The following is a 68,421-nucleotide window of genomic DNA, read 5'->3' as shown; positions in this document are numbered from 1 at the left end:
AGGCACCCGCAATCGGCAGTTACAGAGCCCAGGGACGTGGAGCTCTGTGTGTAAACACAGAGCTCCACGTCCTGTCATTTGCAGCCTCACAGTCCCCATTTGCAGGATCCCTGTGCCCATTTGCAGCCTCACTGTGCCCATCTCCCTGCCTCATGTAGCCGATCTCCCGGCGCTGTGACATGCAGTCTAGTCGGCGGCCGTCCAGTGTAACAAAGCCCTGCTTCCTCCTCGTCCTCGTCCATGACGGAACACTGATTCCGTTTCCCAGCAGTGAGTCAGTGTTCCGGCTATCACGGACGAGGGCGAGGAGATTATGGGGCCCCCGGGCAATAGGAGATTATGGGGCCCCCCGGCAATAGGAGATTATGGGGCCCCCGGGCAACAATTTTGAAAAAAATTCAATATTTTTTACTTTTTGCTATAATAAATATCCCCAAAAAATATATATAAAAAAAAAAATTTTCCTCAGTTTCGGCCGATACGTATTCTTCTACCTATTTTTGGTTAAAAAAATTAGCAATAAGCGTTTATCGATTGGTTGGCGCAAAAGTTATAGCGTTTACAAAATAGGGGATAGTTTTATGGCATTTTTATTATTATTTTTTTTTTACTAGTAATGGCGGCAATCATCGTTTTTTTTCATAACTGCGACATTATGGCGGACACATCGGACACTTTTGACACATTTTTGGGACCACTTTCATTTTCACAGAGAAAAGTGCTATAGAAATGCACTGATTACTGTGAAAATGGAAATAGCAGTGAAAGGGTTAACCACTAGGGGCCACTAAGGGGTTAAGTGTGCCCTAGTGAGTGCTTCTTACTGTAGGGGGGCGTGGCTGGGAACAGACGATCAGTGCCACAGAGAAGAACGGGGAAGGTGTGTTTACACTCACCTCTCCCCGTTCTTCAGCTCCTGTGACCCGATCGCGGGACACCGGCGGCGATCGGGTCCGCGGGTACGGTCACGGAGCTTTGGACCGGGTAGCGAGCACGCCGGCGGCGTGCGACTCACGGCTGGGTACTTAAAGGGCAACGTACCTGTACGTGCCTGTGCCCAGCCGTGCCATTCTGCCGACGTATATCGGCGTTAGGCGGTCCTCAAGTCCTTAACTAACAATTGCGCGGTCATGCAACGCTGTACCCAAATGAAATGTGCGTCCTTTTTTTCCCACATATATATCTTTCTTTTGGTGGTCTTTGATCACCTGTGCAGTTTTTATTTTTTGCGCTATAAACAAAAAAAATTGCGGCAATTTTGAAAACAAAAAAACAATGGGCCAAATCCACAGTGAGAGTACGCCGGAGTATCTGCTGATACGCCAGTGTACTTTCAAATTTCCCGCGTCGTATCTTTAGTTTGAATCCTCAAACCAAGATACGACGGCATCTGGGTTAGATCCGACAGGCGTACGGCTTCGTACGCCTTCGGATCGTAGATACAATACTTCGGCATCCGCTGGGTGGAGTTCATGTCGTTTTCCGCGTCGGGTATGCAAATTTGCTTTTTCCGACGATCCACGAACGTACGCGCGGCCGTCGCATTCTCTTACGTCGTCTCTAGTCGGCTTTTTCGGGCGTATAGTTAAAGCTGGTATTTTGTGGCGTATAGATAGACTTGCCATGTTAAGTATGGCCGTCGTTCCCGCGTCGAAATTTTAATTTTTTCTTTTTTTTGCGTAAGTCGTTCGTGAATCGGGATGGACGTAAGTCACGTCTAAGTTTAAAAAATGACGTCGTTGCGATGTCATTTCGCACAATGCACGGCGGGAAATTTCGAAACGGAGCATGCGCAGTTCATTCGGCGTGGGGACGCGCTTCATTTAAATGAAGCACGGACCCTAATCGCCGATTTGAATTCCGCCGCCAGAAATACACTACGCCGCCGTAACTTGCGGCGCAAATTCTTTCAGGATTCGACTTAAAGCCAGGTAAGATACGGCGGCGTAGCGTATCTCTGATAGGCTGCGCCTATCCATTTCTATGTGGATCTGGCCCAATATTGTTTACTTTTTGCCATAATAAATACTGTATCAGTATATACTGTTAAAAACAAATTTCTTCATCCGTTTAGACCAATGTATATTCTTATACATATTTTTGGTAAAAAAAAAAAAAAAAAAACGCAAAAAGCGCATAGTGATTGATTTGCGCATAAGTTATAGCGTTTACAAACTGCGGGGAAGATTTTGGCATCTTTTTTGCCGTTTTTTTTTTATGACCGATGGAGCACCTGCCACCACTGGTATATAATGATAACAGATTTTATTATAATGTTGATAAGAGAGAAAAAGGAACCAGGGAAGGTTACGGATTCGTCTTTGACGTCCCCTCTTTTTCCAGCGCCTGTCCTCACAATAGGAACAGAATATTCAAAACCTAAAGAGGAAGAAACACGTTTTGTTTGGCCTTTTGCGTTTCTGATGGCAGGGGGCCAGTTTGTTACGTGTTGTACTTTGTTAGGCAATTTTAAAATATTGATTTCACAGGATGAAGTAGTTCTTTGTAAAGGCAATTTTGTCTTCCTGTCATTTGTAGCCGTACTGACTCTGCAGGTCGGCCCTGAAAAACAAGAAGGGCGAGTCTGGCCGAATCAACAGAAAATGCAGCAAAATATATTTAAAGGGAAACTTCAGTGGCCCAGGTTCAGTAAGCAATTGCGCCTGCGTAACCATAGTTACGCAGCGCAATTGCTGACTTGCGCCGGCGTAACGAGTTCTCCTGATTCAGAGAACTCGTTACGCCGACTGCAGCCTAAAATCTGCGTGGCATAAGGCTCTTATGCCACGCAGATTTTAGGCTGCATTCTTGCGTTGACCGCTAGGGGGCGCTCCCATTGTGGTCAGCGTATAGTATGCAAATTGCATACTTACGCCGATTCACAATGTTGCGCGGGCCCTGCGTACGCAAGTTACGGAGTTTCCGTACGGCGTCTTTAGCGTAAGGCTGCCCCTTCTAATAGTAGGGGCAGCCAATGCTAAAGTATACCCTCCGTTCCCGCGTTGTGAAATTTGAATTTCACGCCGTTTGCGTAAGTGATACGTGAATGGCGCTGGACGCCATTCACGTTCACTTTGAAGCAAATGACGTCCTTGCGACGTCATTTGCCACAATGCACGTCGGGAAAGTTTCCAGACGGCGCATGTGCTTTACGATCGGCGCGGGAACGCGCCTAATTTTAATGATTCCCGCCCCCAGCGGGATCATTTACATTGCGCGCGCTTACGCCGGGCAATTTTGCCAGCGCGCCCTCGCAATTTACGGAGCTACTCCTCCGTGAATCGAGGGCAGCGCAAAATATTTGCGGGGGCGCAGGGCAAAATCGTTGCCCTGCGCCTCCGCAAATAGAGCGCAGATCTCTTTGAATCCGGGCCAGTGTTTTCAGATTTCTTTTTCTCCAAAGTATAATATTATTTTAATGTTTGCCTTGGACCCAGATCACACTACATAAGGGGAACTGAGATTATCCTTAATTTATTATAGCAACATTTTATATTACCAATAGTATTGGGACACCTGCCTTTACACGCACATGAACTTTAATGGCGCCCCCTTACACAGCTTTAGGTGGCAGGGCCCCCCTGGAGCAGAGAACTGGGGGGGGGGGGTGCTGATGACAAAACAACACGTGTAATCTCTTCTCTCCTGACACAGATGTAATGCAAAAAAAAATGGGAGGGGGGCCAGCCGGGCACCTGGGGACCATCGGGCCTCTTACAGCAGTGTTTCTCAACTCCAGTCCTCAAGGCGCCCCAACAGGTCATGTTTTCCGGATTTCCTTTAGATGAAACGGCTGTGGTGATTACTAAGGCAGTGAAACTGATCAAATCACCTGTGCAAAATAATGGAAAGCCTGAAAACATGACCTGTTGGTGCGCCTTGAGGACTGGAGTTGAAAAACACTGCCTTACAGGTGTAATGCCTGTACCCCCCTGATGGCGGCCCTGGGATCAATATTGAGTTGGCCCCGCCCTGTGCAGCTATAACATCTTCAACTCTTCTGGGAAGGCCGTCCACAAGGTTTAGGAGTGTGTTTATGGGAATGTTTGACCATTCTTCCAGAGCGAGTTTGGGGTGGAGGAACTTGACTGACCTCCACCCAATGGAACACCTTTGGGATGAATTAGAGCGGAGACTGCGGCCCAGGCCTTCTCATCCAACATCAGCGCCTGACCTCACAAATGGTCAAACATTCCCATAGACACACTCCTAAACCTTGTGGATGGCCTTCCCAGAAGAATTGAAGCTGTTAGAGCTGCAAAAAGAGTGGACCAACTCAATATTGAGGCCCACAGACTAAGACTGGGATGTCATTAAAGTTCATGTGTGTGTGTGTGTAAAGGCAGGTGTCCCAATACTTTTGGAAATATAGTGCATATATATATATATATATATATATATATATATATATATATATATATATACACACACTGTATATATAGTATATGTATGTACCATATATATAGGTCTATATATATATATATATATCTATAGATATAGAACTATATATTTCTGTAGCTATATATCTAAATAGCTATAGATAGAGAGAGCTATATATATATATATAGCCATGTTATTCTATGGCTTCATTCCCACATAGGCGTTTTTGAGCTGCAAGTGGCATAGACGTTTTTGAGCTGTAAAAAAAACGCGGGACCAGGGCGTTCTGAAGCTCCAGAGTAGAGCTGTAAAAACGCCAGACGTTAAAAAACGCTCAAAAACGCGCAAAAACGCTCAAAAACGCGACCGCGGCATTTTTAAAGCTGCAGCTCACAAAAAAAAAAATTTTTTTTTTTTTTTTTTTTTTTTACAAAATAAACATGGACAGGCGTTTTTAAGCTGTAAAAAAGCCTAACAACAGTGGCTGTAAAAACGCCAGTGGAAATGAAGCCTTAAAGTCCAGCTGATTGTGGACTCCAGTGGACCCAAACATCCGGACCGGAACCCTAGCCAGGCCCAGAGGCTGTAAAACCCGGAATGGATTCCAGTTCAGTCTCTCATGATAGAACGTATGCGAGGTGAAATGTACCTATGATCATGTATCGCACCTCGCATAGCGTCACAATATATATATATATATATATATATATATATATATATATATATATATATATATATATAATATATTATATCTCAAGTAAAAGGGATGCTGGTAATCTGCTGCAATAAATCTCCTTACTTCACCTTCCAATAAACAGACTACAGTATTTAACAATCCATCCACAACTGTTTTAGGTGTCCCACGCTCTTTCCCAAGCTACAATTGGTTGAGAAAGAGCGTGGGGCGTTGTCACGTTGAAAACTTTTGTTGATGGATTGCTAAATAGTAAATGAATAGGAGTCGGCCTTACTGGAATACAGTGTAATACTTCCCAGCTACTGCTCCAAAATGTGATCCCCACTATATGCCCATCAAATATTAAAGTGTAATAAATATAATGGGCAGCGCTAAACAAACAGTTGATAAATAAATTAACCACTTTAGCTCCAGAAGGTTTTGCCCCCTTTAGGACCAGGTCATTTTTGGCTATTTAGCACTGAGCTATTTTAACTGGTAATTGCGCAGTCATGCAACACTGTACAGAAACAAAATGTATAATATATATATATAAATATATATATATATATATATATATATTTTTTTTTTATTTTTTTTTTTAAATATGGCTTTCTTTTGGTGGTATTTGATCACCACTGTGTTTTTATTTTTTTGCGATATAAAGAAAAAAATACCAAAATTGCTACTCTAACCACTTGACCTCCGGGAAAGATTTAACCCCCTTCATGACCAGGCCATTTTTTGCTATTCAGCACTGCGTTATGCCCTGACCTGTACACACGATCGGGATTTCCGATGGAATAAAATTTGATGGAATTTTCCATCGGAATTCCAATGAAGCTGACTTCCATCAGTCTTGCCTACACAATGTCAGACTAAATTCCGACCGTCCAAAACGCGGTGACGTAAAACACCACGACGAGCCGAGAAAAATAAAGTTCAATGCTTCCGAGCATGCGTCGACTTGACTCTTAGCATGTGTGGGTTTTTTCTCCGTCGGAGTTGCACACAGACAATAGGAATTTACGATTGTTTTTTTTTCCAGCGAAAAAAAAAAAAACATGTTCTATTTCTAAACACAGATGGAAAAAAGTCCGATGGGGCCCACACACGATCAGAATTTCCGATGAAAAAAGTCCATCGTATGTCCATATATTAAAATTGGTGCTCAAAATCCTTCAATATGCAATTTAACATAAATATAAACAAACTTTGTGCTCCAGTGTGGATGATACCGTGGCGCTGTGATACCACGTTCCAACTTTAGGTGCAATTCACCAGAAATTTCGGACCCTGTTCAATGGTATGGGTCATAATGCGCTCATTACCTGTAGGATGCCAACACTCTGTACCACAAGTTAAACCGACACCTCTTCTTACTAGCCTCCTGCCTCTCCTTGCTCACAGAGAAAAAAAAACTCACATGGTGGAATAGAAGAACCGCAAAGCAAAAACCTTTGTACTTAACATTGGTTACGCCACCTAGGGGGCAGCTTTATCTTTACGCGGCATATCTCTTACGGAAACGGCGTATCTTTACTGCGACGGGCAAGCGTACGTTCGTGAATCGGCGTATCTAGTCATTTACATATTCTACGCCGAACTCAACGGAAGCGCCACCTAGCGGCCAGCGTAAATATATTACACCCTAAGATACGATGGTGTAGGAGACTTACGCCGCTCGTATCTTAGCCTAATTTAAGCGTATCTGGTTTCCAGAATACGCTTAAATTTACGAAGGCGCAGATTCAGAGGAGTGAAATTTAGAGGCGCTAGCTGATAGTGTGTGTACACTGAATAAATAATAAAAATATATGCATCAATAATAAATATAAAATGAGTGGATGTAACAAAAAACATGTGAATAAATAGTGACCGTGTATAACAAATATAAACCACAATAGTTATTATAGGTCAAAATATGATATTGCACAATAAAAAATAAAAAGTGACAATTGTGCCAAAACTAAAAATAGAGTCCATATAAATGATGAATCTTCAAAAACATAGACAGAAGATCTTCCACCTTCACCAAGATAAAGAAAGACCACCAAAAAGTGCTCATGGATGGCACCTTACCGCAAATAATGGACCACTTTAATTAAAAAGAGGTCAATCAGGCAGATAAAGATAATATTCCAGACCCAGATCTCTCAGTCTCACAGTCTTGATAGAGCAACACTCCACGCCACATGGGATAATTAAAGCAAAAGAGAGAAAGTCGCCATAGAATAATATTGTTTTTATTGGGTAAAACAGAAAAAAACGCCAAGTGGCCTCTTACTTGATGGGGTGCCTAGCCCCGGCACTGAGGTTGAGAGCGTGGATATTATGGGGAGAATAGATGGAGTCCCGTGGCCGGCATTAGAACCGTGCAAAGCCGCACTAACGCTGTTGGCGTGCGTTCCACCCTCCAAGATGAGAGAGCCAGCGGGACCAGGAAGTGGGTGGGTCGAGCGTGACCTGTAAGCCTCGACGTACGTTTCGTGATGATGTCACGTCGTCAGGAAGCATACAGCGTCGCGCTCTGGGTCTGTCTTAAAGGCCCATCAATCAACTAAAGTGGGAGGGGATCAGAGGGGCGGCAACACTCAGTCCCGGATCAAGCGACTGGACATTTATACAAATGAATGCATCTGGGCCAGCAAACAAAATATCAACAATAAAATAATAAAACAATATTGACAATGATTATCGCAATATCTGTATGTAAAATAGGATAGCCATTGGACATATACTAAAAAAACACAAGAATGCAGTTTTAGCACCTATAATAATAGTAAATTTTGTCTCATGGACATATCCCATGTATAAACCCATGACATATATATATTATAAAAATAACAATATATTGCCAATCTAATCCAATCAAGATCTAGAATTAAAAATATGTTAGAAACAAGATAATTTAAAATATTTAAAAATTGTCCCTAATCAGAGGGTATATTTAAATCCATCATATAAGGAATATATTGAAATTTATTTTCTGGTTTTATTATGCGTCAAAAATCACAATATTAAATGGATATTAACTGTATAATCAGAAAAATTCTATTCATTTGTTAAAAAACAGTTTAGGTCCAACTCGATATTTAGACCCAAAGGGCGCATAGTGCGCAATCGATGCAGCCACTGGGTCTCATTTTGGGAGACCTTCTTGGTCATATCTGTACCCCGCCAGTGACCAGAAATCTTGTCGATGCCATAAAAAATCATTTTACTTGGGTCTCTATTATGGCACTCATCAAAGTGCCTAGACACACTGTGATTAGGATACCCTTTAAGGATATTGGCCACATGCTCATTTATGCGCACCTTGAGTTCCCTTGTGGTACGACCCACATATTGCATTTTACAAGGGCACTCCAGGACATATGTAACATACCTGGAGTGACATGTAATTAGTGGCTCTATGGTGAATTCTTTATTAGTTACATTTGATTTAAAAGTTGTTCTCTTTTTCCCTTGTCTATTGGTGGTTTTGCATGACCTGCAGCGGGTGCAATAGTGGAACCCTGAACCATCCAAGAATGTCATCGGTCTTTCCGGAGGATCTGGTACATTTGCTGCTATTTTATTTCGCAACCCTGGTGCCCTCCTATAGATGAAGGAAGGTTTGGGCGGTAAAATTTTGGCCAAATCTCCATCTTTTAGTAGAATCGGCCAAAATTTCTTAAATATCTTCTCTACACTCCTATATTGTTGGTGAAAACCTGAGAGAAACGCCACTTCATCATGTCGTAACGATTTCTCTCTAGGTGCCAACAAAGATTCCCTATTCATATCAAGCACTTCTTTCTTAATATTAGATAAAACAGATGGTGAGTAACCCTTTTCCACGAATCTATCCGTCAACAGATCTGATTGGTCTTTGAAATCCGCAATTTGATCACAATTTCGCCGAAGACGCATAAATTGCCCCTTCGGTATAGCCCACAACCACTTGGGGTGATGGCAACTGCTCAAAGGGACAAAGCCATTCCGATCCGTGGACTTGAAGAAAGTCTTTGTGGTCAATTGGTCTCCATTTTTAGTTATAGTTAAATCCAAATAGTTGATAGTGGTCTGACTGCACTCTGCGGTGAATCTAAGACCATATACATTGATGTTCATTTGTGCAAGATTCAGAGATACGTCGGCGTCTCTCAGCGTAACTCTCTCTGAATCTAGCCCTAAAAAGCATTTATTCCACTCACATACTGGGGTGCCTACCCAGCAGCCAGGGTATCCAGGGAAACAACACGATGGTGACTGAGCTAACACCATTTCAAATCTGGAAGCAGTGTGTGCTCCACCAGCAGGAAATGAAGTCACTGGAAGTGATATTGACATCCTCTTCGCCCTTTTTTACGCGTTTCACCCATCAAAAGGGTGTCATCAGGAAGCTCATTGGATGCCATTTTTCTGCTCCATTTATACCCTTTAATATCTTTTTGGAGTAGGGCTGGACTGCTTGCAGGTAGCCTATACTATATAAGTGAATCGAAACACAGGGCTGTACGGACTCGCCTATAGGAATAAATACACAGACCATGGTCTTTATGCGATTCATCCTCAAAAGGGCATCATCAGGAAGCTCATTGGATGCCATTTTTCTGCTCCATTTAAACCCTTTATATCTTTTTTGGAGTAGTGCTGAGCTGCTTGGAGGTAGCCTATACTATATAGGTGAATGGAAACACAGGGCTGTACAGACTCACCTGCAGGAATAGGTACACAGACCCGAATGCACACTGTCTATGGTCAGGACATGCACCTGTCCATGTGTACCTGAATAAGCTGTATGCTGTGGTCTTGCTGTACAAAGCCCTCCTGCATTGAAAACTGCATTTGTTTGCTGTCTTGCTGAGTAAGAGTGCAGGACAAACCTGCTTGGACTGTTCCTGGGTGTCCCTGTTTTGTGCATGCTTTACCGCCGCCACTACCAGTTACCCCTTACAATGTATGGTATACTTATATACAATATCACATATACAATATCACAGTTTTGTCATTTTTGTAGCAATTTGTCACAAGTTGAAATTATTTTTTGGTAAATCATTACAGTGGAACCTTGGATTAAGAGCATAATCCGTTCCAGGAGAATGCTCGTAATCCAAAGCACTGGCATATCAAAGCGAGTTTCCCCATAGAAGTCAATGAAAATTATTTGTACCGCATTGACTTCTATGGCATGCAATACCGCATGTGGCCAGAGGTGGGGTGGGGCGCCATAGAGCTTTGGAAACACTCAGAAAGGATCGGGAACTGAGTATTTTTGAGTTTTTCAAGCCTTTCCGCTCGGTTCTGGTAACCCCCACCTCAGGCCAAACGCGGTACTGCACACCGCTGTGGCTTGAATCCTGCTCGTGTTGCTAGACAACACTCGCAAACCGAGCAAGGATTTTTTAAAAAAAAACAGTGCTCGTATTGCGAAACGCTCTTTAACCACGTCACTCGCAATCCGAGGTTTCACTGTATATTCTCTTTTCTGTTCTGTGTCCTGCGGGTTCAGATAACAACTCACTGTCAGAGTGTAAGGCTTCATTTCCACTGGCGTTTTTACAGCCACTGTTGTTAGCCTTTTTTACAGCTTAAAAACGCCTGTCCATGTTTATTTTGTAAAAAAAAAAATAAAAAAAAAATTTTGTGAGCTGCAGCTTTAAAAATGCCGCGGTCGCGTTTTTGAGCGTTTTCGCGAGTTTTTTAGCGTTTTTTAACGTCTGGCGTTTTTACAGCTCTACTCTGGAGCTTCAGAACGCCCTGGTCCTGCGTTTTTTTTACAGCTCAAAAACGCCTATGCCATTTGCAGCTCAAAAACGCCTATGTGGGCATGATGCCATAGAATAACATGGACAGGCGTTTTTAAGCTGTAAAAAACGCTCAGAAAAGTGGCTGTAAAAACGCCAGTGGAAATGAAGCCTAAATGGGACCACCGTTGCTCTGCGGTGGGTTTGGTCCGGTGACCAGGCCAGACTGAGTTATCTGGGGAAGGGTTTTGCTGAAAGAAAACAACAGATAAGTTACTCAATGTGAGTGTTTTACAACATCGTATATCAGGGAACACACCTAATTATATACATACTGTAGTTACATATAACACGATTAGTCATTCCGGCATAAACAAATGGGAGCAGCAACGCAACAGACGAGCCAAACAAATCATCAGACCTGGAAATTGCACCTTAGGAAACACTTCTTTCAGCTCGTAGTCATTAAAATGGACCTGGCATCAGATATATATATATATATATATATATATATATATATATATATATATATATTTTTTTTTTTTTTTCCCTTTTCTCTTTTTATTTTTTTTTCCTTCTTCTCCCCTTTTAATTTAGTATTTATTACTTTTATTTTATATAAAAAGACAAGGAAGAAAAATTCCAAAAACACAACAGGTTGAAAAGAAATCAGAAAAACCAAGGGGAAGATACATATTCATATTCACATTTCTTCCCACCTCCTATAAATACACATACATCCGTCGTCCCCTAATCTATATGGGCCAGATTCACATTTAACTGCGGCGACGTAGCGTATCGTAGATACGTTATACCGCCGCAAGTTTTCATCGCAAGTGCCTGATTCACCAAGCACTTGCGATGAAAACCTACGCCGCCGGCCTCCGGCGCAAGGCGGGCCAATTTAAATGGGCGTGTGCCATTTCAATTAGGCGCGCTCCCGCGCCGGACCTACTGCGCATGCTCCGTTTCGTAATTCCCGTCGTGCTTTGCGCGCCGTGACGTAATTTTTTCGAACGGCAACGCGGGTAGCGTAATTCCGTATTCCCGGACGGCTTACGCAAACGACGTTATTTTTTAAATTTCGACGCGGGAACGACGGCCATACTTTACACAGCAATACGATTGCTGCGTAAAGTTAAGGCACTAAAAAAAACGACTAACTTTGCAACGGGAAACTAGACTAGCGGCGACGTAGCGAACGCGAAAATCCATCGGGAATCGCCGTAACTCCTAATTTGCTGGTTTACGACCCCCAGCGGCGGCCGCGGTATTGCATCCTAAGATCCGACAGTGTAAAACAATTACACCTGTCGGATCTTCTGGCTATCTATGCGTAACTGATTCTATGAATCAGTCGCATAGATAGAAACAGAGATACGACGGCGTATCAGCAGATACGCCGTCGTATCTCTTATGTGAATCTGGCCCTCAATCCATACATTTACTCAATATTCTATCCCGTTTCACAGTGTATATTTACCTATGTTTTCCTTTATTTCTCGTTCTACTTTTTGTGTTAATCATTAAAACAAAAGATATATCATCCACATTTCTCTATTCCTTCCTCCCCCTTTTCTTTCTTTTTCTCCCCCCTTCAGCCCTGGAAGATTTGGCTGCCCAATGACCGGGCCATGTTTTGTGATTTGGCACCAGAGGCGGCTCTTTAATTAGGCAAATTAGGCGGTCGCCTAAGGCCTCGCACTCACAGGGGCCTCGTGGTCGCCTAATTTACCCAATGCATTACCTCAGTTTTGAGGGCCAGGGGACCTTAACGCTGCTGTGCTCAGGCAGCGTTTAGAGCCCTGACTCAGAAGCGGGGCCCGCCAGCATCCCTAACAACCAGTGAATATCGGTGATACCCACCCACTTGTGACTTCAATGGCCCAGCATGCCCTCAGTCAATGACGTCTCAAGGGGGCGGGTTCACCAGGTGACATCATCATCCTGGAATAAGATACTGGCTCATGTAAATCCTAACGCCTGTGCAGCTCTTATTTAAGTTTACAAATGTCTGACACACTTTGTGACTTGCTTCAAAATTACTGTTGCAGACTTATCACTAAGGAGAGGAGACTGAAGAAATGCTTCCTCTTGCTTGCAGGCAGGGCTGCCATCAGGGGGGTAAAGGCAGTAGACCTGTAAGGGGCCCGGAGGTCCCCAGGCCTGGATGGCAACCCCCTTTTTTAAATGTTATTGTTTTTATTTTATATATTTTTTTTCTTTCTTTTTTTTTATTTTTATTAAAGGGCCCAGAGGTCCCCAGGGCCCTGGATCGCAACCCCCCTTTTTATTTTTATTATATATATATATATATATTTTTTTTTTCATTATTATTATTATTATTATTATTAAAGGCCCCCGGATGGCAACCCCCCTCTTTTTATATATATATATATTTTTTTTATTTCTTTTTTTTTTGTAAGGGGCCCAGAGAACCCCAGGGCAGGATATAATTTACTGCTTAAAGTGTTGCTAAATCCAGGGCCCTGCATTCACTATATCTGGTCTCCCACAATACACAGAACATGGAAATGCAATCGTAAATAAAAACTGCTAAATCCCCCTTCTCATCAGCAGGATATAGCAATATTGTGACTTCTGTCAGTGTCTGCTTAAAACCTGGAGGGAGGATTTTTCAGTTTCCCATGTTTGCCCCATGAGGATGCAGGACCCCTGACCCCTGATCTCATTGCACCCATGCAATGAGATCCCCACCCCAGCACTGCATGGGTTAAATGTTCTTTTAACTAGAGGGGGGGAAAAGAAGAAGTAGAAATACTTACCTTACTACTCACTCCACATCAAAATGTGGGCAGGCCTTCGCCATTTCCCCGTATAATGCAGGACTGCTGGTTATTTGTATGCAGGTTGCAGTTAGGGATGAGCCGAACACCCCCCCGTTCGGTTTGCACCAGAACCTTCGAACGGACCGAACGTTCGCGTGAACATTTAGAACCCCATTGACGTCTATGGGACTCGAACATTCAAATTCAAAAGTGCTAATTTTAAAGCCTAATATGCAAGTTATTGTTGTAAAAACGTCTTTGAGAACCCGGGTCTTGCCCCAGGGAACATGTATCAATGGAAAAAAAACGGTTGTTTTTTCAGGAGCAGTGATTTTAATAATGCTTAAATTTAAAAAAATTAAAAATTCCTTTAAATATTGTACCTGCTGGGTATCTATAGTATGCCTGTGAAAACGTCTTTGAGAACCCGGGTCTTGCCCCAGGGAACATGTATCAATGGAAAAAAAGTTTTAAAAGCAGTTGTTTTTTTCAGGACTCCTATAGACACCCAGCAGTTACAATATTTAAAGGAATTTTTAATTTTTTTAATTTCATTAAAATCACTGCTCCTGAATCATTAGGTGCAAACTACAGAGCACACGGCCAGTACACACCAAGTAGCTTTAGGTGCAAACTACAGAGGACACAGGCAATAAACCACGTAAGAATACTGCAGCTAGCACAATCACCTGCCTGCCAGTAAATTAGGAAGAACAGATCTAGCTAAACTATACAGTGTATAAATATATATACAACACCTGGGATGTATATATATCCTCTACACACTGTAACATTAACTGACTAGCCTGCCTGCTCTATCTACCTGCAAAAAATTACACTCTCTCTGTCCTCTCTTAACCACCACAACACACTACACAAGGCCGACCTGTACTAAACCCCCTGAGCCATAATTGGCCAAAGCCTTTGGCCAATTATGGCTCTCCATTTTTTGCGCGCTGTGATTGGCCAAGCATGCGGGTCATAGTGCATGCTTGGCCAACCATCAGCCAGCGATGCCGCAGTAAATTATGGTCTGTGAAATGTAACTCGAATTTGGAGCGAACGACACGTTTTGTTCGTATTTTGACGAACGATCGAACATACGATGTTCGAGTCGAACATGAGTTCAACTCTAATACGAAGCTCATCTCTAGTTGCCGTAGTTAGGTGCTGTCTTGACTGGGAGGGTAGGAGTTAATGCCTTTCCCAGTCCTTTAATTTTTGGTGGGTATTTTTCTGGGACCGACTCACTGGTCCCGTGTGATATAAAAGGGACTGTGGTTCGGAGCAAGAGAGGAGGAGTTCTGTAGAGATTCTGCCCAGTGTGACCCAAGGTTGGCAGAAGCCTGTCAAATTGCCAGCTGATATCTGGGTTTCTAGGCCCGGGAAAAGGATGCCATCCATCACCTTCCAGATGGGCCTGGTATGTACCCTAAGGGCCTGGTATGTATGAGGGGGAAGCCCACGTCGTTTTTTTTTTATGCCGGCAATTCTTGTTTTTACATTTAGTTGGCAGCGGGGAAGCCCGCTGACAGCTGATGACTCGTCGGTTGTTAAGGAGGCAGCGGCCGGCTTCCTGGCCCCCACCTTAGCAACCAGCAATACATTGTTTGTTAAAGAAAGAAAGAAACACAAAAAGCATGTAAAAACTCATCAAAAATACAACACTGGTGCAGATCCATTGAAATCTATCACACGCAAAACACAATTGGCTGTGGAGAAAAAAAGTCCCAGACCCTTTCCAAAAATGCACTGGCTGAAGAATGCATAGATGTCAATGTGTACTATAGGAAACCATGTCGAATGGACTGTAGTGCGTTTCTGCAAACTGCGAAACGCACTAAAAAACACATTAGGTGTGAACGTAGGGTAAGTGCTCTGCTAAAGGATGAAATAAAACGTATAAAATGGAAAAAAAATAATAGACACGATATCTGACTAGTTAGCCCTATCCTGCAGTGAAATTTGCATTCCTCAGTGAAACAGAACTCAAAAAGAGGAATATTTTTCAAGTAAAGTAAAGTCAGCAACTATGGGGTTATATCTGGGGAAGGCAGCCAATGAGTCAGCCTTCACTAGCATGTTGTGACTTTTGTCACTTGACTTCCTTGTAGGCTAAAGATAACATCTTGAAGTCCTGATGTGTGAACTGGGCACTGTGGGCCAGGTCAGGTCCTCATGTGTCATACCTCCGACAATAAATCATCACATGGGAAAGAAAGAAATAGATTAGTATTACATGGCATACCTCTGTTTGCAAAGAAAAAGCCACAATTTTAACACTTTTGTATAGGGATGGGACTTTTAAAGTGGTTGTAAATCCACTTTTTGGAAAAAAATAAAAATAACACACAAGATAAAGGCATAAAGGCAAGAATTGCATAGCATACTAGCTCATTATTTAATACTCACCTGTGATCAAAGCCCCCGATGCGGTGCTCAACACAGCACCGGCCGCCGACATGTCATCCCGGAGTTACTTCTGGGTATCACGGCTCCGGCACTGTGATTGGCCGGAGCCACAATGACGTCACTCACGGGAGCCGGCAGTCACGGCACGTCCTCTTTTAGAAATGGACGATCACTATTTCTGAAGTTGTTTACGGCGCTGGCGCATTTCATTAATAGTGATCGTCCATTGGCAATCGTAATATATAAATATATATATTTATATATATATATATATATATATATATATATATATGATTGAACAAGTCTAAAAATTGGTGGACTTTTTGGGCACATAATGAGAGAAAGAATCAATAAAAAGGTATACATTTTATTTCATCATAATTAAAAATCATATAAACAACATACAATCAACACTGTGTATAGACACAGTTACCAGTTACTAAATAGTGCAGTTACAGAGGACTGGATTTAAAGGTACAAAAATTAATTTGAAAATTTATCAAAGTGGAAGAATTTCTGATCCAGTAATACCCCTAAAAACTTGCTTGTCGACGCGTTTCACTAAAATATTAGCGTCCTCAGGACAAGTACTGGGTAGGTGCTGGTATATTTAATACTCATACATTACTTTCTTGTTTTTAAATATATACATTATAAAATACATTTTTGTACCTTAGATCCAGTCCTCTGTAACTGCATTACAGTGGAACCTTGGATTACGAGCATATCAAAGCGAGTTTCCCCATAGAAGACAATGGAAACGAAGAAAAAATTGTTCCGCATTCACTTCAATGGCATGCATTGCCAGAGGTGGGGGGCACCGGAGAGCCTCATAAATGATCGGGGACAGCTCAGCTGACCTCTGAAACCCTTCAAACTGAGTATTTCTGAACGGCTCCAAATGGCTTTGATTGGCTCCACGCGCCTCTGCTCGGCTCCAGCGCCCCCGCACCTCAGGCCAAATGCAGTACTGCACGCCCCATTAGCTTGACATCTGCTAGTTTCGCGAGACAACACTCACAAACCAAATCAAATTTTTTTTTTTAAAGTTGCTCGTCTTTCAAAATGCTCGTTAACCCATGTTACTCGTAAAACCTAGGTTCCACTGTATTGGGTAACTGTGTCTATACAGGGTGTTTGTATGTTGTTAATATGTTGTTTTTTTTGTTTTATGTTGTAATAAAATTTATCCTTTTTTTTATTGATTCTTCCTCTCATTATGTGCCCACAAAGTCCACCAATTTGTTGACTTGTTCAATCCTCATATATTGGATGCAACTTTGATAAGATTTGTATATTCTCTGGGGCCGAAATTGCACTGAAATCGCACCAAAGTAGAACAGACACCATTGAAAACAATGGGATTTCCCTTGTGATGCGATTCAAGACACATCTGAAATCGCTCTAGTGTTAACCTTAAAGCGGAACTCCTATTTTTTTGAGAAAAAAAAAAAACATTCCCCTCTGGGTGATCTATATACATTAGTGGGATTTGTTGCAGATTCCCCCCTTTTGTTATGCTAAAGAGATCACTGTTGGTGCCCCTGTGCTGAGTGAGTCTAATGCGAGTGCTTTCTTAATTATCAATCAGCTGCAGCAGTTTCAGGGCGCAAATGAGGAAAGCTGCTGGGTCTGCATCCCTTTAGCCATGATTTCGTATTGGGAGAATCTCACCAAAAATGAAATTTCTGTTGCAGGGGATGTCCAATATCTGACTTGTATCTTAGTGCAGACCAGTGGTGTATTTGGGTTTTGTGCTGCTCAAGGCCTGACTAAACTTGTGCACCCTCTACTTTAAATGACACACCCCTTCCTGTCAAGGTCACACCCCTTCCTGTTTAAGGCCCAACCTGTCATCTGTAAACCACACCCATTCCTCTTTAGACTCCACCTTTTCCTCTTAGAGCTCCACATCTAGTCTCATAAAATGCAAAATTTGCATGAAGCACAGGTAAATGCAGGTCAGAAGGAGGTCAAGTGCACCCGTCAAGAGATTCTGTATGATCACTGAAACATCTCAAACTGATGTCAGAACAAATGCTAGTGCTAAGTGATAACAAAGGGACTTCCAGTGGTGGAAGTACTTATATTTACCTGCAAAAAAAAATGAAATGACGTCACATTGGGCCAGCAGATAGGATTGGGCTAAATCCATATTTGTGGATTATTGGACATACAATGCTGATCTGGTACCACTCTTGGCTAATGGTGCCACTTATCCCAGGAGGAACACTGGGGGTGGGGACCTGCCCAACTAATGTTCTATTTGATGGTGGTCATGTAAAATTCAGAAACCATTTTCATAGTCAAAGAATTAAAACTCAATCAGGCCAAAAATAACCACAAAATATATTTTTGCTGCCCCTTTGCAAAGTGTCGGCCTAGGCCAAGATACAGCATGGGTTCAGACTTCTGGGATAATCGGTGAGTCAATCACACAAGCAGGAATGTAGATTTTCCCTTTAAAAACAGGAGTTCAGCTTTCATTTTTTTAGTCACATTTACCTAAATCTGCTGGGACATCTTAAGGCTACCTTAATCCCTGATTGACAATGCTGCTATCCAAGGGTGTCTCTGTTGCACCTCCATCCAAAGTGGAGACACCCTAGGCCGGCAAGTGTGTTAGTGGTCATATCACCTGGTGAAAATAAGGGAAAAAAATAAATAAAAAGAAAACGAATGCAAACACCACATTTAGGGTCTGGAAAAGCTGCAATATATCACATTTTTGTTTTTGGGTTTCGAGTTTCACCTGTATATATTAGGTGTATGTTCAGTGCCTACATAGTTCCATCCCAAGAGGGTTTTCTCTTGTCTGTCCATTAGGGATGATGGAACCCCACCCACTATACCCAGAGCTACCCCCCACAGTCTTAATGAATGCGTCCTGCAAAGGATGGGTTCGGGAGAAGAAATCTGTGCATTTCATATGCAACTATAGGGATCAGACCAAAATGAGGGACAAATAAGATGGAAAGAGGGACATAGCTCCCAACTGATTTTGGAACAATGTGTAGGAGAGGGTCATCTGTCATGGCCCGCAACAGAGACTTTAAACTTGGGGTTTGCCCTGAAGACACCAGCACCTCCAAAAGGATTACAGTTACATGTGAGAACCTGTAAAGGACTATGGACACCTGAAAGCACTTTTGCAGGTATGCTGGGGAAGTACACAAGCTTGTAGTCATAGCAACCAGCCAACTACTATTTCACTTCCTAACCTAAACCTTGTGGAAAACGGCCTTCCCAGAAGAGTTGAAGCCATTATAGCTGCAGAGGGGGGGGCCAACTCAATATTGAACCCTACAGACTAAGACTGGGATGCCATTAAAGTTAATGCGTGTAAAGGAGGCAGGTGTCCCAATACTTTTGGTATTTTAGTGTCAGGGATGGATGAGAATCGCACCAGCTACACACACACACACACACACACAACTTGGGGGAGGCTGGATCGTGGATAAGAGAAAAACTACCAACATTAACAAATTCAATCCAGTAACCTTACAAAAAAAAAAGAGCCAACAAATATTAGCAATATATGAAAAAACTGAAACCGAGAAATACATGCAAAACTTTATTCGATACATTTTCCTTTATTAATTTTAAAGCAGTCAAAAACTTTACAAAATAAAAAGGCTGAATGCATTTATTTTTTTTAACATTTTCATACCACCTTTTAAATTCAGGCCGGATTCATCCCTGAAACGTAGAACGGGGAAGCACCGGAGCCCTGCCGTCAGCTATAAACCCAGCCTTCGAGAATTTCTCCACTACACAGCAAATGTTGTAAGCTTCTAGTAAAGCATCTCTTGCCAGTTCCCCGGCTCATTCTCTATGACGCAGCCAAATTTCCCTCCCCTCTTAAGCCTTGTACACATTTTCCAGACCAAGCCGTAGAATTTTGTTCAAAGGGCGTTTGGCTGTGAACTTGTTCTTCATACAAAACAGCACAACTTTGTCGGCAAACAAAAACGACGTGGTTTTTCTGCTCTCTAGCGCCACCCTTTGCGCAGCTTCCGCTAATGTTGCCTTATGGTTAGCATTGCTTCTGAGCATGCGTGTACTATGGAGTTTATTTTTTATGTTTATTTATTTAATGTTTATTTTTATTATTATTTTTTTACACACACGATCGGAAAATCCGACAAGACACATTCGTTGTCGGAAAATTTTAAAGCATGCTATCCCACATTTGTTGTCGGAAATTCCAACAACAAATGTCCGATGGAGCGTACAAAACGGTTGGATTTTCCGACAAAACGCCGTCATCACACAATTCCCGTCGGAAAATCTGATCGTGTGTACGCGGCATTACAAGTTGAAAATGGTTGCACTAGCTGCTTGTAAAATGATATAGCCAATCAGTCAATAGCAATATGGAAATCTGCTGCCAAGGAGTAACCAGCACCTATTTCAAGAGACAACTGAGTGAAACAGAAATCTGAAGCTCTTAAAAAAGTATTACAGATTTACAATATGCAATTAGTAATAAATTAATGGCTGCTTATTATGATTAGAAAAAAAAAGGATGTTGCACTTTAAGGGATTTGCTACTCACAGCAAAATGTGGCATGGATTTTAGTGATAGTCATCCTAACTTGGAGGCTGCAGACAAGTCACAACTTTTTTTTTTTTTTTTTTTTTTAAAGCTTGGGGATTTTTGTTGTTTAACCGCTTAAGGACCCCCTGCACGCCTATTTACGTCGATAGAATGTCACAGCTTGGCAAATGGGCGGCGTGTATATATTAGAGGTCGACCGATTTATCGGTTGGCCGATATATCGGCCGATATTTGGCGTTTTTAAATTAATCGGCATCGGCCGATTTGTGCTTTAAAAAAGCCGATTGATAAATTCAGCACCGCGACTTGCAAAAAGCTTACAAGTCAATGCAAGTGCTTCCCGTAGACCTTCTCTCTCTCCTGGGCAGACTGCCAAGTTTTAGAAAAGATATACAATGTTGCTACTTATCAATTAACTGAACTCTGTGTAGGAGAATTCTCAGTTTAACCATTTAAAGGCTAAATCTTTTTTTACATTTGTTGCTTACAAGTAAAAATCCTGTATTTTCTGCTAGAAAATTACTTGGAACCCCCAAACATTATATATTTTTTTTTAGCAGAGACCCTAGGAAATAAAATAGCGATTGCTGCAATATTTAATGTTACACGGTATTTGCGCAGCAGTCTTTCAAACACATTTTTTGGGGAAAAAATATACTTTAACAAATAAAAAAATAAAAAAACTAAACAGTAAAGTTAGCCCATATTTATTTATTTTTTCGACCAAAAGTTTTCATTACCCGTTTGTGTATTACATTTTATATATATATATATATATATATATTTACACAAAAACAGGTAATGAAAACTTTTGGTTGAAAAAAAATAAATATGGGCTAACTTTACTGTTTAGCCCAAAAGCGCCTGAAAAATCGGCTTAACATATCGGCCCAAAAAAATCGGCATCATAAATCGGCTATCGGCCGCCGTGATTTCTAAATATCGTCATCGGCCAGAGAAAAACCCATATCGGTCTACCTCTAATATATTTGTATATATGTATATATATATATATATATATATATATATATATATACACATATATACATACACACACACACACACACGTCCCCTTTAATTTGCCGGCCATGTGGTGGTGCGCTCCGTGACCACGGGATCGGGTCATGAAGCTGAAGAACGGGGAGATGTTAGTGTAAACACAATATCTCCCCGTTCTACCTAGTGACATGTCACTGATCGTCTGTTCCCTCTCATCAGGAACAGCAATCAGTGATGTGTCACGGCAAGCCACGCCCCCTAACAGTTAGAAGCACTCCCTAGGTCACACTGAACCCCTCAACTGTCATTTTTACAGTAATCAGTGCATTTTTATAGCACCGATTGCTGTAAAAATGACAATGGTTCCAAAACGGTGTCAAGTGTCCGCCATAATGTCCCAGTCACGAAAAAAAAAAAAAAATTAATAACAATGCCCTAAAACTATTCCCCATTTTGTAGATGCTATAACATTTGCACAAACCAATTAATAAACGCTTATTGTGATTTTTTTTTACCAAAAATATGTAGAAGAAGAATACGTATCGGCTTGATTTTTAGGTTTTGAATTTACATTTTTTGTTACTTCTCTGGTTGGGGGGGGGGGGGGTTTAAACATACCTTGCAAGGTCTGCGTTAAAACACCAATTCAGCCAAAACATTTGAACTTTTGTATAAGTGGGAGGATCAAGTCCCTTTGTTTTTTTGAAAATGAAAATATCCCCCCCCCCCCCCAAAAAAATAAAATAAAAAAATACCCAGAAGGCTACGATTCCTCATGGGTGGAGTTTGGTACCCAACAGCAAAGATTTCATGGCAAGAAAACTAAGATGCTGATGAGCCAACAATCCCCAACAACTCAAATATTTGCATGAACAGATCCTTTAATTACAGTGGCTCTTACACAGAAAAAGTTAAATCCAATCAGCATTAATTAGTTGAGCTAACGAAAGTCATCAAGTAGTCCAGATGATCAGGAAAAGAACACGAGGAGAGCAGCAGCCAAGAAGAGGATGAGGCCGGAGGCCGGAACGCCAGTGAAGCCGTTGTTGCAGAGGTCCTTCTGGCAGCAGGCGATCTCAACACTGCTTCCCACAGGGTAATCAGCAGCCACATGGTTTACATTGCATCTAGTATAAGCGTTGCATGCATATTGATTTGAACCTACGAAAAAAGAAGAAAAGAAAAGAAGGTTATGTCTTTTCCCGGTGAGCATTTTTTACTGCAGCTACATCTGGATGGTGCGAGTTGCTGAACAGCCTTCCCCTCACCAGACGGTGGATCTACACTGGGGGTGCGTTTGCTGCTGTAACGGCAGACAGCTTTTCTGATGAGTGTCCATTTCACAGGGGTGCGGTGGATTATTGTGGAGCACTGTACTGGATCACCTCTTCAGTTTTCAAGCCCCCACCAAATTTTTGTGCACATCTTTGAGATGGATAATCTTAAAAAAAAACAAAAAACCACACATGCAAGACAAAAAAGGCATAATGAGCTAGTATGACTAGCATACTAGCTCATTATGCATTACTTACCTTAGATCGAAGCCATCCTCATCTCCCCCTCCGGCCGCAGACATTTCTCCAGAGCGCCGATGACGTCACTCAGATCCCATTGAGAAAACCGGCAATCTCAGTGCCCCTGTGCCGTAGACAACGGTGTACTCTTTTTTGCAACATCACCTAAACCTACGCGGTTTAGGAGATATTTGCCGACACCTACAGGTAAGCCTTAATCTAGGCTTACCTGTAGGTGCAACCTGGCAAAGAGGGTTTACAACCACTTTAAAAGCGGACGTCCACACAAAAATGGAACCTCTGCTTTTTGGAACCCCCCTCTGGTGTCACATTTGCCACCTTTCGGGGGGGGGGGGGTGCAGATACCTGTCTAAGAGGTATTTTCACCCACTTCCGGGCATATACTCCCGTAGGGATCATGCCCCTTCCCGTCCCCCCGCAATCTTCTGGGAAACACAGGTCCCAGAAGACAGCAGGGACCAGTTAGGACGGGTAGCACGACTCGCACATGCGCAGTAGGGAACCAGGAAGTGAAGTCGCAACGCTTCACTACTGGACTCCCTCAGAGAGGATGGCGGTGGCAGCATCCGAAAACAAGGGCAGCCTCGGCTGCCGACATCGCGGGCACCCTGGACAGGTAAGTGTCCACTTATTAAAAGTCAGCAGCTGCAGTATTTGTAGCTGCTGGCTTTTAATAAATTATATATATATATATATATATATATATATATATATATATATATATATATATATATATATATATATATATATATATATATATATATATATATATATATATATATATATATATATATATATATATATATATATATATATATATTTTTTTTGTTGCTGGACCTCCGCTTTAAATACTATGGGCTCTTTTTTGTCCCTTCATTACTGCAATATCTGCTGGTGAAAAGCTTGCCCAAGTCAAAAAGTGGTTTTGCAGAAAAGTGTCCAAGAAAGTGCAATTTCTCTACTCTTTACCGCCACCCTTTGGACAACTTCTGCCATTGTTGTCTGATCTTTAGCATTGGTTCGGAGCATGCGTGTTTGTACTTTGGACTTTAGTACACACGATCGGATTAGCCGACTTAGGACATTTGTTGCCGGAAAGTTTGTCTGTTCTCACAGCGAACATTTGTCCGATGGAGCGTGCACACGGTCAGATTGTCCGATCAAACCGGTCCGAAGGAGGTTTGTTGTCAAAAAGTCCGATCGTGTGTACGGGCCTTAAAGTGGATGTGCGCTGAAAAAAAAAAAAAAAAAAATTATTAAAAGCCAGCATCTACAAATGCTGCAGCTGCTGACTTTTAATATTAGGACACTTATCTGTCCTGGAGTCCAGCGCTGATCGCAGCAGAGGACGAGCGATCGCTCGTCACTCTGCTGTTCCCCCCTCCATCCACGGTGAGGGAACCAGGAAGTGAAGCACTCCGGCTTCACTGCCCGGTTCCCTACGGCGCGAGTTGCGCTGCGCCTGCCGATTGGCTCCCGCTGTGTACTGGGAGCCGAGTGTTCCCAGCACACAACGGGGGAGGAGAGGGGCGGGAGGTGACGTCATGCCTGCAGTCTGCCCTGAGATCTTTAGACAGGTATCTGCACCCCCCTCCCCCCTGAAAGGTGTCAAATGTGACACCGGAGGGGGGGAGGGTTCCGATCAGCGTGAAGCTCCGCTTTTAAGACTGGGACGCCATTAAAGTTCATGTGCGCGTAAAGGCAGGCGTCCCAATACTTTTGGTAATATAGTACATCTCGCATTGCGTTCTGGGGTAAGTTCAGTGGCTTCAACTGTGTTAATTTGTAAGGACAGAGACATCTTCATGCTGAAAACTTCTAGGCATTAACTTCCTCAATAGAGATGCAAAGCCAATGGACTAGAGCTCAAAAGCTGCCATCTTATGATAAAAAAGTACAACTTTTTGTAAAAAATATGGTTTCTCTATATTGTGACACATCGGGGCTTTGCATGCAAAACATGTTGGAACTTAAAAGGGGTTGTAAATGTTTGTTTTTTATTTTCTAAAATTGTTTCCTTTAAGCTAGTGCATTGTTGGTTCACTTACCTTTTCCTTCAATTTCCCTTCTAAATTGTTTTTCTCTTTGTTTTCTGTGTCTGAATTTCTCACTTCCTGTTCCTCCTCAGTAAGCTGTTCTGGCTGACTAACCCCCAGGGGGTGATGGGGGCAAGCTTACAGGAAGTGAGAAATTCAGACAGAGGAAAAAAAAACAACATTTAGAAGGAAAAGCGAAGGAAAAAAGTGAACCAACAATGCACTAGCTTAAAAGGAACCCAAGGAAAAAAAAAAAAAAAAAGGGGGGAACATTTACAAACCCTTTAAAGCACAAGTAAACCCATTGATTTTACCGATTTATCAAAACGGTTACATTCAAGGCATGCCACAAATGAGAACTATCGTGGTCGCTTGTGTTCTCAAGGAACTGTCAAGCCACTGAAAGGCTGGTGTCAAATGATCACATGTGCGGCACCATGGCAACTGCAGATGAAACAGAGGCCAAGATGGCAGCTTCCTTGATTGTAAAGCGTAGGAGGGTTTAGTGTCGCTTTAACCACTTCAGCCCCGGACCATATTGCTGGTCAATGACCGGGACACTTTTTTGCGATTTGGCACTGCGTCGTTTTAACTGACAATTGCGCGGTCGTGCGACATGGCTCCCAAACAAAAATTAGGTCCTTTTTTTCCCCACAAATAGAGATTTCTTTTGGTGGTATTTGATCACCTCTGCGGTTTTTAGTTTTTGCGCTTTAAACAAAAATAGAGCGACAATTAAAAAAAAAAAAAAAAGAAAAAAAAAAAAGAATATTTTTTACTATAATAAATATCCCCCAAAACTATATAAAAAAACAATTGTTTCCTCAGTTTAGGCCAATACGTATTCTTCTACATATTTTTTGCAAAAAATATATATTATATATTCACAATAAGCGTTTATTGATTGGTTATAGCGTTTACAAACTAGGGGGATAGTTTTATGGCATTTTTATTAATATTTTAGTAATGGCGGCGATCAGCGTTTTTTTTTTCCGGTACTGCGACATTATGGCGGACACTTTTGACAAATTTTTGGGACCATTGGCATTTTTATAGAGATCAGTGCTATAAAAATGCATTGATTACTATAAAAATGCCACTGGCATTGAAGGGGTTAACACTAGGGGGCGAGGAAGGGGTTAATCATGTTCCCTGGGTGTGTTCTAACTGAAGGGGGGGGGTGTGGACTGACATGGGGAAATGACAAATCGCTGTTCATACATTGAATGAACAGACGATAGGCCATTTCCCCCCCCCCACCCCGACAGGACCTGGAGCTGTGCGTTTACACACACACAGCCCCCGGTTCTCGCTCTGTAATGAGCAATCACGGGTGCCCGGCAGTGATCGCACCTGCTGGGCACGTGCGTCGGGATCAGGGACGAGCGGGCAGCTCGTGCGCGCCCCTATTGGCTGAACGGCGAGTTGACGTATAGCTACATGATCTCACCCAGCCGAGCCGACCTGCCGCCGTATAACTGCGGCGGCCGGTGGTTAATAGCCATGGTACAAATTTGTTGAGGTTGTGCAAGTCAAAAAAATAAATGGTACCTACCTTGTGAGGTAATCCTTATACAAGCGTCCTGGTTACCAGAACATGTTCCTGTGGTTGTACACGGTCCGGGGGACATGCCGCACTTGTAACACTGGAGAGCAAGTCCTGTACAAAAGCAAAGAGTTAGATAGGAGAGCGTATACATGTCATTTCATGGCCTATGGGCAACAAACTTAAAGAGGAGTTCCACCCAAATTTGGAACTTCCTCTTAACCCACTCCTCTCCCCCTTACATGCCACATTTGGCATGTAATTTTTTTTGGGGGGGAGTAGGGGCTTCAGCACGAGTGGGACTTCCTGTCCCACTTCCTCCTTCCTGTAGGCGACTAAGCTTAATCGCCTTCAGGAAGTGGCTGCTGTAGGCGATCGCCTAGGACACGTCACAGGTCCTAGGCGATCTCCTGGCCAATTACACGGCGCCGCGCCGCTCGCGCATGCGCAGTGCCGCGCCGCTCGCGCAGTGGGTGCCCGGCCGTGAAGCCGAAAGCTGTCACGGCCGGGTGCCCACACTGAAAATGAAGACGCCGGCCGGGGAGGGGGGGAGAGGAGCGGAGCAGGCAAGTGCCTGTTTATTAAAAGCCAGCAGCTACACTTTTTGTTGCTGCTGACTTTTAATAAACATACAAATGGCTGGAACTCCCCTTTAACATCTTTCACAGTTACTGAAAAACACCACATTAACCACTTCATCCCTGGATCATTTGGCTCGCTAAAGACCAGGACATTGTTTGCGATTCGGCACTGCGTCGCTTTAACTGACAATTATGCAACGGTACTCCTAAACAAAATTGATGTCCCCCCCCCCACAAATACAGATTTCTTTTGGTGGTATTTGATCACCTCTGAGGTTTTTATTTTTTGCGCTATAAACAAAAGAAGAGCGACAATTTTGAAAAAAAAACAAACACAATATCTTTTACTTTTTGATTTAATAAATATAATTTAAAAAAAACTATTTTTTTCCCTCAGGTTTAGACCGATACGTATTCTTCTACATATTTTTGGTAAAAAAAAAAAAAAACACGCAATAAGCGTATTTGATCGGTTTGCACAAAAATTCTAGCATCTACAAAATAGGGAATAGAATTGTGGCTCCCCCCCCCCCCCCACTAGTAATGGCGGCGATCTGCGATTTTTATTGTGACCGTGACATTGCGGCGGACATATCGGACACTTGACACATTTTTGGGACCACATTTATACAGCGATTAGTGCTATAAAATTGCACCGATTACTGTGTAAATGTGACTGGCAGGGAAGAGGTTAACACTAGGGGGCGAGGAAGGGGTCAATATGTTCCCTAAAGTGTGTTCTAACTGTAGGGGACTCACAAGGGGAGGAGACCGATGTGTGTCCCTCTGTACTGAACACACATCGGTCTCCTCACCGCTGACAGGACATGGATCTGTGTGTTTACATGAGTGGGTTGGGACGGGCGGCGCTTTCCCATTTGTCTATAGAGAAATCCAGGAAGTAATTGCTTGTGGGCTTCACAATGCCCACAAGCAAAAATGACATCCATCAGAACAACGGAATATAAAGTGTTCTTTGCTAAGAAGTCTGCGGAACGGCGGCGCATTTAGACATAGTAAGTGACACTATGTATACAGCTAAAACGATTAACGAACGGACATACTTTAACCACTTCTCTACTTTGGGTGTTTTTCAGATTTGGTGTTTACAAGACTAAAACAGTTTTTTTTGCTAGAACATTACTTAAAACCCACAAACATTATATATTTATTTTTTTCCCAACACCCTAGAGAATAAAATGGCGATCATTTCAATACTTTTTGTCACACCATATTTGCGCAGCGGTCCTACAAGCGCACTTTTTTTGGAAAAAAATCACTTTTTTTAATAAAAAAATAAGACAGCAATAAATTTGGCCCAATTTTTTTATATATTGTGAAAGATAATGTTACGCCGAGTAAAATTGTACCCAACATGTCACGCTTACAAATTGCGCCCGCTCGTGGCATGGCGTCAAACTTTTACCCTTAAAAATCTCGATAGGCGACGTTTAAAAAATTCTATAGGTTGCATTTTGCCATAACGATCGCGGCGATACCTCACTTGTGTCGTTTGAACACCGTTTTCATATGCTGGCGCTACTCGCGTATGCGTTCGCTTCTGCGCATGGGCTCGTCGGGACGGGGCGCTTGAAAAAAAAAAAAAAAAAATTTTCTTATTTATTTTATTATTTTTTACACTGGAAAAAAAAAAAAAATGATCACTTTTATTCCTATTACAAGGAATGTAAACATCCCTTGTAATAGAAAAAAGCATGACAGGTCCTCTTAAATATTAGATCTGGGGTCAAAAAGACCTCAGATCTCATATATAGACTAAAATGCAAAAAAAAAGAAACTGTCATTTTTTCAAATGACAAAAAAAAAAAAAAAAATGTTTCTTTAAGAGGCTGGGCGGGACTGACGTTTTGACGTCACTTCCGCCCAGCAGCGCTATGGGGACGGGCGAAGGAGATTTTTCCTTCAGTCTCGTCCCCAGTCACCAGCCGAACGGTCCCGATCGCCAACGGCTACGGTAAGCGGCGGAAGGCGCGGGAGAGCGGCGGGGGCCCCTCTCCCACCGCCGATAACGGCGATCTCGCGGCGAATCCGCCGCGGAGACCGCCGTTATCGTTAACAGAACCGCTGACACTAAAGATTGATACCTCGGTTGTGGCAGCAGCTGCTGCCGTTTCCGAGATATCAATCTTTAAAGTTAGGCCGTATAAAGACGTACGGCGGTTTAGAAGTGGTTAAAAAATAAAAAAAATAAAAAAAATAATGCAAAATGTAGTGGAAACCCCGCTTTAACTTTGAATGAAAAAATAAAACGAGATGCCCAATATCCTGGATTTACCTTCAGTGCCCACATACCCCATGAAGGAGAAACGTTCTCCTTCACCTCCCCAGGTGCACACTTGGGTCTCGCATTACGGCATAAATGTGAAGATTGTACTGAATGTCAACGAACACTTACCTGAGGAACAGAGTACCAACAAGAGCAGGCCAAGAGGAAGAGCAAGACGAAATGCTGAAGTGCTATTCATGGCTCCTAGAACAAAGAAAGACCCAGAATATGTTATAAATGTAACGTACCAAGAGATGCTAGATCATGCAAAGCTGGTGTGGGAATACCCAGAAGTGCCAGGTCTGGGTTTGCACCACAACACACCCGTTGTACAGCTTTGAATAACATACACTTAGGCCAGGATTATGCAACCTAATTTATCACTATAGCTTTGCATTGTATATCTTATCAATTATAATAAGCTGAAAGAGCAACTGTACCCTTGCCCTTGGTACAATGTACCCATTCCCCTGAGTGCTGCTGACCCACCTACCTTACCACCACCAGCCACTCTGACAGATCAGCTTTGCATCTGGTACTTGTGGTTTCACAGATCAGCAGCAATGCTATTCTGTTTCTTAAACATGAAAGGCTGCTCTGTCACTTGCAGCTCTATAAACTGATGATTTGGTCTTTCCTCTTTGCTGCACAGCAGTGGCATCACTAGGGTATGTGTCACCCGATGCGGTAAAACATGGTGTCACCCCCCCCTCTGTCTAGGCTGCCCAGCACCAAGCAGGCAGTGCACGGGGCGCACCCGAAATCAGCCCCTGTAAAATGATAGTATAGGGCAGTATAGTGGAAGGTTAGGGTAGTATAGAGTGGTATAGTGGCAGGTTGGTGTAGTGGGGTGGTATAGGACATGCTAGGTGGTATAGGGCATGTTGGGTTGCATAGGGCATGTTGGGGTTGTATATGGCAAGTTAGGGTGGTACAGGGCAGGTTGGGGTGGTATAGTGCAAGTTAGGGATGGCATGGGAAAGGCTGGGGTGGTATAGGGCAAGTTATGGTGGCATAGGGCAGATTGGGGTGGTACAGGGCAAGTTAGGGTGGCATGGGAAAGTTTGGGGTGGTACAGGGCAGGCTGGGGTGGCACAGGGCAGGCTGGGCATGTCAGCAAAAAAAAAAAAAAAAAAGAGAAGGATGGTGTCACCCCTCTAGCGGGTGTCACCCGGTGCGGACCGCACCCCCTAGCAACGCCTCTGCTGCACAGTACTGGAAGCGATAGCCAATAGACACTCACCTGACAGTTTATTAGGTACACCTTGCTAGTACCCGGTTGGACCCCATTGTTGCCTCCAGAACTGACTTAATTCCTCCTTCTTCCAGGTCTGGGGTGTTTGGCTGGAAGCATCGGCACATTCCCAGCGGCCGCAGCCTAAGGTCTCTTTTCGCACGGGCGGACCGTTCAGATCCGCCTGCCAGTTTTTTAGGCGGACCTGAACGGGCGCTCCGTGCTCCTCTATGGAGCCGCGGATGTCAGCGGTGACATGCCCGCTGAAATCCGACCCGCCTAAGTGTGACGGAGGAAAAACCTACTTTTCCATCCGTCTGGCGGATCAGGTGAACGCGGACAGACGGTCCGTCGTCATCCGATCCCCCCATAGGGGAGAGCGGAGAAAAGACAGGGCGGTCACTGCACAGTGTGCGGGGACCGCCCTGTCATCCGCCGGCTCAGCGGGGATCAACGGAGCGATCCTCGCTGAGCAAGCGGAGGTTCACGGGACGGATCATTACTGATCCGCCCTGTGTGAAAAGGGCCTAATCCTATTCGCGATCTGCGGTGAACATCAACCATTCCTGGTCGTGCTCATTCACAGGTGACTTGAGGCCCGGCCCGCACACAGTGACAGCACTCAGAGACTTGCGGTGCTTGCTGCGGCCAGTGCGAACATGAATGAGCCACTGTATTTATTTATATATATATATATATATATATATATATATATATATATATATATATATATATATATATATATATATATATATATATATATATATATATATATATATATATATATATATATATATATATATATATATATATATATATATATATATACACACATATACACACATATACACATACACATACATACACATACACACCAGTGATATCGCGCAGCACTTGTGGGCGTCAGGGAGCTGCTCCCAAAACGCAGGAGACACCCGCACCTCGCGGGAGACTTGGGATGTATAAGTCACAGAGCTCTGACTGGCCGGTGCCACGAACCCAGAATGAAGGACGGGTGGAGATGGAAGCCACCTCCAGCGATGATATGGCATTGCTGGAATGCTTCATTTTCAGGAAAGTTTCACATAATGTGCTAGTATGCGATGCAAGAATTTACCTTACAGGTAAAAAAAAAAAAAAAAAAAAAAAAAAAAAAAAAGAAGGAGCACAGCAGAAAAATAAAAAATGTCAAACGCACGTGTTACCATTTTTTTTTTTTATATTCTGAAAGATGATGTTCTGCCGAGTAATTGATACCCAACATGTCACGCTTCAAAGTTTCACCCGCTCGTGGAATGACATTTTACCCTTAAAAATCGCCATATGCGGCGTTCAAAAAAAAAAAAGTAAGAAGAGGAGAAGGTTACATGTTTTGAGTTACTGATGGAGGTATGGGGCTAGAATTATTGCTCTCGCTCTACCGATCGCTGCGATACCTCACATGTGTGGTTTGAACACAGTATACACCGCTACTCACGTTTGCTTTTGCTTCTGCACGCAAACGCAATTTTCTTATTTATTTTACCTTTTATTTTAACACAGTTCTTTTAAAAAAAAAAAAAAAAAAAAAAAAAAAAAGTCACTTTTATTCCTTGTAATAGAAAAAAAAAAAAAATTAAGCATGATCGGTGCTCTTAAATGTGAGATCGGGGGTCAAAAAGACCATTACCGGCGGCTCCGCGATACCCGGAAGTAACTCCGGGAGCGATGCCGTTGGGCAGAGCGATTTACGGGGACTTTGATCTAAGGTGAGTATTTGATAATGAGCTAGTATGCTACGCAATGGACAAGTCTGATCATTGGAGGCAAGCAGGCTGAGCTCCCAGCATAGCTAGAGAACTGACAACGCTGTGCTCTCCTGCTTAGTGAGGTCAGTTTGTAATAGGAAAGCAATACATGGTACAGCAGGCACATATCAGGAATATGAAGTGTTTTAACAAACACTTTAACCACTTCCCGACCGAATGGCACGGCAGGCAAATGGGCATACCTTGCATCCTTTGAATTTACGGCCCACGCGCCTCAGGAGTGCGCCCCCGCAAACTATGTTTGCCGGCGGCCTGCGATTGCAGTGAGAGGCAGAACAGATGTCTATGTAAACAAGGCATTTCCCTGTTCTGCCTTGTGACAAGACAGTTAATCTACTGTGGATCTCTGTCATCAGGAGCAGTGATCACTGTCGTGTCACTGGTAGCCCATCCCCCCCACACAGTTAGAATCACTCCCTAGGACACACTTAACCCCTTGATCGCCCCATAGTGTTTAACCCCCTTCCCTGCCAGTGTCATTTATACAGTAATCCAGTGTTTCTCAATTCCAGTCCTCAGGCCCCCCCCCCCCCCCAACAGGTCAGGTTTTCAGGATTTCCATTATTTTGCACAGGTGATTTGATCAGTTTCACTGCCTTAGTAATCACCACAGCCTTTTTATCTGAGGGAAATCCTGACCTGTTGGGGGGGGCCTGAGGACTGGAATTGAGAAACACTGCAGTAAGCAGTGGCTATTTATAGCACTGATCACTGTATAAATGACAATGGTCCCAAAATAGCGTCAAAAGGTGTCCGCCATAATGTCGCAGTCCCGAGAAAATTATTATTATTATTATTAGATCGCTGCCATTACTAGTAAAAAAAAAAAATGCCATAAATCTATCCCCTATTTTGTAGACGCTATAACTTTTGTGCAAATCAATAAACACTTATTTTTTTTTTACCAAAAATATGTAAAAGAATAAATGACAATGGTCCCAAAATAGCGTCAAAAGGTGTCCGCCATAATGTCGCAGTCCCGAGAAAATTATTATTATTATTATTAGATCGCTGCCATTACTAGTAAAAAAAAAAATGCCATAAATCTATCCCCTATTTTGTAGACGCTATAACTTTTGTGCAAATCAATAAACACTTATTTTTTTTTTACCAAAAATATGTAAAAGAATAAATGACAATGGTCCCAAAATAGCGTCAAAAGGTGTCCGCCATAATGTCGCAGTCCCGAGAAAATTATTATTATTATTATTATTATTATTATTATTATTAGATCGCTGCCATTACTAGTAAAAAAAAAAATGCCATAAATCTATCCCCCATTTTGTAGACGCTATAACTTTTGCGCAAATCAATAAACACTTATTTTTTTTACCAAAAATATGTAAAAGAATATGTATCGGGCTAAACTGAGGGAAAAAAATAGTTTTTTTTTCTATATTTTTGGGGGATATTTATCACAGCAAACAGTAAATAAATATTGCTTTTTTTTTTTTCAAAATTGTCGCTCCTTTTTTGTTTATAGCGCAAAAAAAAAAAAAAAAAAAAAAAACACCATACGCAGAGGTGATCAAATACCACCAAAAGAAAGCTCTATTTGTGAGAGAGAAAAAAAAAAAAAAAAAAAAGGGACGTAAATTTTGTTTCGGTACAATGTCGCACGACTGCGTAATTGTCAGCTAAAGCGACGCAGTGCCGTATCGAAAAAAATGCACTGGTCAGGAAGGGGCTAAATTCTTCCAGGGCTGAAGTGGTTAAGCGAAAAAAAAAAAAGGGGGGGGGGGGGGGGGGAGGGTACATATTGTATATTATCAATTCTCCAAGGGGATGCAAACTCTTGCGCACAACTGAAATATTATTATTAACAACAATAATATTCTATTATGGACACACATTAACCCATTATCGATGTACACGACACGTTTGCGTTGCATTAAAAAACATTTTCTAGATGCCCTCTGTGTTGGTCATAGGGCGTTTATGGCACGCTGACATTGGCATGAATAGGACGTGTTTGAGGAGCGGTAAAGTCAGCTGAACACATCAAATAAAACGTTGGCCCCTTAGGCGACACAAACATGACTACGTTAACATAACGCTGGCCGCTTCGATGCACACAACTGAGTGTTGACAGACGTTCGTTAGGCTGCATTCACAATTTCCTGTGTTGTTGTGCAATTTTGTGAGTTGCACTTAGGGCAGCTCATCCCCTTTTACGGGTTGCCCTATGCGTGATTGACGCTAAAAATAAATAAAAAGAGGGGGGGGGTACGGTTGTTGGGAATCACGCTTCTTTTTGGGCAAGCAGTGTGGCACATTTTGCCGAGATCCTGCCGTGCGACAGAATGGCATTGCGTTTGGGGTGCCGATAGGAATGACGGCACCCAAACTGCTGCGATTTGGGATCGTGGGCAGAATTGTGGCGATGTTGTCCGCGATCCCAAATTGTGAGAGGCGAACGGAGCCTGAGGCTTCCAAGGCTGGGTTCAGACTTGTGCGATGTGGAAACCAGCGGGGATTCCTGAGGTGCACCAGAATCGCCGGCGGTTCACACCGATCTCTGCGAACCTGCTGCAGAGGGGGGGTCAATGTAAAAAGTCAATGACACCCCCAGAGGGATTCGGAGATCGCAGTGCGAACTGTGAAATGGTGCGGGAATCGGATCGCATGGGTGTTCACTAGGGATGAGCTCCGGCGTGTTCGCACACTCCACGTGCAGAGCCCGCCAGGAAGTCTGCACGGCGCTGCGCTAATCACAGGCAGGGAGACTTAGTCCCGATGCTCGGCTGCAGAGATCGGGAAATGTCTCCCTGCCTGTGATTAGCGCAGCGCCGTGCAGACTTCGTGGTGGGCTCTGCACGTGGAGTGTGCAAACACCGGAACTCATCCCTAGTGTTCACGTGATTCCATTGCGGACCAAAAAATAAATAAAGAATCCTGCGATATTTTGGTGCGAATGTTTGTATGGCTGAATTCGCAACACACAGACAACGCAAGCAATCTGCGGTGTGAATCACATGCGATGTCTGTGATCGCTCAAGTGTGAACCCAAACACAGATGAAACGCCTGCTTTTGGTGCATAGAACCACAAGTCCCAGCATGCCTTATTAATACCAGGATAGCCTGCGCAACTACATGTAATCTGCAATCTGGCCAATGTTTTACTGCCCTTGAAATAACACAGCACAGGGATCCTGGATATAAAAATTACACGCCCAGAAAACCGCGCAGACACTGAATAATAGGCAAACCTCAGGCTATACCACCCAGATGTAAATGAAGCGTAAATAATACACCCCCCCTATGTGTCAGTTCTATAAGAAGACAGGAGAAGCGCCCACCCAAACATGGAGGATCTCTCCTTGTCTACAGAGGACAATCATACAATACAATGCCCCCTGCCCAGGATCTGCCAATATGAAGGAAGGTGGGCACCATCCAGCAGATTCCCCCACAGCTCACCCATCATAACAAACTGATATAATACAGGAGAGGAGGACTCACCACTGTGCTGTCAGATGACTGTATGGAGAGCAGACTGCAAACACAAGACCTAATCTGGAGTCCAGGCTCCACCCAGCTGTCAGAGGAGGGGCTTAAGATTGACCCCTTATGTGCCAAACTGCAAGCTTCAAATGAGTGTTCCTACCAAGCAACCTATAAGCAAGCAGCATGTCTTGTTTGTCTTTTATTTATTTTTTTGTCTGTTTTTTGTTGTTTTCTGTTTGTTTATGCTTTATTAATGCTATATTTTTGTTTATTAAGATATTTTGTTATGTTGTCTTTTAAGAAGACTTTATTAAACGGTCCTTGCCTGGGGAACTTCTATATCATGGGGCAGATTCACAGAGATCGGCGTATCTCTGTGCGGGCGTAGCGCATCTCGTATGCGCTACGCCGACGTAACCTAGAGAGGCAAGTACAGTATTCACAAAGCACTTGCTCCCTAAGTTACGGCGGCGTAACGTAAATGGGCCGGCGTAAGCCCGCGTAATTCAAAGTAGGCTGGTAGTGGGCGTGTTGTATTATAATGAATCGTGACCCCATGTAAATGAAGCGCCGTACGAACGGCGCATGCGCCCTAAGATACGACGGCTCAATGGCAACGACGTGAACGTAACCTACGCCCAGCCCCATTCACGTACGACTTACGTAAACGGCGTAAAAACATGCGCTTGTTCTGACGTCCATACTTTGCATTACCTGCGCCTCATATAGCAGGGGTAACTTTATGCCGGACGTAAGCCTTACGTAAACGGCGTAGCGGGCGCAAGTACGTTTGTGAATCGGCGTATCTAGGTAATTTGCATATTCAACGCGTAAATCAATGGAAGCGCCCCTTACGGCCAGCGTAAATATGCACCCAAGATACGACGGCGTAGGAGACTTACGACGGTCGTAGCTTGGCAAAATTCAGGCGTATCTTGTTCCCTGAATAGGGCGCATAGATACGATGGCGCATCACAGAACTTACGCTGTGTATCAATAGATACGTCAGCGTAAGTCGTCTGTGAATCTGGCCCTAGGTGTGATAGCAAATTACACTCTTAGGCCTCGTACACACGATAGGTTAACCAGAGGACAACGGTCTGATGGACCGTTTTCATTGGTCAAAACCGATCGTGTGTGGGCCCCATAGGTTATTTAACCATCGGTTAAAAAAAAGCCAACTTGCTTTAAATATAACCGATGGATTCCTAACCGATGGGAAAAAAACGATCGTTAGTAGGCACAACCATCGGTTAAAAATCCAGGCATGCTCAGAATCAAGTCGACGCATGCTTGGAAGCATTGAACTTCGTTTTTTTCAGCACGTCGTGTTTTACGTCACCGCGTTCTGACACGATCGGTTATTTAACCTATGGTGTGTAGGCGTGACGGACCATCAGTCAGCTTCATCGGTTAACTGATGAAAACGGTCCATCAGACCGTTCTCATCGGATGGACCGATCGTGTGTACAGGGCTTTACAGACGCTTACACACGATCGGACATTCCAACAACAAAACCGTGGATTTTTTTCCGACGGAATGTTGGCTCACACTTGTCTTGCATACACACGGTCACACAAATGTCGTCGTCGAAAATTCTGAACGTCAAGAACGTACAACACTACGACGAGCTGAGAAAAATGAAGTTCAATGATTCCGAGCATGCGTTGAATTGTTTCCGAGCATGCGTAGGCTTTTTGTGCGTCGGAATTGCATACATACTTTGGAATTTCCGACAAGGACTTTTGTTGTCGGAAAAATTGAGAACCAGCACTCAAAAATTTGTTGTCGGAAATTCAGACAGTAAATGTCCGATGGAGCCTACACACGGTCGGATTTTCCGACAACAAGCTTACATCGAACATTTGTTGTCGGAAATTCCGATCGTGTGTACGCTGCATATTAGTGTTAGGCCCCGTACACACGAGAGGATCGATCCGCTGAAATTGATCCGCGGATCGGTTTCATCGGATAGATCCGCTGGTGTGTACGATACAGCGGATATTTATCCGCGGATATATTTCGGGCCGACCGATTTCCAGCGGATAAAAATTTCTTAGCATCGATCCGGTGGTCTGTACAGACTCACCGGATCGATCCGTCCGAACCCATCCCTCGCATGCGTCGTAATGATTCGACGCATGCGTGGAATTCCTTATATGACAGCGTCGCGCACGTCGCCGAGTCATCATCGCGGCGACGGCGCGACACGTCATCGCAATGGGAATTCGGCGCGGATTTCGATCCGATGGTGTGTACACTGCATCGGATCAAAATCCTCAGAGGATTCATCCGCGGAAACGGTCCGGAGGACCGTATCCGCGGATAAATCCTATCGTGTGTACTAGGCATAAGGATAGTTTATCTGTTATGAAAATAACAATGAAAATAAGATATATATGCTAAAATAATAATAATAATAAAAAATAAAAAAAACATATCATTTGTGTCTAAAGCCTCGTTCAGTACACACGATCAGGTTTTCCGACAACAATTGTGTGATGGAAGGGTTTTGTCCGATAATCCGACCGTCTGTACGCTCCATCGGACAATTGTTGTCGGAATTTCAGACAACAAATGTTTTATAGCACGCTCTCAAATTTTCCAACAACAAATGTGTGCCGTCGGATTATCCGATCGTGTGTACACAAGTCCATCAGAATGAAATCCAATGTACAAACACGCATGCTCTGAACCAATTCTAACCATACCAAAACATTAGCAGAAGTTGCCCAAAGGGTGGCGCTAAAGAGCAGAAAAAACAGGTCGTTTTGTGTATGTTGGCTGAAAACGTTCTCCCGTCTGCATACAGAACAAGTTCACAGACAAACGCCCTTTGAACAAAATTCCACGGATTTGTCCGATGGAAATCCAATCGTGTGCACGAGGCTTAAGGGCTCGTTTGCACCACAATCTCTGCTTTCAGGGCCAGTCCAATGTGGGCTTTTTTTCTGCATCAAAAATGCATGGATAGTAGGTTATAGAAACGCAGCCCAGATGTGTTCCAGATTCTTTTCTGCATGCGCGTTTTTGATGCAGTCCAGGGCATTCCCCCTCTTTTTTTTAACATTAAAATAAGGACATGTGTGTTCCAGTGCGTTTTTGGTGCATTTTGTTGCGTTTTTGATGCTTTTTATAGCGTTCCAGTGCAGGAAAAATGCAGCATGTTCTACTTTTTTTTAGGCAGAAATGTGGTGTGAACTGGCCAGGGCCCGCTTAAGAACATCATGGGCCTGGTGCAGAGGATTTTGGTGGGGCCTTTTAGGCTGCATTCACACCTCCGCGACAAGTAACGCCGCGTACGCGGCGTATTTTGGCGCGAATAGTGTAACTTTTTTTTTACAAATCCTTCCTATTGCTTTGTATGGCCGAACGCCAATGCCGCCTGAAAAAAAGGGTCCGGGACTTTTTTTCATGCCGCAGGTGTACGACGTCTATGAGATGTGAACCATCTCATAGACAGCAATGGGAATTCTCCCCTCCAGCGGGTGTGAATGGGGTGTAATAAATAATAAATAAATGCGTGGGAATGACATGAAAGCAGCCTGGCCAAGGCAAGTGACCAAAGGCACAGAACCCAGAAGGAAGACTGGGTGAAGATGGAAGTGTCCAGGCCCCGCCTGATTCATCGCAGCACTGGAGGGCTCAGTCTGAAAATTGAAGTGTACACTAATGTGCTAATATGCTGTGCATACTTGTACGTTGTGGCATAACCTACCCCAGGGCCTCTAAAAAGTAGTAATGTCAGGAAAGTTTACTACCGCTTTATTATCACAGGATCCCAGGAGCCTCTCATGGGGCCCCCTACTGACCCGGTGGACGGTGGCCCTTGGGCAGTGCCTAAGTGCACAGTTGCCAACATTTAAAAAATATTTTCAGGGCCACTTTTTTTATATAAGTGCTATATTTAGAGTAGCTGAGATCCCCGATGTTCCTCTATACATCATAGTAGTAATCACAAAATTAAATGAGTACTAATAATGGGGCAGAACAAATATGAGAACTGATATTTCTTTTAGTTGAACTAACAAAAGTGTGTCCATTCTAGAGCTGGTAACATTGAGGATATTCAGTATAATTTTAAAGAACTGTTTTTGTGGGTAAGCGACATAGGGGAGGAGTATGGACGGTATATAAGTGGGAAGTATGTGCAGGTGAGGGAGAGGAATGTGGAGGGTCTAACAGTACTATGTACAGGAGAGGAGTACAAAGGGTACGGAAAAAAGCACTATGTACAGGAGTGGAGTGTGAAGGGTATGACAATGGGCAGTATGTACAGGAAGAGTGAGGGGGTATGACAGAGGGTAGTACGTACCAGAGAGAAGTGTGGAGGGTATGATGGGGCAGTATGTACAGGAGAGGAGTGTGGAGGGTATGACAGTGGGCAGTATGTACAGGAGAGGAATGTAGACGGTATGATAGTGGGCTCTATGTATAGGAGAGGAGTGTGGAGGGTATGACAGTGAACACTATGTATAGGAGAGGAGTGTGGAGGGTATGACAGTGGGCACTATGTATAGGAGAGGAGTGTGGAGGGTATGACAGTGAGCAGTATGTACAGGAGAGGAGTGTGGAGGGTGCGACAGTGGGCACTAAGTACAGGAGAGAAGTGTATGACAGCAGGCACTATGTACAGGAGAGGAGTGTGAAGGGTATGACAGTGGGCGCTATGTATAGGAGAGGAGTGTGGAGGGTATGACAGTGGGCACTATGTACAGGAGAGGAGTGTGTAGGGTATGACAGTGGGTACTATGTATAGGAGAGAAGTGTGGAGAGTATGACAGTGGGCACTATGTACAGGAGAGGAGTGTGGAGAGTATGACAGTGAGCACTATGTACAGGAGTGGAAGGATATTTAGGGACTGAGTAGTGGTTAAGCGGGTCATACATGGATTGAAATTACGCCAATTATGCAGAGACCAGCCATAGTCAATCTATGTATGGGCTAGCTGGTTTTACACAAGTCAATCTATTAATCAACTTGAGTACAACCAGCCTGTTTTTTTTTTCTTAAAACAATCAGTGCTGCCAGCTAAAGTTAGCAACACTGATCATTGTACGCACTGGCAGAACACAATAACACTGCAGGAGTGATTCCCCCATCCACAGGTCAGCAGGTGAGAGGGTGTGTGGGGACAGGCTGGGGAGAGATACTAGTCAGTGGCTGGGTAGGCACTGGTAGTATCAGAGCCAGATACACACAGGTTACATACGCCACGATCGTTAGAGCGAGAACAATAATTCTAGTACTAGACTTCCTCTGTAACTCTAAACATGTAACCTTAAAACAATTGAAAGCATCGCTTAGGATACCAAAAAAAAATTGTGCTAACTTAACTAACTAGTGTTTTTTTAATGAATGAAACATTTTTTTCCAAAAATTTGAAAAATTGCTGCGCAAATACCGTGCTAGAGCTGCACAATTAATCGTTAAAAAAATCGTGATCTCGATTCAACCCCCCTGACGATCTTCAATGCAGAGTTTGCTGATTCTTTCATATAACAAGCGAAAAGACTTTCAGCTATCAAAAGAAAATATCCGGGCAGTCTGCCAAGTTTTTAAAAGGAAACATTGTAACTAACGCTTCCTTCTTAGATCAAAGGGATACACTTCTGTGTGTAAATAAAAAATCTGGGCAGTCTGCGAAGTTTGTAAACAAAATGAAACATTGTAACTAACTAACATTGTAACTAAATTTAACCACTTAAAGTCCAACACTTGTTTCTTAAGTTAGAAAGCAATATTATTTGCTAGAAAATTACTTGGAACTGCCAAACATTATATATATTTTAGCAGAGACTCTAGGGAATACAATGGCTATTGCTGCAATATGTTATGTCACACTGCATTTTCCCACTTCAATGAATAATAAAAACCATAAAAACAAAACAGTGAAGTTAGCCCATTTTTTTTTGTTTTAATGTGAAAGATGATGTTACGCCGCAACAATCGTGAGAGAAGCAAAAAAAATTCAATTCTCATTTTAGCCAGAATCGTGCAGCTCTGTACCCTGCAACATAAAAAGTGCAAAGACCACCATAGAGTAATTTTCTAGCAAAAAACAAATGATGATTTTTACATGTAGTAGAGAAGTGTCAGAATTGGCCTGGGTGGCAAGGGGTTAATTACCATGAGTAATATACAAATAATTATTATAAGCACTGTGATCCTATCAGTCTGCTGCAGTGTGTCAGCTTGTAGTTATATTGGCCGCTCTGTATGTAGCTTCTGACAGGCTGTGCAAGCAGGCCCGTATCTCCGGAACCATAAATGATAGCCGTCCCATATTTTAACCAGTTGTGGGGTAGCTCTTCCCATGCCTACCCCCAAATGTGGGGTTTCTGTGACCTCTGGTCATCGAGCTACAACCCCCCAAATTCTATCTTAGAAAAAAAAAATCTTAAAAAAAAAAAAAAAAAAATTTATTTATTTTTTTTTTTTTGAGCAAATGGGCCTATCTTGAGAAAGGGGCCTGGAGCTGCAGCTCCATCAGCCCCATTGTTAATCCGGCCCTGGAACTGGCCCATATGGTTTTCAATGACTTAGGCCCAGATTCACAAAAGAGATACGCCGTCGTATCTCTGTTTTAGGGTCTTCCTAACTATGCGACTGGTTCATAGAATCAGTTACGCATAGTTAGCCCTAAGATCCGACAGGTGTAATTGTTTTACACTGTCGGATCTTAGGATGCAATACCTCGGCCGCTGCTGGGGGGAGTTTGCGTCGTAAACCAGCGTCGGGTATGCAAATTAGTAGTTACGGCGATCTACGACGGTTTTTCGCGTTCGCTACGTCGCTGCTAGTCTAGTTTCCCGTCGCAAAGTTAGTCGTCGTTTTTGCTGCCCTAACTTTACACAGCACACGTATGTGCTGTATAAAGTATGGCCGTTGGTTCCCGCGTCGAAATTTTTAAATTTTTTGTCCTTGCGTAAGACGTCCGGTTTCAGCGGACATGTTCGGTCATGTGTACGGGGCCTTAGCCTTAACATTCCACCATTAGGCCAATAGAAGGAGCAGTGGCTCAGAGCGCGTAGCCCAAGCCTTGTCTTGACAGCCACAGGACAAGCCAGGACTACCACGCCTTTACAGAAGAGCCTGATTATTCATTATTTCTTGTGATTGCATATTTTGCCATTAAAGGAACTGTAATACTGCACTTAGGTGGCGCTTCCTTTTCTTCCTTTTTCTTGTTTACTACAGAGCCAGCTCTCTGAGGACAGCAGCCGCTATTTGAACAGCTATTTCTATTGTTTCTTAAACCCTTGAACTGCTTGACACTTTTATTATCAGCTAATTGCTATATCCCAATTTATGTATTTTCGCTGACAGTTACTTTTACCTATAGCCATAAATTATGCTTGACATATAAAGCAAGGAGTATTCTTTAACTGCCTGTCCCCTCACCCGCGTATTTTATTACAGTGGGGAGATGTCTGTGGATATTACAGTGGGGGAGATGTCTGTGGATATTACAGTGGGGGAGATGTCTGTGGATATTACAGTGGGGGAGATGTCTGTGGATATTACAGTGGGGGAGATGTCTGTGGATATTACAGTGGGGGAGATGTCTGTGGATATTACAGTGGGGGAGATGTCTGTGGATATTACAGTGGGGGAGATGTCTGTGGATATTACAGTGGGGGAGATGTCTGTGGATATTACAGCGGGGGAGATGTCTGTGGATATTACAGTGGGGGGGGATGTTTGTGGATAATACAGCGGGGGAGATGTCTGTGGATATTACAGTGGGGGGGAGATGTCTGTGGATAATACAGTGGGGGAGATGTCTGTGGATATTACAGTGGGGGAGATGTCTGTGGATATTACAGTGGGGGGGAGATGTCTGTGGATAATACAGTGGGGGAGATGTCTGTGGATATTACAGTGGGGGAGATGTCTGTGGATATTACAGTGGGCGAGATGTCTGTGGATATTACAGTGGGGGGGGGAGACGTCTGTGGATAATACAGTGGGGGAGATGTCTGTGGATATTACAGTGGGGGAGATGTCTGTGGATATTACAGTGGGGAGATGTCTGTGGATATTACAGTGGGGGAGATGTCTGTGGATATTACAGTGGGGGAGATGTCTGTGGATATTACAGTGGGGGAGATGTCTGTGGATATTACAGTGGGGGGGGGGAGATGTCTGTGGATATTACAGTGGGGGAGATGTCTGTGGATAATACAGTGGGGGAGATGTCTGTGGATAATACAGTGGGGGAGATGTCTGTGGATATTACAGTGGGGGGGGGGGGGGAGATGTCTGTGGATATTACAGTGGGGGAGATGTCTGTGGATATTACAGTGGGGGGGGGGGAGATGTCTGTGGATATTACAGTGGGGGAGATGTCTGTGGAGATTACAGTGGGGGAGATGCCTGTGGATATTACAGTGGAGGAGATGTCTGTGGATATTACAGTGGGGGAGATGTCTGTGGATATTACAGCGGGGGAGATGTCTGTGGATATTACAGTGGGGGGGGATGTTTGTGGATAATACAGCGGGGGAGATGTCTGTGGATATTACAGTGGGGGGGAGATGTCTGTGGATAATACAGTGGGGGAGATGTCTGTGGATATTACAGTGGGGGAGATGTCTGTGGATATTACAGTGGGGGGGAGATGTCTGTGGATAATACAGTGGGGGAGATGTCTGTGGATATTACAGTGGGGGAGATGTCTGTGGATATTACAGTGGGCGAGATGTCTGTGGATATTACAGTGGGGGGGGGGAGACGTCTGTGGATAATACAGTGGGGGAGATGTCTGTGGATATTACAGTGGGGGAGATGTCTGTGGATATTACAGTGGGGAGATGTCTGTGGATATTACAGTGGGGGAGATGTCTGTGGATATTACAGTGGGGGAGATGTCTGTGGATATTACAGTGGGGGAGATGTCTGTGGATATTACAGTGGGGGGGGAGATGTCTGTGGATATTACAGTGGGGGAGATGTCTGTGGATAATACAGTGGGGGAGATGTCTGTGGATAATACAGTGGGGGAGATGTCTGTGGATATTACAGTGGGGGGGGGGGAGATGTCTGTGGATATTACAGTGGGGGAGATGTCTGTGGATATTACAGTGGGGGATATGTCTGTGGATATTACAGTGGGGGAGATGTCTGTGGATATTATAGTGGGGAGATGTCTGTGGATATTACAGTGGGGAGATGTCTGTGGATATTACAGTGGGGGAGATGTCTGTGGATATTATAGTGGGGGAGATGTCTGTGGATATTACAGTGGGGAGATGTCTGTGGATATTACAGTGGGGAGATGTCTGTGGATATTACAGTGGGGGAGATGTCTGTGGATATTACAGTGGGGGAGATGTCTGTGGATATTACAGTGGGGGGAGATGTCTGTAGATATGACAGTGGGGGGAGATGTCTGTGGATATGACAGTGGGGGAGATGTCTGTGGATATTACAGTGGGGGAGATGTCTGTGGATATTGCAGTGGGGGAGATGTCTGGATATTACAGTGGGGGAGATGTCTGTGGATATTACAGTGGGGGAGATGTCTGGATATTACAGTGGAGGAGATGTCTGTGGATATTACAGTGGGGGAGATGTCTGTGGATATTACAGTGGGGGAGATGTCTGGATATTACAGTGGGGGAGATGTCTGTGGATATTACAGTGGGGGAGATGTCTGGATATTACAGTGGAGGAGATGTCTGTGGATATTACAGTGGGGACTATATATGGTGGTGATCTGAAAAATGTATGTGCGTTATAATTAATCGAAATTAGCCAATCGATTAAAAAAATCGATTAATCGAACACAAACATTTTAATCAGTAACAGCCCTAGCCTAAAGTGATGAAGAAATTAAATTTTTTATTTATTGGATGTGTTTTATACCAGAAAGTAACAAATATTGTCTTGTTTTTTAAATTGTCGCTTTTTTTGTTTTTAGCGCCAAAAAAAAAAGGAACCCGCAGAGGTGACCAAATACCACCAAAAAAAAATCTCTATTTGTGGGGGAAAAAAGGACATCAATTTTATTTGGGCACAGTGTTGCACAACAGCGCAATAGTCAGTTGCCGTATTGCAAAAAATGGTCTGCTCGGGAAAGGGGGGGGGGGGGTAAAATCTTCTGGAGCTGAAGTGGTTAAAGTAAAAAAAAAAAAAAAAATCCATCTCAGATCAACATGAGCACCAATGGCCACGCTTTTTATACAAGTCCTGTTCAGAGCTGTATTGCTCATGAATTGTTCGGCGCCCACGGCGCTGGGAAAATCAAACAATACATAAGAAGCGTTTCTGACAATTGCACTTTTGTCTCTTGGTTTTGAGCGTGTGTGAATACATTGTTACATATATGATTATCTAATGCATCAACAAATATAACGGTGCGCTTGTTTGTTTCACACTGCGAGCCTCGCCCTGGCTGGCTCGCTAGAAATGAGTGTTGAAGCTTATTATTTACTTGAAGGAAACATTTTTGTGGACTTTGTACTTTGAAACTAAACTCAGGTTATCTTCGGTGAAAACTGCAAGTCAAATCCATTAGCGGACTCAGAGATACGAGGCTCGGTTCACAGCGGGGACCCCAGAACACAGCGGGGACCAGTGAGGACTCGCGCATGCGCAGTAGGGAACCGGGCAGTGAAGCCACAACGCTACACTTCCTGATTCCCTCACCGAGGATGGCGGTGGGGGCAGCCGAGAGACGAGCGATTACTCGTCTTTTGCTGCCGATGACGCTGGACTCCAGGACAGGTAAGTGTCCATTTATTAAAAGTCAGCAGCTGCTCGCCCCCTCCCCCTCAAGAGGCTTTCTCCACACCAGGGAGAAAGCCTTGCATTACTGTGTGGAGTTACAGACAGAAGAACAGGAAGTGAGGATTTCTCAGAAGAAATAAGGACATTTAACCACTTGCTTACTGGGCACATATACCCCCCTCCTGCCCAGGTGAAATTTCAGCTTCCGGCACTGCGTCGCTTTAACTGACAATTGCGCGGTCGTGCGACGTGGTCCCCAAACAAAATTGGCATCCTTTTTTCCCCACAAGTAGAGCTTTCTTTTGGTGGTATTTGATCACCTCTGTGGTTTTTATTTTTTGCGCTATAAACAAAAAAGAACGACAATTTTGAAAAAAAATACAATATTTTTTACTCGTTGCTCTAATAAATATCCCAATTTTTTTTTTTTTTTTTAAAAACATGTTTTTCAGTCTAGGCCGATACGTATTCTTCTACATATTTTTGGTAAAAAAAAAAAAAAAAAAAAAAAATCGCAATTAGCGACTGGTTTGCGAAAAATTATAGCGCCTACAAAATAGGGGACAGAATTTTTTTTTTTTTTTTTACTAGTGATGGCGGCGATCTGCGATTTTTATTGGGACTGCGACATTATGGCGGTACATCGGACACTTTTGGCACCATTCACATTTATACTGCGATCAGTGCTATAAATATGCACTAATTACTGTATAAATGTGACTGGCATTGAAGGGGTTAACACTAGGGGGTGGGGAAGGGGTTAAATGTGTATACTGCTTAGTGTTCTAACTGTGGGGGAAGGGGGGTGACTGGGGGAGGTGACCGATCTATGTCCCTATGTACAAGAGACACAGATCGGTTTCCTCTCTCCCCTGACAGGATGCTGTCTCTGTGAGAGCCGGCAATGAGAAATGATCTCATATGTTTACATATGAGATCATCTCTCATTGGCCGCACAGATCGCCTACCGAACGGCCACTCCGATTGGCCGTTCACGGCGATCTGTGATTGGCTGTGTCCAAGGGACACGGCCAGCACAGAGTTTCCCCGTTGCGGGAGCGGGCACGGGTAACGAGCAAAGGGGCGGACGTCAATTGACGTCCACTTGGATTTTCAGGTCCGCGCTGTAGCCGTCATTCGGCTATAGCGCGGGCCTCAAGTGGTTAAAAGCAAAATGGAAGGATGAGGTGAGTGAGTGAGAAACTTATATTGCGCAATACATGCGAACTGAATCGCCTCTGGGCGCTTGTTGAGGTAAGTGAAGGAGGACTGCACTAAGGTAAAGGAAGCTATTTAGGGGAAAAAATTGTACCTTTACAACCCCTTTAAGGAATTGTTTGTAGACAGGAAGGGTTGGGAGCTATCCTCTTTATCTAGATGCCACTACCCTATGAGTCACTGACATGCCCGCAGGAAGGGAGTTTGTGTGTTGTAATTTATCACATGCAGACCTAATCCAGGTTACTGGCTCACTAACAAAGCGTCCGGGAGGCAAGCTCTGGAGTGGCATTTTTTTTTTTTTCAGTTCAATAAATTTTTATTGGTCTCAACGCGAGGAATACAAAGGTTGGAATATTCCGATTGTTAACAAGGAACATATATCTGAAATACACATTTAACCCCTTCCTGCCTGCCCTAGCACCCCTTTTAAAAGTTCTCAGGGGGTGGTGATCATGTGATCACTACGATTGGTGGTCACAGTGCTCGCACGATCGGAAGCTGGTCCTGCTGCCTACCAATCTTTAGTCGGGACTGAGAACTGTTTTTGGCAGTCCAGTCTTTGTGCTGGGAGCATGGAGTGAGCGTGTACAACACAGGGGAAAGATTTATGGCATTTTTTTTATTTTATTTTTACTAGTAATGGCAGTGATCGATTTTTAGTGGGACTGCGACATTGCGGCGAACAGATCAGACAATTTTGACACCTTTTTGGGACCATTGACATTTATACAGCGATCAGTGCTAAAAACATGCACTGATCACTGTATAAATGACACTGGCAGGGAAGGGGTTAACACCAGGGGGGCGATCAAGGGGTTAATTGTGTTCCCTGGGTGTGTTCCCTAACTGTATGGGGGGGGGGGATGGGCTGCCTGGGAAAACACAGAGCAGGAAGACAAGATCCTATGTCCTCCCCTGTCAGAACGGAGGTCTGCCTTGTTTACTTCTGTCTCTGTGGGGAACGATCGTGGATGGCTGGCGGACATCGCATCCACCGGACCCGCTGACGGTGGCAACAACCAAGGGGTGAGTGGGCTGCTCTAAGTGTAATATTATTTATTATTATTATATAGGGTACTCATATAGCGCCGTCGATTTACGCAGGGCTTTACATATACATTGTACATTCACATCGGTCCCTATCATCAATCTAAAGTCCCTAACTCACATTCATATACTAGGGCCAATTTAAACAGAAGCCAATTTACCTACCAGCATGTCTTTGGAGTTTGGGAGGAAACCGAAGTACCTGGAGGAAACCCACGCAGGGAGAACATGTGAACTCCAGGCAGGTAGTGTTGTGGTTGGGATTTGAACCAGCAACCCTTTTAACTGCTAGGTGAGAGTGCTATTCACTACACCACTTGTACCCTTAAATAGTACAATAAGAGCCGGTTCACACTGGGGCGCCCTGGGATCCGACTTGAAGTTGCCCCAAGTCGTCCCAAGTCGCGTGGTTGAGAAAATCAATGCAAGTGAATGGAGCCGTCTTTATACACACTACTGAAGTCGCTCCGACTTCAGAAAAGGTTCTTGTACTACTTCAATCCGACTTGTAGGCAACTTGTAGCCATTGATTTCAATGGAAGTCGCCTCAGAAGTCTGATCTCTGTCTTAACTGAAGCAACAATACAGGAAGATAACATACATTTCTCAGGCAAACGGTAACCCCTCCATCAGAGCTGATTGTTGTTTGATTGGCCACTGGAAAGCCTCCTTTCCTGGAGGCGACTTGAAGTTTCCTTGTAAGTTGCCTGATGATTCGTACTCAAGTCGTGTCCAAGTTGCCTCCCAAAGTCGTGCTGGAAGTCGTGTTGCCCCTGTGTGAACCGGCTCTAAATGGTAAATATGAACTCACATTTAGTAAATACAGCAACAGGCAATATACCAAAAATTTCTGCCGGTATGGCAGGCATAGCTGTCTTTACCGCAGGGCAAACGGGGAAGCTGCCCAGGGCCCTGTCACTGTTAGGGGCCCAAAGCAGAGCCGCCTGTTATGCCCGCTAATCGGCGCTGAAAATCATCAGCGGTGTGCAGCCAGTGCCAGTGCTACTTTCTTTTTAGATCGAGTAGCGGCCCTGGCCATGGGTGGGTGGGGCCTTGAATTCCACTGACGCTATGGCCCGCCCCTTGCTATGCGTGCAGTGTTTAGTGACCAGTGTACCTCGGAGGAGCAGGGGAGGAGTGAGACCGCGGAATGGAGAGGAGTGCTGCCTGGTTCCTGCTTTGTCAAGTGAAACTAGGCAGCGGCTAGCAGTGTGTGTGGACTGTGGAGAATTGTTTAGATCAGAGGCTGGAGCTGAGCTTGCCAGGACAAGGTAAGGTCTTCTTTCTCCTTCCCTGGCTCCCTATCCCCTTGCCATGCCATGCCATGTGTAAAATAGAGGAACTTTTTAAAACACTGACCAGACCTGCAGTCCAGAGTGAGGCCCCAGAGGACACAGCATAATTTACAGCACATGGCATTACTGTCTAAATTTAACTGCTTGATGGGCGTATTTTGGGCCTGGCTGGTTCACATGTATGTGTTTTGGCGGCCCACATTTGCGCAGGCACAGCAGCCCATTCATTTGAATAGGCCGCCATGCCTGCATTTTCTGGAAAAAAAAGCGCATGCCTCATGTAATAGGCTGCGCACACGGCACACCTATGCCCATCAAGCAATGAAATACAACACTGTCTGTCCATTCTGCTGTCTGCTGTGACTTATCTGCAGTTCCCGCACTGTCAAACTTGCTGCATTTTTAGATGCTTAGGTCACGCTTTTAAAAACAGTGCGTTTGTGTGTGCAAGAACTGCAGGTAAGTAGCATGGTGCAAAAGCAGAATGGATTTCAAGGCAACTGTATTTTTAAAATGCTGAATGCACCTTTTTTCTGCAGGAAACAAAGGCATGGCAGCCCATTCAAATCAATGGGCTGCTGTACCTGCACAAATGAGGACCGCCAAAACATACATGTGAACCAGCCAGGCCCAAAATAAGCTGGAGGGGGGCCCAAAAAAAATGTTTGCCCAGGGCCCAAACCATATTAAAGACGGCCCTGATGGCAGGTGTACCAATACTTTTGGTAATATAGAATATGTCTGGGTATAGTGTGCCTGAACCTGTAAGCACCTATATTTTTCTTTTACTTACTAAATGTGAGTGCATTTTTAACATTTACCATATTATTTAATAAATAATACTACAAGAGGCTAGAGCAGCCCACTCTCCCTTTGTTTTTTGTTTTTTTTTGCTAATGTATTTTTACATGCACTTATAAGAGCATCCACCAGGAGCAACTCCTTATCCACCCTCCATACATCTCCATTGGGAACCATTACAAGGGCGCCACCTGCTGGACACATTGATTAAAGCCTGTGTTACACTAGATTCATGACTCGCACATCATAATACATTTTTTAGACACACAACAAAAAAAAAGTTAGGGCCTGATTGTGAAACAATGTAAAGCAGCTGACACTATACCTAGTACAACGAAATGCAAACTAAAAAAAAAGTGCAGCGCTAAGTGAATAATGTATATACAATGAACAATGAACATATGAAATTACAATGAAATGGGCAAAAACATAAAATAAATCAATGTACAATCTCAGAACTTCAAATAGTGATCAATATGCTTAATGCGTCACATAAAAAAAAAAACATATACACAGCTCCACAAAAAAAATATGTGCATGAATTTGTAAAATAACAGAAAACTGAAAGTCACATAAATAATATACACTATATTACCAAAAGTATTGGGACGCCTGCCTTTACACGCACATGAACTTTAATGGCATTTCACTCTTCGTACATAGGGTTCAATATTACGTTAGGAGTTTGTCTATGGGAATGTTTGACTATTCTTCCGCATGTGTGAGGTCAGGCACGGATGTTGGATGAGAAGGCCTGGCTCACAGTCTCCCCTCTAATTCATCCCAAAGGTGTTCTATCCAGTTGAGGACGGACAGTCAAGTTTCTCCACCCCAAACTCGCTCATCCATGTCCTTATGGACCTTGCTTTGTGCACTTGTGCAAATCATTTGGTGGAGGGGGGATTATGGTGTGGGGGGTTGTTTTTCAGGGGTTGGGCTTGGCCCCTTAGTTCCAGTGAAGGGAACTCTTAAGGCGTCAGAATACCAAGACATTTTAGACAATTTCATTCTCCCAACTTTGTGGAAATAGTTTGGGGACGGCCCCTTCCTGTTCTAACATGACTGCACACTAGGGATGAGCTCCGGCGTGTTCGCATAGTCCACGTGCGGAGCCTGCCAGGAAGTCTGCACGGCGCTGCGCTAACCACAGGCAGGGAGACATTTCCCAATCTGTGCAGCCGAGCATCGGGAATATGTCTCCCTGCCTGTGATTAGCGCAGCGCCGTGCCGACTTCCTGGGGGGCTCTGCACGTGGACTATGCAAACACGCCAGAGCTCATCCCTACTGCACACCCGTGCGCATAGCAAGGTCCATAGAGACATGGATGAGTGAGTTTTGAGTGGAGGAATTTGACTCCTGACTTCAACCCAATAAAACACCTTTGGGATGAATTAGAGCGAAGAGTGCAAGTCAAGCCTTCTCGTCCACATCAGTGTCTAACCTCACCAATGTGCTTCTGGAAGAATGGTCAAACATTCCCATAGACACACTCCTAAACCTTGTGGACAGCCTTCCCAGAAGAGTTGAAGCTGTTATAGCTGCAAAGGGTGGGGCCAACTCAAATGATATGGACCAGTGCACAAAGCAAGGTCCATAAAGACATGGGTGAGCGAGTTTGAGGTTGAGAAACTTGACTGTCTTGCACAGACTCCTGACCCCAACCCGATAGAACACCTTTTGGATGAATTAGGCTCCATTCACATCTAGGCGTTTTCACGCCAGACGCCCGACGCTCGTGCCGCTGGAGGGGAGATTTCCCATTGGTGTCTATGGAGATGGTTCACATCTCACGCCGAACGCCGAAACGCCTGCCGCCTGAAAAAAAGTCCCGGACCCTTTTTTTCAGGCGGCATTGGTGCTCGGCCATAGACAACAATGTGTTGTAAAAAAAAAAAAAAAGACCCGTTTTGTCGCGGCAAAATACGCCGCATTACAGTGTGAATGCGGCCTTAGAGTGGAGAATGCACTCTCCTAAATAAGGATGAGCTCCGGCGTGTTCGCACACTCCATGTGCAGAGCCCGCCAGGAAGTCGGCACCGCGCTGCGCTAATCACAGGCAGGGAGACATTATCCCGATGCTCGGCTGCAGAGATTGGGAAATGTCTCCCTGCCTGTGATTAGCGCAGCGCGGTGCCGACTTCCTGGAGGGCTCTGCACATGGAGTGTGCGAACACGTCGGAGCTCATCCTTACTCCTAAACCTTGTGGACAGCCTTCCCAGAAGAGTTGAAGCTGTTATAGCTGCAGAGGGTGGGCCAACTCAATATTGAACCCTACGGACTAATGTCGCGTACACACGATCATTTTTCAGCATGTCTAAAAAACGACGTTTTCCCAACTTCATCATTTAAACGATGTTGCCCACACACCATCATTTAAAAAAAATGCTCTAGCAAAGCGCGGTGACGTACAACACGTACAACGGCACTATTAAGGGGAAGTTCCATGCGGATGGCGCCACCCTTTGGGCTGCTTTAGCTGATTCCGTGTTAGTAAAAGACGATTTGCGCTTTTCTGTCTGTTACAGCGTGATGAATGTGCTTACTCCATTACGAACGGTAGTTTTACCAGAACGAGCGCTCCCGTCTCATAACTTGCTTCTGAGCATACGCGGGTTTTTTTCGTTGTTTAGGCCACACACGACCATTTTTTACAACCCGAAAAACGACATAGTTTAAAACTACGTTAAAAAATGCAGCATGTTTGAATTTTTTTTTGTCTTTTTTCAGAACCTGAAAAATGATGTGAGGCCCACACACCATCATTCTAAATGACGTTTTTGAAAAACAGCGTTTTTTTCATACTAAAAAATGATCGTGTGTACGCGGCATAAGTGTTTTGGTGCACCCGGGAAGCACAGGTTGTTGCTGTATAAATACCTGTAATATATAAATATCTTCAATTTCCACATTGGATGGGCAGAGCTGACATTTTCCCCTCTTTGATAGAATACAACTAACGCCGGGTATAATAACGATAGAAAAGATTTATTATTTACATATACAGTAAGTCACAAGAAAACTATATGCAGTGATCTAACAGATCATACATGTATTACACACAAAAAAAAACGTAGATACAGCAAAATATATCCAAGAGCTTAATTCTTCTTGTAGTTATAAATAAATCAATAAATAAAATATAGTCACCGTTCATTACTTTAACCAGCATTTCATGTATAAAGCGATATTAAACCTAAAACCAAAACTGTAATATATTGCAGCTTACCAATCATTAGATGTGATTGCTGAATTTGGCCCAGATTCTCGTATCTGAGTGTAAAACTGTGCGGGCGTAACGTATGTGCTTTACGTTACGCCGCCGCAAGTTTTACAGGCAAGTGCTTTATTCACAAAGAACTTGCCTGTAAAGTTGTGGTGGCGTAGCGTAAATCACCCGGCGCAAGCCCGCCTAATTCAAATTAGCCGGGTAGGGGGCGTATAGCATTTAAATTAAGCGCGTTCCCACGCCGAACATAATGCGCATGCGCCGTCCCTAAAATTTCCCGACGTGCATTTCGCTAAATGACGTCGCAAGGATGTCATTGGTTTCGACGTGAACGTAAATGGGGTCCAACCCCATTCACGGACGACTTACGCAAACAACGTAAATTTTTAAATTTCGACGCGGGAACGACGGGCATACTTAACATTGGTTGCCCCTCATATAGCAGGGGCAACTTTACGCCGCGCAAATCTAACGTAAACGTCGTAACTTCACTGCGTCGACCGCGCGTACGTTCGGGAATTCTACTGGGTGGATCACCAGATGAAAATAGAAGAAAGTCCGTCTAAAAAAGAAAACGAATGCAGCCGTCGCATCTAAGAATTGGTGAGCTGCAATATAATAAATGTTTGATTCGACGTTTAATACTACTTTAATTAGGATGTTGGGAAATTATCACCAGAAGCCAACAGGATGTCCTAGGCTTAGACTACACATGCCACAAGCCAGTACCTGGATTTTATTTTGGGGGGCACTACCCACCCCTACCTCCCCATATAGGTGGCAGGCAGCAGCTCTATTTGTGGGGGAAAAAAGGACGTAAATTTTGTTTGGGAGCCACGTCGCACGACCGCGCAATTGTCAGTTAAAGCGACGCAGTGGCAAATCGCAAAAAGTGGCCTGGTCTTTGACCAGCGAAATGGTTTCGGGGCTGAAGTGGTTAATGAGTATGACTGATGGCTCTTTAACAAATTTTTTTTAAGGCTGAGAAGGCATCAGAGCATCCATTCTACACACACCTCTGATCGACAGAGACCCATTAGGGGCTCCTAAATCTCCTATTTATTTTCTTCCTATAAAAGTCATAAGGGAAGTTCACCACTCCAATAGGACTGAAAATTGAAGCTTTTCTTGGACTGTTCATGTGAATAAAAAAAGATAATAAGGAGTTGAAGGTGATACTGTACAGCAAAGGTCTTGAAACCAGGAACCCCTCATAAGACGTTCATTGACCCCCCCTCATTCTTCTCCAGTGGTGTCAAAGCCCATGTTTGTGTAGTGGGTCTTGTAGAGGTTCATTTCTGGGCGAAGGGCAGATACTCGTTTATCTACGTTGCTGAGGTTGTCATATAGCACTCCCTTGTTGGCCACGCTAATGCGTCGATAGATGCCCGTATTGTTCCAGGTGGGTACTGGAGACTGGACGACGTCTTGCGGCTCGGTCCTCTTTGGCCCCATGCAGCAGATAAACTTGTTCCTGAAAGCAGAAATTAAATTAAAATGATCGTACCGTTATTTTTAAATAACAAACATAATATTCTTATCTGCTCTGTGCAATGGTATTGCACAGAGCAGCTCAGATCCTCCTCTTCTCGGGTCCCCCACCAGTGCTTCTGGCTTCTCAGTGGGCCCATATTATGAAGCCCCTTCCTATTAGGGCACACCTGTGGGCTTGATCCAAAGCCCCTCTGCCTGCTTCTATAGACACAGACAGCCAGGCTTGGCACCACTCCCCAGCCCCTAGTCATGACTTGACTGACAGCAGCGAGAGCCAGTGGCACCTGCTGCTTTTAGCAAAGCCTGTGAAAGCAGGAAGAAAAAAGAGCCGCAACAAACCGCCACAGCACTGGATCGAGTAAGGACTCAGGTGAGTATAAGGAGGAGTTGTGAGGGGGCGATACACATCCTGAAACATGTTTTACCTTAAAGTGATTGTAACCAATCACCTTGTAAAACAACCCATTCGGTTTAAAATAGAAAGGCAAAATGTTTTTGTATAAATATAAAAAAAAAATTATAATCCCTTTTTTTCCTTTTTTGTAAGTGATCACATTCCCTCTGTTCTCAGCTACATAAGAGCAAGAGAGAGGTGAAGCCACAGCACACTGAGCTTGCCAGTTAATGGCTGTGCAGCAGGGGGGGGGGGTGTAAAGACAAGTCTGATCAACTGGAGGAGAGCACACTGAGTTCCCAGCATAGCTGGAGAACTGACCATGGTGTGCTCTCCTGCCTGGTGTGGTCAGCTTTTAATAGGAAATGAAGTGGACTAGCAGGAACACCAGAGATTTCGCACAAAGGAATCAATACAAAGAGAACAGGGTACTTTCCCATACAAGTACACGGTACAGCAGGCACATGAAGTGTTGCAGTAACAAACGATTTAATGCAGGGAATAAATTAAGGTACATTCTTTTTTAGAGTTTACAGCCACTTTAAACTAAACATCCTCTTTGTCATTGATTCCCTGTGAGGAAAATGTGCAATAGAGGAACAACCCCCAAAGGGCGGAGGCACAACCCTCAAGCCCTGGAATAGATGCCGAGTAAGCATGGGTGGAGCTAACCCCCTGCAACTGTGTTGGGACTTGCAAGGGACTCCAATAGAGGAACAACCCCCAAAGGGCGGAGGCACAACCCTCAAGCACTGGAATAGATGCCAAGTAAGCATGGGTGGAGCTAATCCCTGCAACTGTGTTGGGACTTGCAAGGGACTCCAATTGAGGAACAACCCCCAAAGGGCGGAGGCACAACCCTCAAGCCCTGGAATAGATGCCAAGTAAGCATGGGTGGAGCTAATCCCTGCAACTGTGTTGGGACTTGCAAGGGACTCCAATAGAGGAACAACCCCCAAAGGGCCGAGGCACAACCCTCAAGCACTGGAATAGATGCCAAGTAAGCATGGGTGGAGCTAATCCCTGCAACTGTGTTGGGACTTGCAAGGGACTCCAATAGAGGAACAACCCCCAAAGGGCGGAGGCACAACCCTCAAGCACTGGAATAGATGCCAAGTAAGCATGGGTGGAGCTAATCTCTGCAACTGTGTTGGGACTTGCAAGGGACTCTTGTACAACAGCAGTAGTGGGTGGACTAACCCCACTGCTCCCCTCATAGGTGGGATGAAACCCCAAACAAAAGGAGAAGAAATCTTTCAATGCCTCATTGTGGTTGATTTACTGTGAGGAAAATGTGTGCTGGAGGAACAACCCCCAAAGGGTAAAGGCACAACCCTAATGCACTGGAACATCTGAAAGTAAGCATGGGTGCAGCTAGCCTCCTGTAATTGTAATGGGACTTGCAAGGGACTCTTCTACAACATTACGTGAGTGGACTTACCCTGCTGCTCCCCTCATAGGTGTAATAGAACGCCCCCCCCCCCAAAAAAAGACAAAATCTTCCAATGGGGAGACCTGTTCAAGTAACAACTAACAAAAGTGGGATTTCTACTAATTTTGCGGCAATTTACATGTTGGATTTGGGTCTCTCTGGGCACAGCGAATGTAGTAACACCTCCCCGACAGTGACACAGATAAAAACCCGACAGACCCACTCTAAACTGGCCCACTCTATCCAAAACTAAACAAACAAAAAAGTTAGGGCTGGAGACGGGAGTTGAACTTTTAATTCTGCCAATACCCTTGGCTTCACAAACTTGGAAACAGACATTTGTTTGTTTTTTCGGCAAAACAGTTCATAGACTCTATTGGTTGTGGAAATATGTGAAAAACTTACCCCTTCATGAACACTGCTGCAAACAGCAATACTATGAAGATCAGGCTCAGCAAGCATGCCATGACGATTACCTTCCAGGCTGCAAATGATACATAGTAGAAAGCTCAGTACAGGTAAAAGCTAAATTCCGAGCACAAGAAAAAAAAACTACCCTTGCATAAGAGCCCTCCTACTCTAAGGGTTAAATGCTCATTAGGTCTAGGGGTGGAGAAAAAATGAGTAATACCCTCATGCGGGGTGACTGGTTCCCCAAGACTGTCCTCTCTTAGGCTGTCAAAAAAAGGCCAAGGAAAAATCCAAGGAAAATTCCAAGCTCTACTTACTGACCCGCCTGCAATTGCCTGTTGTCTGGTCTATGACATCCCTACTAATACACTTGTGCCGCGTACACACGACCGGAAATTCTGACAAGACATCTCCCCACTGTAATATCCACAGACATCTCCCCCACTGTAATATCCACAGACATCTCCCCCACTGTAATATCCACAGACATCTCCCCCACTGTAATATCCACAGACATCTCCCCCACTGTAATATCCACAGACATCTCCCCCACTGTAATATCCACAGACATCTCCCCCACTGTAATATCCACAGACATCTCCCCCACTGTAATATCCACAGACATCTCCCCCACTGTAATATCCACAGACATCTCCCCCACTGTAATATCCACAGACATCTCCCCCACTGTAATATCCACAGACATCTCCCCCACTGTAATATCCACAGACATCTCCCCACTGTAATATCCACAGACATCTCCCCCACTGTAATATCCACAGACATCTCCCCCACTGTAATATCCACAGACATCTCCCCACTGTAATATCCACAGACATCTCCCCACTGTAATATCCACAAACATCTCCCCCCACTGTAATATCCACAGACATCTCCCCCCCACTGTAATATCCACAGACATCTCCCCCCCACTGTAATATCCACAGACATCTCCCCACTGTAATATCCACAGACATCTCCCCCACTGTAATATCCACAGACATCTCCCCACTGTAATCCACAGACATCTCCCCCACTGTAATATCCACAGACATCTCCCCACTGTAATATCCACAGACATCTCCCCACTGTAATATCCACAGACATCTCCCCACTGTAATATCCACAGACATCTCCCTCACTGTAATATCCACAGACATCTCCCCCACTGTAATATCCACAGACATCTCCCCCACTGTAATATCCACAGACATCTCCCTCACTGTAATATCCACAGACATCTCCCCCACTGTAATATCCACAGACATCTCCCCCACTGTAATATCCACAGACATCTCCCCCACTGTAATATCCACAGACATCTCCCTCACTGTAATATCCACAGACATCTCCCTCACTGTAATATCCACAGACATCTCCCCACTGTAATATCCACAGACATCTCCCCCACCGTAATATTCACAGACATCTCCCCCACTGTAATATCCACAGACATCTCCCCCACTGTAATATCCACAGACATCTCCCCCACTGTAATATCCACAGACATCTCCTCCACTGTAATATCCACAGACATCTCCCCCACTGTAATATCCACAGACATCTCCCCACTGTAATATTCACAGACATCTCCCCCACTGTAATATTCAGACATCTCCCCCACTGTAATATTCACAGACATCTCCCCCACCGTAATATTCACAGACATCTCCCCCACCGTAATATTCACAGACATCTCCCCCACCGTAATATTCACAGACATCTCCCCCACTGTAATATCCACAGACATCTCCCCCACTGTAATATCCACAGACATCTCCCCCACTGTAATATCCACAGACATCTCCCCCACTGTAATATCCACAGACATCTCCCCCACTGTAATATCCACAGACATCTCCCTCACTGTAATATCCACAGACATCTCCCCCACTGTAATATCCACAGACATCTCCCCCACTGTAATATCCACAGACATCTCCCCACTGTAATATCCACAGACATCTCCCCCACTGTAATATCCACAGAACTCTCCACCAATGTAATATCCACAGACATCTCCACCAATGTAATATCCACAGACATCTCCCCCCACTGTAATATCCACAGACATCTCCCCCACTGTAATATCCACAGACATCTCCCCCACTGTAATATCCACAGACATCTCCCCACTGTAATATCCACAGACATCTCCACCAATGTAATATGGTCCACATCTCCCCCACTGAATAGGAAGATTAGTGCTTGCTTAGTCTTACCAGAGAAGCCGGCCGAACACGAGCAGTTGAGGCCAAGTGATGACGTCAGCGCGCCGCTCTAGGCTCACCTAGGCCGCCGCCGGGTGGACCAAGATGGTTGTCTCTCCGGGAGCTAGGCGGCCATGCTGGTCCACCCGGCGGCGGCCTAGGATAATAGCTTGTGGTGCTGCGAACATTTAGCCAGCGCTGTGTCCTACCAGCCCTACACATCAGATGGTAGATAAACAGTAATAATTAAAATAAATGCTTACTTCGGTCATCCTTGTTAATGATGACATCTGCCACTGCAAAGAAACACAATAAATGATTTATTATTTACAGGTACTTACATAGCGCCAACAATTTACGCAGCGCTATACATATATATTGTATATTCACATCAGTCCCTGCCCTCAAGGAGCTTACAATCTAATGTCTCTAACTCACATTCATATATACTAAAGGGGTTGTAAAGCTTCCCGTTTTTTCACCTTAATGCATCCTAGCGCCAGTCTTATGGGGTGGACTGGGCAGAGAGGCAAATTAGTCTAGTGCAGGCAGCCAGCATTCCGCAACTATGGGGGCGCGGCGCTTCTAATTTTGACTGTCCTATCATCCTGGACCACAAACCTTCCTCACTGTGCTATATGTTTTCTGCTGCACCATTGGCATGGTTATATCTTCTTAGTCCTTTCCATAAAATTATTGGAAATTTGTGCTTAAAGTAGAACTATATGAATACTTTTTATTTTTTTCATTTTGGATAGAGTAAGGGAGGGTTATAGCCCCTGTCAGTTTATTTTTTACCATCCCTGTCCCATTGCAGAGATTTCCCTTCACTTCCTGCCCCATAGCCAAACAGAAAGTGAGAGGAAATCTATGAAAATTAAGGGACTCCATAGCCCCCCCCCCCCCAGGCCCTAAGAACTAGGCGGGTCTTAAACAGCAAGGGGTGTGGCCTTGACAGGAAGGGGTGGCTCATATTTAAATTAGCGGGTGCACGAGTTTAGTCAGGCCTAGGGCAGCACAAAACCTAAAAACACTACTGCCTCCAGCCCCCCCCCCCCCCCCATTTACTTACCTGAGCCCTCGAAAGTCCTGCGTCAAACGCGCTGGCTTCTCGGCCCAGGCTTCTTGACTCTTCTCAGCTCTTCATTGGATAGATTGATAGCATCGCAGCCATTGGCTTGCGCTGCTGTCAATCAACTCCAATGATGCGAGGGGCGGGGCCGAGTACTGTAGTTGGAGGCTATGGACTCTTTAAAGGGTAAGTTCACCTTTTCATGAAAATTAAAAGGTGAACAAATTTCAAATATCTGGCCACCCTTCCAGACCCTGCTGCACATAGTGACTGTGATGCCCCCTTGCTGCTATTGTAGTGGTCTGTACATAACTCTACACAGAACTGGTGTGAGTTTCCATTATAATAGATGGACATTATAATACAATATAATCAGGAGATACGCTGTCTTATCTCCTATCTGAATCCGGGACACTGTGTTTAATTCCCACCTAATTGCAGCCTTCTGGTTTATCATTGACCAATTTGTTATTTTAATTAGCCTGTTTGGTTAGCGTAGTGTTTTTGTACTATACTTACAGGACGGGTTGTAGCAGAAGGCAGATGCCGTGCTCGCTGTATCATTGCACACACTGGGCGCAAAAACGTTGTTCTTAACTTCTCCAACTCCCCAGTTGTACCAGGCCACGCTATAAAGAAAAAAATCAGTGTGGAAAGATTAGTAAAAAAAATTTAAAAAACCATCACAGATTGCACATTCAGATTGTAACGTGTGGGGAGTTGTAGGTCCCTTGGGCGCTGCTTGCAGCCCTATGGTAATGTCAGGGGTCACGCTTGAGACCTCCTATACCAAGAAAGTTGCCACCACAGTTATATATAGACTGCAATCGAGGGGTGGATAATATGGACTGTGCATCATTTCTTTTTGGTTTCCTGGCTTTGGAAGAACCAAATTTGAACCAAACTATGATCAAATTTATAGGCCCTTCTGTATTGAACTATATTGTAATTGTAGCCTCCTCTTCTACATTATAAAGCACTGCGCAAACTGTTGGCACTATATAAATCCTGTATAAAAATAATACTGGTAATAATAATAATTTGTTTCCTAGAACCATGACAGGTTTATTGTATGTGCCATTGGCAAGACAAGGCCCTTGAGCAACCGGGACAAAAAGAACTAAGGGCCAGATTCAGATACAATTACGTTGCTCCACGGATGCGTAACGTATCTGATTTACGTTACACCGCCGCAGGTTTACAGCGCAAGTGCCTGATTCTCAAAACTCTTTCCTGTAAACTTGCAGCGGTTTAACGTAAATGCGCTCGGCGCAGGCCCGCCCAATTCAAATGGGGCGGGCACCATTTAAATTAGGCGCGTTCCCGCGCCGAACGTACTGCGCATTCTCCGTCGGGTAAATTACCCGACGTGCATTGCGCTAAATGACGTCGCACGGACGTTATTTGTTTAGATGTTAACGTAAATAGCGTCCAGCGCCATTCACGGACGACTTACGCAAACAACGTGGTCTTTTAAATTTCGACGCGGGAACGACGGCCATACTTAACATGGCTTAGAACAACTAGGGATCAGCCCTAATTTTACGCGGCGTAACTCAACGGAAACTACGTAAAGTTAGATCGACGGGCAGCGCGGACGTTCGGGAATTGCCGTAACTAGTCATTTTCATATTCTACGCCGACCGCAAGGGCCTCGCCACCTAGCGGCCGGCCTAGAATTGCATCCTTAAGATCCCACAGTGTAATTCAATTACACCTGTCGGATCTTAGGGCTAGCTATGCGTAACTGATTCTATGAATCAGTCGCATAGTTAGGACGGGCGGATCACAGAGATACGACGGCGTATCTCTTCTGTGAATCTGGCCCTAAGTGCCAACCTTCCCCCCTTCCCTTTTTTCCATGAGCTGCCCCTATTATCACCCCCTCCCACTGAAGCGCCTGTCTAACCTCGAATAAAATGAAGCCGGCTACTTGGTAACATCCATTGCGACAATTCTTTATTGACTGCATAGCAGGATACAGTAATAAAACGCCCAAGCGTTTTGGACAAAGCCTTGCTCAGTACATGTATGTACAGACATGCAATGAGTAATGCCGCGTACACACGACCGTTATTCATGTCATTGAAAAAAAATAAGTTTTTGCTCGAGCAAAGCGCGGTGACGTACAACACGTACGACGGCACTCTAAAGGGGAAGTTCCATTCGGATGGCGCCACCCTTGGGGCTGCTTTTGCCGATTTCGTGTTAGTAAAAGTTTGGTGAGAGACGATTCGCGCTTTTCAGTCTTCGTGCTTTTCAGTCTGTTAAAGCGTGACGAATGTGCTATCTCCATTACGAATGCTAGTTTTACCAGACCGAGCGCTCCCGTCTTATAACTTCTGAGCGTGCACGTTTTTTTCCCCCTTGTTAAAGTCTACACACGATCGTCGTTCACGATGTGAAAAACGACAAGAAAAAATAGAGCATGTTCTAAATTTTTAACGCCCATTTTTCTCTTGATAAAAATGCTCTGGAGCCTACACACGGTCGTTTTTCTTGACCAATTTAAAAATTTTTAATTTTAAATTTTGTCATGAAAAACGGTCGTGTGTACGCAGCATAAGGCTTCTGACGAAACGCGTTAGCCAATAAAGAATTGTCACAATGGATGTTACAGAGTAGCCAGCTTCATTGTATCAGAGGATTATTGCTACATTTAAAGGCATTTTGGCCAGAGCAGCAGTTTCCAGTCTCCCAGGAAATTTGCAGTAGAGCATGTTGTCTTTGCTCCTCCGTCTACCCGTCTGCTCAGCCCTGGTCTGCGCCATTTTTTTCAAGCTGACGGACAACAGATAGGCAATGCTCAAAGACAAAAGAAAAGCCTGTGGCATTTGTCAGATATTGAGGTCACCATTGTTCCTGCACATAACACATCCACCAATAACGAAGGTAGACAGACAAAAACAGAAACCCATCCACAAACCCAGAATGGTTTCTGTTGGGCAATGTTTTTAAATGCCGTCTATGCCCTTGCCTTGACCTGTTAACAACTGCTACCCCCATTTATTTTCCTGGAGTCACAGCTACAGGAAGTGAAGAAAAGAACTTCCCAATGGGGGGTCACAGACAGAAATAAGGGCATAACGAAAATGTAACTCTGGGTCACAAAAATGATAGTTCCCCCTTTGTAAACCAAAGTAAAGAAGAGTGGAGGGGCCAATTATCTGTGAGACATACGTGTTGTCTGGTATGTTTGTGATCTTGTCCACAATTTGCTTCTGTGTGGCTACTGAGCCAATGTCCATACAGGCCAAGCTGGCATTTTCATATGAAGGGACTCTGTTCTTTATAGCAGCGACAGTTATTGAACCTGAGTAAAAAAGAATCAAAGGATAAAGTGAGTTCCACGTATATTGTTGAAGTAATGCCCTCTTTCACAGAAGCGGTATATTCAAGTCCTGATTGGAAGTGTCTTGTAAGGCCTTCGTACACACGACCGAACATGTCCGCTGAAACTGGTCCGGCGGACCAGTTTCCGCGGACATGTTCGGTCGTGTGTACGGCCGACCGGACAATTTTCCGGCGGATCGGACAGGTTTCCAGCGGACAAATGTTTCTTAGCATGCTAAGAAACATGTCCGCTGGAAGCCTGTCCGTCGGACATGTTCGGTCGTCTGTACGACTCACCGGACATGTCCGCTTGGCCGATAGCCCTCGCATGCGTCAAAGTGATTCGACTCATGCATGGAAGCATTGACCTTCCAGGGTCGCGGACGTCGCCGCGTCATCGTTTGTGAGTTAGAATTATGCAGTGCCGAATCGCAAAAAATGGCCCGGTCATTGGGCAGCCGAATCCCCCGGGGCTGAAGGAATAGTGCTCCATTGTTGATATTAACCATAATATCAACAATGGAGCACTATTCCTTCTACTGACACCAATGATGGGGCACTGTTCCTCCTACTGATATAAACAATTTGGCATTATTTTTCCCATTGATGGGGCACTATTCCTCCCTCCTACTGACGCTATGCAATGTTTTTTACTCCCATTAGGGTGACCACGTGTTCCGGATTGCCCGGGACAATCATGCATTTTGCAGGTCTGTCCCGGGCACATTCATTCCAGGACAATACAGTGTCCCAGAATGAAACCGACACAGCCACCCCCCGGGCCAATCTGATGCCTTCAAAAAAGGCCGCCACATCACCGCTTTACTCACTGACAGTACTTGTCCTGGCCGGGAATGCCTGGAGGAGCACAGACCCCGCCCCCTGCTTGTGATTGGAGAAATCATAAATCCCGCCTCTTGTGTCCAACCACTGAGCCGTGATTCGTTACACCACAAGCTGATTTTTGGGAAGGGAGGGTGTCCCTGAATGGTCGTTTGGAAATGTGGTCACCCTTAGACCCCATTCACATCTGAGCGACAGCCGCGTTCGCGTGTAGCGGCGTATTTTGCCGCGAGTACAAAACTTTCACTTTTTTTTTTCTCAAAGTCTTCCCATTGCTGTCAATGGGAAAACGCCTATGTCGCCTGAAAAAAAGGGTCCGGGACTTTTTTTCAGGCGACAGGCGTTCGGCGTCTATGAGATGTGAACCATCTCCATAGACAGCAATGGGAATTCTCCCCTCGAGCGACAGAAGCGTCCGGCGTCGGGCGTTTTGTCGCTCAGGTGTGAATGCAGCCTAACTCCCATTGATCACCAAGCTTGAGATATTGTCTATTCCAGTTGATGGTGGGGCATGCCGCATTTTGTACTCCCACTGGCCACAGTCAGGCCCATCTAAATTCTGAAGGACAGTAAAGTGGCCCTTTGTTTAGAAGGTTTGGATACCCCTGGCCTATACATTACACAGCTACAGTTTTTCCATCTACTTCTCCGCCATGCCAATCATCAAGGCACACCTATAAGGAGTTTAGTAGCATGTCAGTCTATTCTTCAGAAACTCACCACCTCCATCTGCGCAGAAAACCGAATATATGAGCGGACAGTCTTTTATTAAAACTCCCATGTTGTAGCCAGCGCAGGGTTCGAAGGGGGTCAACCGCAGCATGACCAGCCTGTGCTCAACTATCCAGCCCCACCTGGGTAAAAGGGAAATCAATATATTTTTATTAGTGTTCCTCCATTCTGCATCATGTTTTTAACTAAACAGGAACACTGACACCCCGAACAATTAGTAAAGCAGACCCCCATAAAAAAACTTAATTCATAGGTGTAATACATAAAAGTGAGCCATGTTACCTGCCAAAGTATTTGTATTTTTGTCCATTCAGTTCTATGATTTACACAGCTCTGCCACATAACACCGTTCTGTCTCTCTGGCAGGACAGGAGACCTGATTTTTTTCCCTGGGTGCAGACTAGCATACCTCCTAACTTTTTGAGATGGGAATGAGGGACACCTATCAGAAAAAGTATGCAGGCATAGGACACACCCCTTGCCACGCCCCCTTAAAGGAATATTGAACAAAACAACAAGATTGGTTAAACCCACAAGTGCTTTTTTTACCACTACTATTCCTTTATATTGGCTTTTAGAATTTACAAATGCAGCAATTTAGAAATCAGATGAAAGGTTTAGCGCTGGGAAACACTTTTTGATAGATAAAAAGTGCATTTTACATACATCTATATAGATCAGATCAAAATGAGGGACAAATGAGGAGGAATGAGGGACAGAGGGACATTGCTCCAAATCAGGGACAGTCCCTCGAAATCAGGGACAGTTGGGAGCTATGGACTAGTAGGACCCACAGCTATTGTCCAGCCCCCCCCCCCCCAACCTGTGACTGGACAGTGAAAGGTGATGCAACAGACTCTTGAGCTCCTCTGTGATCTCTATTCCTATCACCATTTTCCTACTTCCTGGTTCTTTGTGCTGCTTCTCCCTCTCCAGTCTGAGCTTGACTGTATAGGCATAGGCATGCGCACAGGGTGTGCCAGGTGTGCCTTGGCACACCCTAATCACCAGGGCCGGACTTACCATTGGCCTTGACTGGGCTCAAGCCCAGGGGCCCCACCCAATAGGGGGCCCCCTTTAAAAAAAAAAAAAAAAAAAAAAAAAAAATTTTTTTTTTTTTTTTTTTTTTAGGGGTCCGGAGGTCCCCAGGGCCCCTGACGGCAACCCCCCTTTTTTTATTTATTTTTTGTAAAAAAATGTTTTTTTTTTATATATTTTTTATTTTTATATATATAATATTATATATATATATATATTTTATTATTATTATTAAAGGGCCCAGGGGTCTCCAGGGCCCCGGATGGCAACCCCCCTTTTTTTTTATTTATTTTTTGTAAAAAAATGTTTTTTTTTATATATTTTTTATTTTTATATATATAATATATATATATGTATATATATATATATATTTTTTATTATTATTATTAAAGGGCCCAGGGGTCTCCAGGGCCCCCGGATGGCAACCCACCTTTTTTATTTTTTTATAAAAAAAATTACATTTTTTTTATATATATATATTTTTTTTTTTATTAAAGGGCTCAGAGGTCCCCAGGGCCCCATGTGGCAACCCCCCCTTTTTTATTTTTTTTATAAATGTTTATTTTTTTATTTTTGTTTATTTTTTTATTTTTTATTAAAAGGCCCAGAGGTTCCCAGGGGCCCAGAGGTCCCCAGGGCCCCCGGGTTTGGCAACCTCCCTTTTTTTATGTATTTTTTTATAAATGTTTTTTTTTTTTTTTTATTAAAGGGCCCAGAGGTTTATTTTTTCTTTTTATTAAAAGGCCCAGAGGTCCCCAGGGCCCCGGATGGCTACATATATTTATATATATTTGTTTTCTTCTTTATTTCTTCTTTTTTTTGTAAAGGCCCCCCCGCTTCTCAATTTGCGGCAGCCCCCACGCTTCTCAATTTCAGGCGGCAGCACCCCCACCCCCCCTAGGTTCTCTGCTTCAGGGGGCCCATGCCTTAAGCTGTGCAAGGGGCCCCAAAATTCCTGATGGCGGCCCTGCGCATACCTCCCAACACGCACGGATTCTGTGGGACTTTCCCGCACAGACAGCTTCTTCCCGCAGTCCCGCAAAAGGGTTAATTTTCCCGCACTGCAAGAGGAGGCAGCACGGAAGCAGGAGGAACTGGAGTGGTGTGTGG

At 44.1% G+C, this 68,421-nt stretch overlaps 2 protein-coding genes across 2 annotated transcripts in view; both read right to left on the bottom strand.

Moving 5' to 3' along the window:
• Positions 1-22,242: 22,242 nt before the first annotated feature.
• On the bottom strand, positions 22,243-36,142 carry CD59 (CD59 molecule (CD59 blood group)). The gene is made up of 4 exons (XM_040328108.1): positions 36,040-36,142; positions 29,664-29,738; positions 26,676-26,780; positions 22,243-22,710 (listed from the first exon to the last, which is right to left on the bottom strand). Exons 2-4 carry the CDS (start codon positions 29,731-29,733, stop codon positions 22,520-22,522), a joined length of 366 nt encoding a protein of 121 aa, XP_040184042.1. The 5' UTR covers positions 29,734-29,738; positions 36,040-36,142; the 3' UTR covers positions 22,243-22,519.
• Positions 36,143-55,458: 19,316 nt separating this feature from the next.
• LOC120917093 overlaps positions 55,459-68,421 on the bottom strand; it is a 19,071-nt gene continuing 6,108 nt past the window's right edge. The window contains exons 3-8 of the mRNA XM_040328107.1: positions 66,262-66,395; positions 64,546-64,678; positions 61,885-61,994; positions 60,557-60,589; positions 58,078-58,156; positions 55,459-55,826 (exon numbers count right to left, since the gene is read on the bottom strand). Coding sequence (XP_040184041.1) covers positions 55,589-55,826; positions 58,078-58,156; positions 60,557-60,589; positions 61,885-61,994; positions 64,546-64,678; positions 66,262-66,395 — 727 coding nt within the window. The 3' untranslated portion in view covers positions 55,459-55,588. The remainder of the gene's footprint in view (positions 55,827-58,077; positions 58,157-60,556; positions 60,590-61,884; positions 61,995-64,545; positions 64,679-66,261; positions 66,396-68,421) is intronic.

The sequence above is a fragment of the Rana temporaria genome, chromosome 11, assembly GCF_905171775.1.
Source record: "Rana temporaria chromosome 11, aRanTem1.1, whole genome shotgun sequence".
In the NCBI taxonomy this organism is placed as follows: Eukaryota; Metazoa; Chordata; class Amphibia; order Anura; family Ranidae; genus Rana; species Rana temporaria.
This window is presented reverse-complemented; position numbering and strand designations above follow the sequence as displayed.

Coding starts and splice junctions, on each gene's coding strand:
- CD59 (XM_040328108.1), bottom strand. CDS start 29,733: ATGAATAGCACTTCAGCATTTCGTCTTGCTCTTCCTCTTGGCCTGCTC. Junction 26,781..29,663: donor GTTGGTACTCTGTTCCTCAG/GTAAGTGTTCGT, acceptor GCTTTTGTACAG/GACTTGCTCTCCAGTGTTAC. Junction 22,711..26,675: donor TATAAGGATTACCTCACAAG/GTAGGTACCATT, acceptor CTTTTTTCGTAG/GTTCAAATCAATATGCATGC.